Below are 69,487 nucleotides of genomic sequence, written 5' to 3' on the forward strand. Positions count from 1 at the left end.
CTCATGCCTGTAATCCTAGCACTCTGGGAGGCCGAGGTGGGCAGATTGTTTGAGCTCACGAGTTCGAGGCCAGCCTGAGCGAGAGCGAGACCCTGTCTCTACTAAAAAATAGAAAGAAATTATATGGACAACTAAAAAAATATATATATAGAAAAACTTAGCTGGGCATGGTGGCACATGCCTGTAGTCCCAGCTACTCAGGAGGCTGAGGCAGGAGGATCACTTGAGCCCAGGAGTTTGAGGTTGCTGTGAGCTAGGCTGACACCACGGCACTCTAGCCCAGCCAACAGAGTGAGACTCTGTCTAAAAAAAAAAAAAATTTCTATTTTGTGGAACACGCACACTGTGGTATGCCAAGCGTCAAACAGCTCTTTAATAAATAAAAACCAATTGCTAACATATTTCCTGCTGGATAGATCATTTTCTTAGTCCTTGCCTCGTAAAATTCAGGGGGCAAATAGTAAATTTCTCATTTATTTGACTGAATTTAACTTTTTGCATGGTGGAGAAATGCATCCTTCAGACCCAGACGTGCCAGTTCATCTGCAAAATCTCCACGCGGCCCGTGTCCGCTGTCCTGGGTGCGTCTCTGTGCACAAAACAGCTCAGCCCTGGCAAGGGTAGGAGCCGACATTTCTTTTGTTTGATTTCACCAGAGTTTTCCTTGTTATTTTTGATTTGTGGCGAGCCTGGCCCATCCCACACATCTGTCGCCATCACGACAGGTGCCCTCTGATTCACGCCGTGGCATGTCACTCCCAGGCCCTGCCCGCGGGGACTGCATATCATGGCCCTGGCCGGAGACTCATCCACGCTCCCCAGGGAGCTCGAGAACCCCACGCAGGCTACCTTTGGCTTAGGCACCTGAAGACTCCCAGGCTCTCGTTTGTGCCTCTCAACATGGCTCAGAAAGAGATGCAACACGGCTGCCACTTCTGGTGACAGCTGCTGGTGGAAAAGTGCTGACTTTTGCCCCCACGGCAGCAGCTCTGGTTGCATAGGGAGCCGGCTGTGCCGCGTCTCACTGGGCTCTCCAGGCACCAGGGGAAGGAAGGGCCCTCGGGACCGGCTCAAACGCCTGCAAATGACCCCCCACCCCAGCCTATCACGGTTAGTTTTTTCCTTTCCTGGGCCCTTTCTAAGCCCATTACTGTGTCTCTCCCAGTTCAACTTGAACTTCAGTTAACCGCGATGTGTTTACTCCTCTTGCTGCACCACAAACTCCTTTATGGGGGCAGGGAAATCCTCTCGCAGTCTTTTCTTTTTCCTATACAGGGCCGTCACGGAGCAATAATGTGTGTTTGCTGAATGAATAAATGTATTAGTCGTTAACATCCACCGCTGAAGAGCCGTGTGGGTGGGTGGCCCCCGCGACACTCCGCGTTCCCAGCCTCTCCTTCCCCTGCGTCCTGGGTGCCGCCCCAGCTCCTGGGACAGCTTTTGGGGTGCTGAGAGTGGTAGGAGACGCCCGCACCAGGGGTGCCTTGAGCTCTCTCCGCCACGCTGAGCCCCCGGGAGGCAGGACTGAACGGCGCGTTCCTGGAGGGCTGCCTGTTGCAGAGTGAATGTTCTTCTGAGAGCAGGCGGGGAGTTGAATCTTTATAAATGGAATCTTACAGTTTTTTGGGGGGATTGTCCTTTGTTAAATTAAAAATATTTTATTGCTTTTATCTCATTACAGAAGTAATAAATGTCCAAATCACAGAAAAGTCGGACCTTGGTCGGGCATTAAAGTTCGTGCAGTCCCACGTATGTGGAGGGATAGACTGTAAACACCTTGGTGTACAACTTCCCAGATCTTCATTCACGTGTTTGTGTTTTTTTCTCTGCATAACAAAAGTGGGATTCAAATCCTGTTTTAAACATGCTACAGGAGCTTGCTATTTAAAGGAATTCTAACGTGAATCCTTTTGGGATGTCAATAATTCCTTGGGGATTTATTTGTGCTGTGGGCTCTGGCAAAATCCAGAGTCATAAACTGTTTATGGTTGGGGGGCTGGGAGAGATCTGATAATCTCTGAAAAATGTTCTCTCTCTTTCTGCCTCTATATCCATCCATCCATCCGTCAGCCCATCATGCATTTCCTAACCGAGTGTTGAGAGACTGACAGACAGGTGGGACAGCCAGGGCGGGGTGGCTGAGTGCCCTTGGCAAGGAGCCCCGTGCACACGGTGCCACATATTTATGGATTCCCCGAGGACTGGATTGCATGGAGAAAGATTTACATCCCTGCCGCACAAATTAAAAACGCTCTGTTATTTGCAGCATGGAGCAGACCCGCTGAAGATCAGCATCTTCTCTTTGAACAACATAATTGAATGTCTCTCAGCCTGAACCCCCGGCCATATTGATTTGAATTAATTATTCGTGCATTTGTAATCTCCCAGCTTCCTGCGCCCAGGAGTGCCACCCCCCCCCCAAGGCTGCGTGGCTGCCTCCTCCCAAGCTGTCACCCTCGTCTGGAAGTCGTTGACAGTTCTCAGGACAATTAATCAGTCAAACGGAATCGGTTTTTGCTGGTAGAGGAGAGCCTTCCTTGTAAAACTGACATCCCATTTTATGAGAATTAATGTGCTGAGAAGTGACTTGTGGTCTCTCTTAGTTAAAAGCACAGGTTCATTAGGACACAGTTTGGAGAAGCTATTTGGGGGAGAGACGGGGGGGGGGGGAGCAAAATTTTACCATTGAGAGGCTTAGAAATGGGTCAGTGAAGCTTGAACAATAATGGCCAAGTCTTTGGGTATTTAGGGAGCAGAAGTATGTCTAGTTGCAAAGGAAATGAATCGGTTATGTAGATAAAAGCATGTTCATAGATTGTGCTGTAGACACACTGCAGACTGTCTTCCAGAGCAAAACCAGAAAATTTCGTATACTATAATTTACCAAAAAAAAAAAAAACCACACAGAAAAATCAACATTTGCAAGGAAAGGAAAACTCAGGATATCTGCAATCCAATTTAAGTTCTTGGCTGTGTTCTGAAATCGAAAACATGTTATTTGAAAACATCAATTGCCTACTTTGGGAATGGGATTCTGGTTAACTCTAAAACTGCTTTGCTTCACCCCTCTTTGGAGAACATTCTGAATATCTGCAGTGACATCTGGCCCTGTCAAGTCAATAGAGTGACCACAGCTTAGCAGAAGCCGTTGAGTGCAAAGGCAGGGTGGGGTCGGAGAAGGACCTCTGGGTGCAAACTCAGGCTCACAGGTGCCTGCATGAGGCAGGCTGGTGGCTGACAGGCAGAGCTTACAGGAAAGCGGGAAGACCCTGCTGTATGCAGGGGGCAGCTGTTGCTTGACACCAACAACCGTCACCACATGGGAATGGGGGACCCATGTGGCCACATACTATGATTTTTCCAGGAGAAGCCAGAAATTTGGATTTTTACATGAGAGTTTCTGATACTGTAAAGTAGTAATAAAAATCCTTGTGCAGGCCAAGCTCAGTACGTCTGCGAGTCAGACGTGGCTTGTGAACGGCCAGTTTGCAGCCTCTGGGCGGGAGATTCAGTTAGATGTGAGTTTGTCTTGGGGGCCGTGGAAAGGGAAAGTTGTTACTTTGTTTTCGTTTTAATGTAAATCCCAGATGGAACCCTTTTTTCTTCCTTTGTTTTTAACTTCCCCTGCACAGAGTTGATTAATCACTGTCCTGACGATGCGCTGTCATTGATCCGTGTGTGGCATTGTTCATTCATTCATTCATTTTTGATAATGCAGGAAGGACCCTGGCCCACTCCCCAGTGTGAAAACCAAGAGCTTGATGGTCACCTTCGTCCACCTGCGGGCTCCCCACACCTCCGCCTCCCCACACAAGGTAACTGGTCCTGTGTCCACATTCCTCCCTCCTTTGCTGTCCTCTTTAGATAGCTTTGTCTCACCTGGATGTTTTCTTAAGAAGACTGTCTGTCCACCCTTCCTCTATCTATTGGTTTTAACTTTATAAAAGGGTATTATATTGTATGTAAGCTTTGGGGACTTTCTTTTCTCCCACTAATGGATGCTAAGACTCATCTTTTCCTGCTTGTTGCTTGAATTCATACAGCGTGACTCGATGGCGTATCTTGCGCTGTTCCGTTCGGCGATGCTCCGTCACTGTCCTGTTTGTGGGAACTTGTCTGTTTCCGGGCAATGTGGACGAGCCTGTCTTGAAGTTTTGTTTACCTGTTCTCGGGTGCACAGAAGCAAGAGTTTTTGCCACGTGGGAGTGGAGTCTCTGGGTCACGGTGTATGTGAATGTTCAATTTTAAGAGTTAGCACCAAAGTATTTCCCACTGAGGTTCTACCAATTTACATTCCCACAGCCCACACATCAGCGATGTTGTGAGTTCACATCCTCTCCAACAACTCTGGGTATTGTCTGACGCTTAAATTTTTGGTAATTAAGTGGGCGTAATCACTGTGGCTTTGATTTGCATTTCTGGTCACTACGGAAGCTGTGTATCTTTTATATTTCATCTGGCCATATTTTCTCTTTCATACTATGGTGTTCATGTCTTTAGTCCATCTTCCCATTGTATCGTTTCTTACTGATTTCTAGGAATTCTTTATACGTATTTGATACTAGTCTGTTGTTGGCTGTGTTGTATAAATCTCTTTTGACTTTATGGTTTCTGATAAACAAATGCTCTCAGTTACGATGTCATCAAAATTGTCCACACCTTCTTTTGTAATCACCACTTTTTGGGTCTCATTTAAGAAATCCTTTCTAACTTCAAAATCTAAAAGATATCATATCTGTTTTGCTGGTTGGTGGCAGATTAGACTTGTCGTGAAGTCCTGTCTTCTATGACTTGAAATGTATCTTTGGTGCTCCTCAGGTCTTTGTCATTTGCAAGGTGTCGCCTCTGGTGGTGTTTCCAGATTTTACCTCATGTTGCATCTGCAGCCACAAAGTGGGGTGGGTCCCTCGGAAAGGTCCCGGGTTTCCCAAGCATTTCTAGGGCCGCTGGGATGAGGTTGTGCTGGTTCTTGGAGCTCTGAGCGTGGCGGCACCACCGTGCGAGGCCGGCTGTCCAGCTTGGCTGAAGGTTCTCCACATGCTGGGTCATTCCTGCGGCTGCGTCACTCACTGGGTGGCAAGCAGACGTGTCCCAAAGCAGCAGGCTGCTGAGCACAGACATGTGCGTGCACACGGGGAGCAGGTGCACCAAGCCTCTTGCCACCTGCTGTCAGGGAAAGGCAGGTGTTGCGCTCTCTGAAATCCTGGCAAAATGATGCCCGCTGTCTCCTGCAGTGGGGGTGGGACCAAGGGAAGAAACAGAGTCGGGAAGAGCAAGAACTGTCCCCGCTTGTCAGCATCAGAAGCCCCTTAGTCACAGCTGGGCAGCTCGCAAATGGCTCAGTGTGTTGTCCCCCACCCAGGCGCAGACGTGGATCAGACCGGGCTCTTGCTTTCTGAGTCAGAGCTGTAGCCAGGAACGTGGGGCAGGGGCAGAGCTGAGACTCAGAATGCCGCCGTGTCTGCTCACACCGCCTCCTGTCGGGCTCCGAGAATTCCTGTCCCTGACCCAAGGCCATGCCCCCAAATGCGGTTAGGGTTAGTTAGGTGGACACAGGGGGGGCGACAACACCAGATGCTGCCAACCGGGGGCAGCCCTGATCCCTGCTGTGGAGTGCAGGGCCTGCCCCACACCTGGCCGCCCCCCAGCCTCACCGCCCCTTCCTGCTCTAGCTCAGCCTCTGGTGGGGGTGGCTGTGCACTCCCCTCACTGCGGTGGTAATTGCTATGTGGACACAGAGTTCCCCGGTCCCCTCGAGCAGCTGGGGTGGTCCTCACAGGCTGGGACCAGAGCTCTGACTCAGGCAGGGCAAAGGCAACACATGTAACCTAAGCATTTGTACCCCTGCAATATTCTGAAATTAAAAAAAACAGAAATAGATCGTCTTGTTCTCTGATCCCAGGCCGTATCTGCCCTGGGCTGAAACCAAGAGCCAAAGGAAAAGGCAGCGTGGGTGGTGAGTCCGGTGCCAGGTTCCCGTTTCTTGTGGGTGCGGGTCCCTCCTGGTTTGCATGTGTTCAATAACATTCTGTGCGGGCTCCTTGCTCTCTGCCCTTATTCTTGGAGTGCTGCAGAGGGACCCCAGAAAGCACAGGCTGGGACCCCGTCAATCTGCACTGTGGTTCGCAGGTGCAGACTTGACTTCGCCTTCGTGTCCAGGGCCCTGAGCCAGGAGGGATGCTGGCAGCCGCCCCACGGGCCCAGGGTCAGGGGCACTTGCTTTGGCCCCCTGTGGCCTTGGCCGGGTTCCCTTCGCTCCCGTTGGGGTGGAGTGAGGCTTCCACTGCGGGGAGCTTGCCCAGCCTCACCCGCAACTTCCTTCCTGCAAGTGCTCGGCCCGGGAGGCAGAGAGGAGCCGTCTCCTCTGTCTGAGGTGCTGCCTGTTTGGGCAGAACAAGGAGCCAAGCGCACCTGCCTCCCCCGCCCCCGGCGCTCTGTGGGCGGGGCCCTGACGGCCACACTTGTCCCCCGGGGGTGGCTCTGGGCTCTCTGCCCCTGGAGTGACTTGGCCCCACAGACATCGTCTCCTTCAACCTGGTGTCTGGGAAGGGCCTTTCTCCGTTCAAGCACAGAGCACCAGTGTTTAACGTGACAGCAGCCCGCCGCAGTGTTGACTTGGCTGTGACAAGAGACGCTCCTTCTGGACAGAATCACCATCCACCAGACGAAATGATTAGGTTTACAGCCCAACTGGTGCTAATCAATATAAATGAAATGTGAAGAACTTAACGTATCCGCCAGAAACAGCGGCCCCGAGGTTTCCCTCACACGGCGGCTGTTCTCTGCGCTCCCGGGACTGTCCAGCCGCATGTCTTCTCTTTCCGCACAGCTGGACTCAGTCGAGCAGTCGCTGGGCCAGCCAGGGCGGGCTGGCTGTTGCCGCAGTGACAAGCAACTCCAGGCTCAGTGGCCACAAAGGGCAGAGGTGGCTGCGTGCTCGGCGCTGGCGAAAGGGGAGGCTTTGTCCCTTGCAGCCGTTGGGACCGAGGCTGGCAGAGGGTTCGCTGTTGTCATCACGTCGGAGGAAGGGACGGCTTGGGAGGGACTCGCAGTGGCAGCCAGACACATTTCTTCCGTCGGCCGCTCAGCAGCCCGAGCCGCGGCCCCACCTGTCACGCGTGGCAGCAGGCAGAGCCCTGCCGGCCAGCAGAGAGGGGAGCTGTTTGGTGGCCAGCTCAGTGCAGCCGCACTCGTATACACTGCAGGCAAAAAGCCTCGCTAGATTTTCAATAAATCCATGTGATCCGGCCATTAAATGGGAGCCCGTCAGGGAATGAAGAACAATTGCCCCCCTGGGGCATCTCAATTTCCTTAGGGCTCGTGTAACCTGCCCCACACCTGTGGGTTTCTGAGGCTCAAGACAATCTCTAGGCGCTGCACAGGAGGGGAATGTGGAAGGCCCCATCTTCTCTCCGAATGCCCTCTTCAAACTAGCAGTGCAGCCGGCGGCAGCAAACGCACCTGCTGTTTAACCTCCGAGAGCGCAGATGCATGGCGCCGTTAGTTTACAGCACGAGGGGAGAGTGGCTCTCGGTTCATACCACACCCCTTCCTAGCGGCCTCCGTTCCTCCCAGACCTCTTGCTCCGGCCTCCACGAGGTCCCCTGTCTCCCAGGGACCGGGCAATGCTCCCGTCCACTGAGCGTGGTCTCGGCCAGGCGCCCTGGGCTGTGACATCGGCCCAGAGGGTGGCTGGTGTCAGAGGACAGGCGATGCAGTGGGCACCGAGGGTTACCACGCATACAGGGCATGGAAAAGTTACTGCAAAGTTGTTTTTTATTCAACTGTTATTCAGCAATATACAATACAGTTTATAAACAAGTGTCTGACCTTGTTTCCAATCTTTATTTAAAAATAAATATTATTGACAGTTAATTTTAATTATAAGATGTATCTTTTTTTAATCAAAATGTTGCAAAAGAAATAATTTAATAAAAAACAAAAGCCCCCAAAGAGAAAAGTAAATTAAAAAAAAATCCTAAACATAATAATCTACGAAAAATAGTTTGTTTTGTCAGAAATGCTTTGACCCAACGTTTTTAAATATTACCCTAAAGATAACCTCTCAACAGTTCGTGCAAAATGAAGACTTGGAGGAAAAGTGTAAAAAAGAAAATTACATAGAAGTAGAGAAACCGTGGACCCCACGCACACTGCATGGCCCAAACTCCGCCTCATTTGGAAACTAGATGCGTTATTTTAGGTCTTCTACGTTTGTGTAACTTCTCCAAAAATATGATTTATTTATTTTCCACGTGGACTTCGTCATGCTTCTGTCAGTCTCTGTGCCCATCTGGCGACGCCGTCCTCCTCTGGGTCCGGCAGGCGTTGCCGGCTGAGCCGCGCTGGCCCACGCGTGTCACAGTCCCGCCAGCCGGCGCAGCGGCCTGTGCAGAGCTAGCAGGAGCAGCGGCAGCAGCGGGTCTGCCGCGCAGCTGCGGCCGGTGCCTGTGGGGACGAGAAAACAGGCAAGGTTAGCGCCCAGTTGACGGGGACCTCGCAGCTCACAGGCTCATGTCAGGGACACAGAAACAATCCACACGAGATGTTTAAAAGCAGATGTCCTTGTGTACAGAACTCCAGACCCCACGATGGCAGCGGCAGGAGAAACGGCAGACGGGCTGGTGACCGGGCAAGGTCGACCTGGCCTGGTGGCCAGCAGGACCACAGGGACAGGAGATGAGAGGACAAACTTAGGTTTGCTTCCAAGTACAGCTGACTGGTCATTGCCACTAGAACAGTCTCATGTGCTCAAGTTTAAGAGCTGTAAAATTGCTCAAGATTTTCTGAAGACCCTGGGTTGGAAGAACCAGCCTGCAGCTCTGTGCCAGGCTGGGAGGAGCGGGGGCCGGGGCGGGAGCAGCTCTGTGCCAGGCTGGGAGCAGCGGGGGCCGGGGCTCCCGGGGGCCGATCCCTGGGGAGGGTGCCGACCAGGGTCTGGGGTGTCTGCGGCAAATGTCTGTGCAGGGGCCAGGGTTGTGCTCCCGGGGGGCAGCTCGCTCTCTCCCTGGCCCAGCACCGCCGCTGGGTGTGGGGCAGTGGCCTGGCTCTGGGGAGACGGGCTTCTCAGCCTGGTCTTGTTGCCAGCTTGCTGTGTAACCCCAGGCAACACCCTTGCCCTCTCTGGGTCTTGTGTGACACTCCGTAAGATGGGGATGTGTGTGACTCCGTACCTTAACAGGTGCGAGGCAGGTACCACCGGGCTGGGGTCCAGATCAGGCAACGTTACAGTGATCTATTGCAAAGACGGCCACAAACCCCCTACCGCTTTGGCCGAGGGAATCTTACTGGGGGAGACACAAGCAAAGGCCTGAAAAGTGCTCGCGCATTGAGTCTCGCCCTCTTGCTTGTGGCTCTCGGAACACGCTGTCCCAGCTACAAGCCTGGGCCAGGCTGTTGAAGGGTGAGAACAATGAAATGTCCTATTGGAAGTCTCTAGCCCAACTAGCCCAACCAGTTCCCTCGGCAGCTGACAAGACGCATGAATGAGCCCAGCAGACCAGCAGAGCTGCCCAGTGACCTCAGCGTCGTGAGCTGAACAAACGGCTGTGGTGTGGCGCCAAGGCCACCGGGTTCTGGGGGCCTTTGTTAGCGGCAGAAGCTAGCCCATGCGAGCACGTGCACGGAAGTGCCTCAAGCAGAGCCCAGAGCCGTCGTGCCCACGGATGTCGCAGAAGAGTGACAGAGCCACTTCTCTACAAAGGGCTGGGGAAGAGCCCTTTTCAGGTTGGGGGCATCCTCCTCTCAAGGACAGAGTGTTCCAGGTTAGCTGTCTCCTCAGCCACTTATTTTACGACACCCCTGGATCTTTGGTGAAAGACAGACCTGGGATTTGGAGGCTCGCACCGTGTGACTCCTCGTACCACACTGCCTGGGTATCCCAGACGCATCAGGGCCGACCACGGGAGACGCGTCCACACTGGCCCCGAGGACGCGGTCTCTGTGCACCAGCAATGGTGTAGAATCTGGGAGTTCTGCAGCCTGGTGTCCACCCCTTTTCGAGGGAGGCTGAGCACCATCTGGCACGTGGCTGCTGGGCCCTCGGCATCCACTGCCCAAGGTCCTGCGTCGGGGACTGTCCCCTGCTGTCTGGGCTGGCAGTTCCCAGCTCACCGTGGCCACGGGGGGCAGAGGGCGGGAGGGAGGGCATGTTTGGCTCAGCCGAGGTGGGATCCCCTTCCCAGCCCTGCAGCCTCACTTCTTACGCGCAGTGGACACGCCTGTGTTCCCAGGGGCCTCGGGCACGGAGGCCGCTGCGCAGAAGCGATGCTAACGACCTCTTCGTCCACTCCCTCCTCCCCAAGGAGCACCAGGGACAGCGTGGCAGCAGGCTGGGGTCTGTCGTGATGGAGCCGGACAATCAGGCCGCCTGGGAGGCGAGGGAAGCCCGCTGGTGAGCAGGCGCCGACTCATCCTCTGCGATCAGCAGGGAGCACCGCTTCGCTAATCACTCTCGGGGAAATCAAAGCTTCTTCGGCTGAAGATTGTCAATTAGGACATTAATATTTATCACTTGGATAGTGAGAAGAAGAGACTGCGGGCGCCATTTGAAAGAGACCCCCAAAGAACGCAGTGGACACACGCGATCTCCCTGCCCCACCCTGTGAGCCCACCAAGGTGCCGGCAGGTAGCTTCCCCCTGGGAAAGTCCTGCGTTCCAGTCACACCGCAGCAGAATTCCAAAGCCCGGCAGAGGACGACAGGGAAGCGCTGAGGACATTCAACGCCTTGTGATAAAAGTAAAGGCGGTTTCGTCCGGGCCGTCCTCTCTGACCCATGCTCAGCCCCTGTCGCCTGAAGGCCAAGCTTAGGGTTAGGTTCCTGGGGTGTGCGGGTTGGCGGCTGATCTCCCCCATGCTGGCCTCGGCTTCTGCGGGAACGGGGTCTGGCCTGAGCTGCACAGAGGGGACCACCCTGACCAGCGGGCACAGTGACAGTGCAGCCACCGCACCCCGCCACCCACCCTTCCCACCCTTCCAGGACCGCTGAAGGGTCCCCTCTGCCTTGGGAGGAGCTTCTGCAGACGGGGGTCTGAGCCCCGGCCACGTGGCTGTGGAGGGGGGAGGGGGGTCTGAGCCCCAGCCACGTGGCTGTGGAGGGGGGAGGGGGGTCTGAGCCCCTGCCACGTGGCTGTGGAGGGGGGAGGGGGGTCTGAGCCCCGGCCACGTGGCTGTGGAGGGGGGAGGGGGGTCTGAGCCCCTGCCACGTGGCTGTGGAGGGGGGAGGGGGGTCTGAGCCCCTGCCACCTGGCTGTGGAGGGGGGAGGGGGGTCTGAGCCCCTGCCACCTGGCTGTGGAGGGGGGAGGGGGGTCTGAGCCCCTGCCACGTGGCTGTGGAGGGGGGAGGGGAGCCCCAGCCCTCCCCACAGCGGGGAGGAGCCTCTGGAGCTGGCCGCACCGTTGCCTGCTGGCGGCCTGGGTCAGGGGTTTGCAAACAGTTGTCCCTTGGAGTCCGGGGTTTTGTGGAGTTGCTCACGTGCTCCTTTTTTTTACAGTTTGAGAAGAGGAAGTAAAAAGAGGAGACCTTTGAGGCCTGGCTGCTCTGGCTCTTGCAGCCCGGCCGAGGTGGAGTTGGCACCACCAGGCCGTGTCTGTCCTGGCCTTGCTCTCTCTAGCCCTGCACAGAAAATTCACGCCTTGAGCACAAGCTCCCAGCCAAGAACCAGTGCAAGGGTACACAGTGTCCAGTCGCCAGTGGACAAAGCCGTCCCAACCGTAAGACTGGCTAGCCCCCCACGGGGACCACGGCGAGGGCTTTGAGGACAGGCCCTCTCTGTGTCAAGCAGACCAAGACCACCGATGCCTGGTCTGCAGTTGGTGCCACACACATCTTGGCCAGGACGGTTAGAGAACGCAGCTGAGGGCACTGGTGTTCAGTTGTTTCTTTTCTCGAGTGAGACAAGGGGACAGCCGCCAAGGCAGCCATGCCTGGATGGGCCGGACGGGAACATCTGCTGACGATGGTGCAGCTGGGGACGGACTGGCTCTTCCCCTGCTCCCCCTCACCGGCCTGGGCCCCTAGCCTGCCCCAGCCGCACCCTGGGTTCCCCTCTGGGTGCAGCGGGTGGCTTCGCCCCAGCCAGAGGGGAAGGCTCCCTCTCTGAGCTTCCTGGGCCAAAGCACAGTGGGTTTCTCCGGGTTTGCAGGAGCTTGTGCAGTGAGCACAAAGACAGGGCGTGTAGGGGTTGTCCCGGCCCAGGCCCCGACCCCTCTCTGTGGGGACATGTGCAAGGCAGAGTTGGGGCAGGGCCGGGGGCACGCGGGGGCTCTCTGGGGACCAGCCCCTCCCTCTCCGCCATCTTCGCCTTCCCCACCCTCCCCCAGTTACAAGTGCTCTCTTCCCCGGAGCTTAGGCACAAACGTAAAGGCACCAAGTGGCCAGGGAGGGCTGCGCCTGGTTTCAGAAGGGTCTAGGTCGGTGCACACAGAGTCAAAAAGATTGTAAATTACAACCCGACACGGCAAAGCTGGAAGACTTAGGTTTGCTATCTACTGGGAAGGCCCAAGAGCCAGCGAGCCTGGGCCTGCTCTCCCACCGAGCCACATCTGCTGGGGTGGCCCCGCGGCTGCTCTTCCTGGCAGGAGTCTCTCCTCCTCACTCTCTGCTGCCCCCAACCTGGGCCCAGGTGAGCTGCCGGCTCCCCTCCTCCCCTCCTCCCCACACCTCAGCTGGACCCCAGCCCCAGGCTGCCTTCAAGGTGGGGAGAGTGGGATGAGACTTTTCCTCTGAATTTCAGCAGCGATGGTGGCTTTTTACGTGGTCAGCTTTGCCGCCAGCTCCTCCCCAGCTTCCGGTTTCTTCCGAAATCCAATCTTGCCCCAAATAATCCTTTAACGGTGCCACTTAATGAAAATGACAAACAGGCCCTTTTCCTGTGGTCAGGTAGCTGCTGTCAGCAGGCCCGGGGCAGCCACAGTGGGCACCAGAATGCGCCCCAGGCAGGCATGGGCAGGCTGCCTCCCAGCGTGGGCCTCACCCGTCTGGATTTGCTAACCTTTGAGGTTGCAGGGCACGTGACCCTCCCTCCATGCCAGGAGCTGTGCTCAACTCTTCACAGGAATTCTCTCCTTTGGAGGTAGGAGCCATTTTCCCCATTCACAGGTGAGGCCCAGAGAGGTTAAGTGACTTGCCTAAGCTCACACAGCTGGTAGGAGGTAGTCAGTTATCTCCAGTGACTCCCTGGTACCTATGAATTAAGTCCAGGTTCCTCAGCATCTGGAAGCTCTTCCTGACCCCCCAGTGGATGGACAGTTCTGCCTCACCTGCTCCTACCCTCCTGGTGCCCCACCTCCAGGCAACATGGGCTCCCGTGTGGGGGGCTGTGGGTGCCTCTCCTGCCTTCAGGCCTTTGCTAGACTCACCCTTCCCTCTACGGTCAGGCTCCCTGGAGCCCACCCGGCCTCCTTGGCCCAGCCCAGAGGCCCCCACAAGGTCACTGTCCCATGCCTGTCCCTGCCCTGGACCTTCAACCCTGCCTCTCACATCAGCTCTTACCTGGATGGGGCAATGACTCCTGACTGGCCTCCCCACCCCTGCCACCCTGGCAAGCAGTCACCGAGCACCCCACACTCTAACGTGGCCACCAGGGTGCCTGCCCGTGTCAAACGCCAGGTACCAGTCTCCCCACCCAGTTCCCAGAGCCTCCTTCGCAGGGGAAGACCTCACTCCTTTTACCTGGCTCTCGGCCCTGCCCGGTGCCCCGTCTGCCTCACCACTGCTCCCTTCCTGCTGCGTCACACGTCTGTCCTGCTGGTCCCCAGGGCCTCCCGTTCACCTACCTGCCTCCTCCCTGACCCAGCCGGGAGGCTCCCTTCGTCCTAAGGGCCCCAGAGCAAGCTCCATCTCTTCTGGGCTGTATGTGGCAGCCGTGGGTGTGCTGTTACCTGTTGACACCTGTCTCCTCTGCCAGCGGGCGGGCCTGGGGGCACAGACATGACTGCCTAGCTGCAGGCTTCCCCGTGGCCCAGCACACTGCCTGCGCCCTGAGATGTGCACAAAATGTTTGTTGAATGAAAGAACGAAAGCCTTGCTTAGACGTCCCTAGCTGGTCTAAGCCTCCGTGACGCACCAGACGTGGGCCAGATGCCTCCCACGTGGTACCCTATGTTTGTTTATTTATTTATTTATTTCTATTTATTATTATTATTTTTTTATTTCAGCTTATTATGGGGGTACAAAAAGTTCAGGTTATATATATTGCCCATGCCCTTCCCCCCCCCACCGAGTCTGAGCTTCAAGCGTGTCCATTCCCCAGACAGTGCGCATGGCACCCATCCCCTCCCCCAGCCCCCACCTCTGTCCGGCACCCTATGTTTAACCTTCAAACGCGAGTTTGGGCCGAGAGGCCCCTCTGGGGGCACGGGGTTGTCACGGTGATCTGACCTTTCAACTGCCCAAGACCGTCGGCACACACCTGTGTCTAACTTTTTCTCAAAATAGTTTCACAAGTTCACTCTCATCTTCCCTTCATTCCAATTTGTTCACTAAAAAGTTTTCTTCATTATACCATACACAGTTTTATAAGCCACTTTGAATTCTTCCCTTAGAAGATAGATATATTTGTAAAACATTTATATATTTTATATAATTTGTATATTTATATATTTGCACGTATAGGATACACACACACTAGAATTTTATCAGTTGTTTTTGAATCTTTTAAATCAGAACCGTGTTTTCAAGCTAATTGCTGCGTGGGACTCCAATATGAAAGTCATCAGAAGTGGAAAAGGCTGCAGTGGGAGGCGGGAGTGGGAGTGGGAGTGAGGGCCCAGGGTTCCAGGGAACACCGTTTGGGAGTCGCTCACTCTCTAGAGCCCCCTGCAGATCCAAACCTCCTGGGCTGCGGATGCTGGCATGCTGGTGCGCCCATTACACAGATGGGGGGAACTGAGGGCCCTGGCTGGGTTCCGAATGAGTGGATCTGCCCCTCACTGGAGTACCCACCCTGGCCCCATTGACACCCCCACTGTCTGGAGTATCTGGCCTCCTGCCACAGCCTCCACGCCTCTCCAGGCAGAGTGTGTCCCCCGGGTCATGCGAATAGTGGGCTCTCAATTAATGTCTGCTCAGGGAAGGTTGCCCAGCGTGGGGGTCTGGCCTCCGTGGAGCGGGGCCTGGCCAAGCACAGCGAGAATGGCGGCCCTGAGCTGAGCACGTCCAGGGCCCGGCAGCCGTTCTTTCCTATCACAACCTGCCTGTGCGTCCCACCTCAAAGACAGTTGGGTATTTCTTTCTGTTTCACGCCGAGAACTTTTCTTGAGAAACACAATTTAACTGAAAAGGTTAACACATTCTAATTGTCCAGGGACAGAGCTCTGGAAATTCTGTAACATGTGCTCATTACACACAATTAGCACAGAGGAGCCGCCCGGCATGTGTCAGACCCTGAAACATGCCTCCGAGGAGCAGAATGCACCATGAGCTCCTGCCGTGTGTGTGTGTGTGTGTGTGTGTGTGTGTGTGTGTGTGTGTGTGTTCTGCTGCATTCGTCTTTAATGTGAATACAGGTATTCATCTGCGCACCTGGAGATTTGATTTTTTTTTAAATGCTTGAAAAAATGTATCTACATTAACTTTTACATGGACAATAACCAGCAAGTCTGGGCTAAAACCGCAAGAGTATCCACCGGGGGAGGGGCCCTCTGCTCCTGCCCCCAAGGCTGAGGCGTCAGAGAAGCTGGGGGCAGGCTGGGCAGTGGCCATGTCCACTCGCTCTGTGCCCACTTCCTGTCTGTGGACAGTAGCGCAGGGACTGCAGACCAAAGCGTGGGCTGCATGGAATTAGGGCCATGTCACCACCTGGGACCTTTTTTCCTGTGGCTTCCTTCCTGGAAGACATGGCTCGAGTGTGCAGTATCCAGGCCTGGGAGCTCCACCCTCAGGCATATCTGCAGCCCCAACTCCACCCACCCTGCAAGGCCCAACATGTATCCCAAACCCATCCGTCGTTCAACTCACATTTTAGCCCCACATCCACTCACCCAACCACTCGGCCGGGTACTGACTCTAAGGCTCAGGGTTGGGACCCCCAGGCGCCAGCAGGGCCTTCTGGGTGCCCAGGATGGGAGAGGCCCCTTTGGCTGCAGGGTCGGGGAAGCTTCCTCCCAACCAGGGGCCCACCCTTGTTCTGTCTTGCACCCCAGCTGAGCCCTGGGTTCGTGCTCAGAGCACCTCCTGCACAGTCTGGCCACCGTGGCCAGCCCACAAGCTCCTCCCTGAGGCAGGGGCTGGGTCTACCCCGCGCTCCGGGCAGCACCTGCCCCTCAGCCCGGCCAGACCAGATCCAGTGGGCCAGGAGCCCCACCCCAGCGCACGTCCGCTCCCCCTTCCCTGGTTTATCACAGATCCTTCCTCTGGGTCAAGTGGCATTTGTAGGAGAATCAACGGCAACAAAGTCACTGTAGGGACTGACACTGCAGCTGGGCCTTCCTCCCGAGGGGAGCGGGCGGTGGGCGGGGCAGGGCTCTGCCTCTGGAGGGGGCTGATTCCAGGTGGGGGGGGCCTCCACCGTGGGTCTGCCGTGGGCCCTGTGCTGCGTGGGGCCTGCTCATGGCCCAGCAGCCCTGGAGGGGGCTTCTCTGTCCTCTCTTCTTCTCACCAGTTCCTGGGGTCCATGCGATTGTCTCCTCGGGCTCAGCGGACCACGGAGCCAGAGCCCCGGCGAGGAAAGACGATGGGACCTGGACGTGACAAGCGCAGTTCGGGAACACAGTGGACGGGTCGGCAGCAGCTGGAGCCCACGTGCCCTGGCTCCACCCCCTCCCACGCCTGTCCCTGGGGGACACCCCAGGCCCCTCTTGCCAGCCAGGCCTGCCCGGGAGGCTCTTTGGCTACCGGGCGTGGTTGAGGGGCTTTCCTCCTTCTCTGCCCTTCCTCCGCGGAGACACGGCCGCCTAATGCTGCAAACACCAGCCCCTCCTCGGAGCCAGACCTCCTCACTGCCCGCGGGCCCTCCTCCCATGACAGTGCCCCGCCCCTGCCGGCCCCCGGTTCTGCACAGAGGCCCAGGCAGGACGCAGGGTGCCTTTCCCAGGCCCTCGGGGCACGTGGGTGAACGAGGCAGTTTAATTGGCTGGAGGACCCCCACGAGGAGCCACAGTGAAGCTGTTCTTGCTCACAGGGAGCTCCTCACTCATGGAAACAGCCCCAGCCAGGCAGGGATGAGGAAGAGAAATGACCCCCACTTTCTACCCTTCCCCCTGAAACGGCAGAGAAGTAGCAACACAATGAGCCATGTGCAACCTGACAGCACTTTCTGTTCTGAAGGCCCCGCAGCTCCGTCACCTGTAGCTCCACGGTGCTCACAGCACGTGCAGGAGGACAATGACCTCACAAGGGACATCTCAGATCAGAGCAGCCCATCCAGCCTATTCAACCACCCTGGACAGTTCCCGCCGTTCCCCGCTGAGCGCTCCCCAGGTGCCAGGCTCTGGGCTGAGCCAACATCTCTCCACGGATCACCTCCTCCCCCCGCTGAGCGCCCGTGCCATGGAGACTGGCGTCACGCGATGACAACAACGGGGGAACTCGCATGTGGGGAGACGGACGGGATGGGGTCAGGATTCGAATCCAAGCAGTTAAATGCATCCGGAAAAACGAGTCACAGAGCTTAGGGCAGGAAGGGTGAGAGGCTCAGGCACATGCTGTGACTCCCGGGCGGCTGGAGCTCTGTAAGGCCCAGAAATGGGGAGGTTTGTCGGCTTTCGGGCCGGCGCACCCCCGAGCCAGCTACTCAGCAGCCAGGAGCATCTGAGATGCCGGCGGAGGAACGAGCCGGCTGGAAACAGTGGCGAGTGCAGCTGCCTCCAGCACTGTCCTCAGCCTCCTCGGTTTACGCTCTGGCTCAGCCACCGGCACGGCGGCTCGAGAGGACTGACCTGCCGAGGCCGTTCCCCCGGCTTTGCTCCCTAACGGGCATCGGGTGCCCGTCTGGGTGCTCTTGGGACAAGCAGCCTCCAAGGGCCACTGAGTGGTCTGCCCCTCTTGGCAGCCCTTCCGGCAAGCTGGCCGTGTCTGAGCAGAACAGAGCGGGGCCCGTGGGCGTGGGAGGGGTGGTGGCGGGTGGGGAAGTAGCTTCTGAAATGTCCACGTTGGCTCCCTACTTCGTGCAGACGCCAGGCCGCCCAATACTCCTCTTAAACCACAAAAACCAGAGGCGGCTGAAGCCAGTCCAAAGCAGCTCCCATGTGTCAGCCCGGAGAGCAGTCAGGAGTGACAACAGAATCACCAGTAACTTCTGGAACAGTCTCCACCTGGGATTGCCACCGGGCACCGGCGTTGCGGCCTGTCTCTCAAGGGCTCTCTCACGGAGGACGCGGGCGGGGGAAGAGGCCTGGGCTATGCTGACGGGCTGGCACTGTGTCACCCAGCAGCCCCCACAGCCACCTCCATCACTCGCGGCCCAACCGCAGCGGAAGCCCAGCCCAGAGGAGGCCAAATGGGGTGATTCATCTTGGTCTCTACCGCTCATCCTCCCGAGGGCACCGCAGCCCCCGCAGGCCGACTCCTCTTCCCTGAGCACCACCCGGACAAGGAGGTTTGTCTCCCTTCATGAGGAGTAGGCCGGGTCCAGAGTTAGAGGGCTGGGCCTGTTCCTTGTCATCTCCAACTTTTCTGCAGCCCTGACATAAGACAAAGTGAGACTTCTCTCTGCTTTGGATGTGATTTTCCGAGAGATGTCTGGAAACACTCGGCAAAGCACAGGGGAGTAAAAAAGATAATACTTTTTGTTATTCTGTGCTGCAAAAGCGTCTTACGACCATGCTGGCGCCTCCCGTGGAGCTCAGGGGTTTAGACCACAGCCAAGCCCTTGCCACTGTCCACACTGCGCAGAACTCATCAATAGCACATTACAAAAGCACTTGACCTCATTTGTCCCCAAGGAGGCTCAGGGAATCCCTAATATTCAGAGCTTTAAAAATGTGCACCTGGCGTATTTAGTGAGCAGCTCCTGGTGGCGGTTGGCTCCCGGTGACATTTGGAAAGCCTAGCTCTCAGCCTGCGCTTGGGGGCTGCAGCCCAGCTGGGCAGGGGTCTGGGCTCCAGGTAAGAGCACAGGGAGGAGTCTGTGTTCTCTGCGGGACAAGATGAGGCGGGAGGAGGTAGAAAGGAGGGACACTGCTGAGAGGTGAGCATGGCACGTAGTAAGTGCTCAGTAAAAGGCAAATACGGTTATTTACCATGATTATAATCCCAGAGCAGCTGTTTTATCCTGATTTGGGGTCTCTCCGATGCTGAGAGGATGGATGCAGTGAGCTGACTGACCACGCAGTGACAAAGGCCATTCTCTTTGGTGTGACCTTTTCAACCACAGAACATAGGGTGGGGAAGGGAGGGGAGGCATCTGGAAGCTTTCCCAGGACTAACCTAAGCTGGGAGGGGACATTAGCCCCAGGTGCTTCTTTCAAGTGGAAATCACACACTGCCTACAGGAAGCCTCCCCTGATTGCCTTGGCTGCATCAGGGCTGTCCCCACTGGGGCTTCCCTCTGACACAGACTGTTTTGTCCTGGAATTACCTGGGTGCCCTGACTCTGCTAAGCCCGGGTCCGTGGCTGCCGTCCCTGGTTCTCACTCTCGGCACACATGGGGCTGGGCCCAGAAAGCCCCAGTGACTGGCTGACGAGGGAGAGGATGCCACGTCGCCGATGACTGTACAAAACTGTCACTGTCGGGGGTACAGGCGTCTCGCCAGCTGTGGGGCTCGGCCATTTCCTTTACAGAATCCTTTAGTTCTCTTTCGGGGATGCTCTGAGAGCCTCGGCCTCTCTTCTCTGGGACGTCTTCTGCCAGACTTATCTTCTCCTAATTGCAATTGTCACGTCACATCAGAGCGTGAGGGTCGCGTATCTAAGGAGATGGTTTTCGGGTCCCCGGTGGTCCAGGGAGATGGGAAGACCAGGTGACCAGCCCCACAGCCTGCTCAGGACCCACAGGGCCCGGCCCTGCTGGTGCAGACGGAGACTCTGCTGCACTGCCATCTCCAGGGTCACCCTGGTCCCATCTCTGCCAGCTTTGTCACCCCTCAGCGCCTGGGTTGGTATACAGTAGTGTCTGCACCTTGCCCACGGCCTCCTGCGGTCACGGTTTATGGTTGCCATGGTGACACCCAAGCATGCTCCCCCTTGATGGCTCCCGGCAGTAACAGCCTCTGTGAAGCCGTCACACCCCTGGCCTTGGCCATCTTCCTCTCATTATTAATTGAAATGTTGAGAGCTGGCTGTCCGCGTGGGCACCGGGAGGCAGTTTGCCACATCCAGCCGGCTCGCTGTGGGGGCCGTGGCGCCTCTCCTTGAAGCCAGAGCCCTGAGGCTAATTAAAGGTTCACATGCCACAGACCTAATCCTGCGGTGCCTACAGAAGGGACCCGCTTGCCAACACACCGGCCATTCAGCTGCAAACCGCATTCTTTGGAGGCTGCACTGGGCCTCGCTGCGGCGCCGTTCCCATTCAGAGTGTTTGTCTGGAAGAGATTCTGTTTTGTTTTCTCTCTCTCTCTGGCTCTAGAAATGGCAACCCGCAACAAAGTGCTCATGAAAAGTGGGTCAGTGCTCAGATTAATCAGGAGCCAGATTTACGAAATGGCTAAAAAGGGGCCCGGCCCCCTGCGCCCGCCCTGCATTGCTAATCCCGTCGTGTTTATTTTTAAGCACGAACACCAAAATGTCTCTTGACAAATGAGACGTGAAATGAATGAGCTTTTGCACGTGAACTTTTGGTGCAAACGTGCATTTGGCTGTGCTGGGCCCCTGTGGGCTCCACAAGGGTTTCCTGGCCTGGCCGTGCAGGAGCTAAAGGACGAAGGTTCCAGTACCTCCCACCCGCCCTACCTTCCTGGCATCGCCAAAGTCCCAGTTAAAAACAAATGCGACTTCCTTTTGACTTTCTTCCAGGAGAATAGCGTAATGGGGCACCGTCTGGCGAGGTGGCCTGGGACCACCCTTGAAGTTGCCAATCTGAAATAGCCGGAGGGTCCGTGCACTAGACCCGGGCCTGGGACGAGCCTCTCTGGCTCCCCAGCGCCCCCCGCACCCCTCTGCACTCTGCCCTGAGACCCTGAGGCTGAGCTCAGCAGACTGCATGGCGGGCGCTCCGCCTCAGCTCCCGGGGGGGGGGGGTCTGCCCTCGGGAATGGAGGCCTGGGCCCTGGCAGGAATGCAGGGCAGGAGGAGTCCTTGCTGGGTCACCGTGGGCTGGCTGCGTCCCAGGCCAAGGCCACTGCTCCTACCAGGCAGCCCTCCCATCCAGCCACTCTCTCGGTTCTGCTAATTGCTCCCCCCCTTCCCTCCTTTAGGCTCGGGGTGCTGATGGCTCCCACTGCTGCTAGCCCCAGGGACCTGCACCCACCCTTGGCTGACTGCCCTGACCCTGTCCACACCTGCATAAACACTACTAACTCCCCTCGGCAACCCTGTTGGACTGTGCCGTCTGCTTCTGCCAGCACCCTGGCTGGCACACTCTGCAAACACTCTCGTCTGCTACCCGAGAGGCAACAGTCCTTTCCGGACCCTTCCCCACCGCGCTGCTGGGAACTTCAAGGTGAGGCCAGGCCCACAGTTGCCTGCCTCGAGCCCCTCCCCAGCTCACGCTGCTGGTGGCTCAGCTGGCTGGCCTGCCGCCCGCCGGGGAGGCTCGGTGGGACCCGGTGCTGGCTGGCAGTGGAGCTCGGGGAACTGCTTGGTGATGCAGCCCTACAAAAAGGTTATTAATGCCCGTCACCCCAAGCACGGGCTATAGGCTTCACTCCCATCAACAGCCCACAGCTGGGTGGCCTTGGTGGCTGCAGTGGGATGGGACACAAAACTGGGCATGATAGTCCCCTTGGGATGGAGCCATTAGGGTGTGTTTATGAACTGGAGGTCATGTAACCCACTTCCCTCTGCCCAGAGTGGGACACAAAGGTGTCCACAAGTGACTCTCCTAAGAGCTTTACATGGGGAGCAGGGGACACAGGCGTCCACCTTCTGGGCGTTCCAGAGGAGGGCTGGAGAGGAACCTGAGGCTCTTTCCGAGGTGTCTACACAGTTCCTGGCCTGTTCAGGAGCTGGCAAGGGTCATAGGGTGGCAGAGACTCAGGGGCCACCACATCCCTATCCCAGTGGCTGTCCTGTCTGGACAACAGTGACCACCCCCTCACTCCAGAGAAGGCAGAGAGGAGCCCTCAGCCGTGGCTGCTGCCCTGAGCTATGTGGGCATTAACATTCTGTCCTGTGGCTGGTGCGTGCCCTGCCGGGACGGCCCTGGTGCTGTCAGAACTGAGCCGACCTGAGATCCTCCACATCCCCAGGGAAGAAGGGCACTGTCCATACCACCTTCGGGACCGGTTTCCTGCCGTGAGGATGAGATGCCCCGGATACGCCCACTCTCTCATTCAACCCCTGCGGCTGGCACGGGGATTGGAGGCCTGGCCAGCTATGCCAGGCCTTCAGATTACCTTTGTCTGGATTCGGGGTTGGGCTCTGGCCAGGAGAAGAGGGAGATTCGAACAGGAAGGAGCTCATGACCTTGGCCTCATTACCATTTTGTGAGCACTGTCAAGTTCACTCTCAAAAGATCTCTTTCACATGGCTCTTCCTTGACCAAACGCTTTAATCAACGCTGTTGGTTCCCCTTGGCATTCACGGCCCTCCACAGTTAGCTTCCAAATGCCAACCACTTAGCTGTATGTCCCTCACCCCCTCCTCTCCAGCCAGAGCAGCTAATCGCCATGATGACAATAGCAAACATACATGTACAACAATTTCCATACCTAGCTCCCTCCTCAGTCAAGGATTACCCTGTCCATTTTATAGATGGCTCAGAGATGTGAAGCCACTTGCTTAAAGTCACACAGCCAGTAAGTGGTAGAGACACAACTGACACCTCGGCTTCTACTCTGCCATTCTACTCAGGGTCTGGGGAACACCCCAGAGGTAGATGGCAGCCTGTGACACACATGTTTACTTGCTGGGGCCCAAGAAGACAGGGTGGAAGGGTCTTCTCTTCACCAACCAGCACTGGATTAAGCCAATTGCCCCGTAAGTCCATGAGCACTTTCCCGGTATATCTGCTGTGTACGGGACAGACCTGGCTAACTCCCCTCCCCTGTGAGCAGACGAGGCCAGAAAGCAGCTGCCGCCCGGGGACTACGGTTTCCAGCCTGCCCTGCGGCCGTGCTAGACTGCGCGACTGAGTTTTGGCCAGTGGAGGAGGGCAGAGTAGTATTTACCCTTCCAGGCCTGGACCATAAAAACCAGCCTTGCTTTCCCCACACCAGCTTTTCTCCTAGGGAGTGAAGCCCGTCCGAAACGATCTGAGCGGCTCTTTCCTCAATCTCCCAAGAACGACACACACTTAGGGCCACTATAAATGTGTAAGAAACAAGCTGACTCATTATCACATACGGTGTCTGCCTCGGAGCACTAGGGCTTCATTCTCCCGGGAACTGGGGGGACAAGGGCCTTTGCATGTCTGCTGGCTGCCAGCGGAGTCCCAGAGTGACACTGGAAGCCACTGCTGAAGCTGGTGGCGTCTGTGTCAGCCGGGTCCCTGAGCGCGTGCAGGGAGCCCACCCCCACGCTCCCCACTCCAGGGCAGAACTCAGTGTGAACAAGAAATACATTTGAATTGTGCCAAGTCACTGACATTTTGGGGTTTGTGACAGCACCCAGTGCTACCTTAAATTAATATGGGAGTGGAAAGTTCTGAGCCAGGTAGGAGAGTTGAGGCTGCTCAGGGGAGGCCTCTGCAGGTCCCGGCTGACCCACCGTCCCCTGTGGCCTAAGGGAAAGTCTCGCGGGGCCCGTGTGGTGCCCAAGAGGGACGAGGCCTCCAGATCCAGCCAACAGCCTGAGACACACCGGGGAGGCGCCCATGGTGGGCGTCACTGAATGAGGAACAGAACTGAACAGATGCCAGGACAGACCCGCAGGTTTCCCCTGCTGAGGCCTTGAGAATCGGCCAGGCGAGTGGGACGGTATGGTGACATGAGGGCCTGTCACCCTGGATTCAGCAGGACAGCCCAGGAGCCTGCACCCTCAGGTCGCAGCAGGGGGACTGCGTTTGCAAACTGCCACTGTAGGGTGTGACCATGTGCCCCGCCACATCTGGGAGGCTTTACATGCAACTGTCCCCAGACACAGCCTCCCGGTGCTGCAAAGCCGGTAGAGACGCTCTCTGTGGGACTCTGCCTCAAACAGGACTGAGGAGCGGGGTTCGGGGAGGGGTGATCTGCTTACAATCAGACACTGCAAGTAAGCAGTGGAGTTGGGCCCATCTCTGAGATGAGGAGGGAGTGTGGGTGTGGGGGGTGCTGGGGAAGAGGGGCACACTGTGCAGGAGGCCTTTCCACCCTCCATAAGCACCTCTCTGTCGCCAAACGGCCTCTCCAGGGCAGTCAGGCCACTCCGCCTTCTGCCTTCCCACATCCCACCCCCAAGTCCCCTCCGCCCAGCCCCCAGCTCCCCAGGGAAAGCAGGCCTCAACCTCTGGGTGCCTTCCTAGGAACAGCTGAGGTCATTACTGCACCCCCTGCCCCCCAGAGCCAAAGGGAGCTGGAGCTACGATTTATAGCAGGGGCAGAGCAGGGAGCAGCATCACACCTAGGACCCTCCTGCCCTTAGCGGAAGAGAACAGATGCCACATAGCCAGGTACACACACACCAGCCTGGACACAGTCTGTGCAGTGGAGCCAAACAGCACAGAAACCGACGAAGTCTAAGTCTGAACGGCCTGGTCCCACCTCCACCAGGTGCTACTGCCCCACCTGGGGATAGACCCTCTCCACGATTAGGCTCCAGGGGCCAAGCGGCCTCTTGCCACGGTCGGAGCTCAGCCCAGGGTCCAGTTCTCCAAACTCAAGAGAGGTCATCTCCCCACACTCCGGCCTGGGGTGTCCTTGCGGGCGCCAGCAGGGCAGCCCCCCAACTGTCATACGGGCATGAACACTTGCAGAGGCCACCAGTTGAGACAGGGAAACAGCAGGAAGAGGGTCCTAACAGGGCGCAGGGAAGAGGCGCTCTGGACTCACCCAGCTTAACCAGGATTAGTATTCGCGCAATGACCCCAGTGGACTCCCCCGCCCCTCAGCCCCAGCCCCCGAGTGCGCCCCTTACCCGAGCGGTGCCTCTGGCGCAGGACTGCCTGGCCCGGTGGCGGCGACGCTGACGAAGCAGCCGCAGCGGCGACTACGGTGGTGGCTGCTGTGTGGGCCGCGGAGGCGGCGGCAGCCTCGGGGACTCTGGGACCCGGGGCGGCGGGAGGGCTCGCGGGCGGCAGGCTCTTGTCGCCGCGGCCGGGCTGGGCGGTGGCGCGGCCCGCGGCGCCCGCGTTGTGGGCGGTGGCGGCGCTGGCCGAGCTGTGGCGACGCGGGCCGCTGCTCTGGATGTGGGACACGGCCTCGGCCGCCTGCACGTCGGGCGGCGCGAAGCGCGAGAGGACGCGCAGCAGCGCCTGGGCCTTGTGTTCCCGCGTGTCGTCGTCGCTGTAGTCCGCCACGCGGCACTCGTACACGCCCTCGTCCTGCGGCCGCACGGCCGACAGCCGCAGCCGGTGCGAGATGTCATTGCCCTGGACACGCACGGTCTGCAAGAGAGCGGGGTTAGGGCCGGGCGGCAGCCCCAGCGCTCCTGGGACCCCAGCTTGACCCCCCCCCCGCCCCCGTCACCACCCAACTTTCCTTCCACCCGGGGTCCCCCCAGGGCCGTGGGGCTCCCTACTCTGCCTGGACGCCGGGTCGCCTGCCCATTGTGTTGTGTCCCTCGTTTCGCATCGTCTTGACCAAATGCCCCATCGTGCGTCCCCCTCGCCCATACCAACAGCTTCTTGTTTCCCTGTGGCTTTCGGTTCAGAGTGGCAGAGCCCACCCCCTTCTTAGCTCCCGCGCCATCAAGCAACCTCAGGCTGGGCCTCCTGTTCCCTAAGCGGCCCACGTCCGTCCCTCCTGCGCCCCAGCAGACCGCGCGGGCTCCACACCTTCTCGCAGTAACGTTCTTTTTTTATCCAGAACCCGGAGGGCCTGGGTCGTGTCCTAAGAAAAGCCGCTGTCCCTGGCCCCTGCCCTTCTCAGCTAACCCTCCGCCTCCCAAGGAGGCCACGCTGAGGCTTCCGCCTGACCCCTGCCCACCTGCTGCGCCCCCGCCTTGCCACCTGGTGGCCTCCCTGAGGCCCAGACAAAGGGCTCCTCCCTTGGGCCCCCGCGGAGACTTAGGGCAGGAACCTCTCTGCGGCTCTCACCAAGCACCCAGGGAGCCCCCACCCTGAACCGAGCCTACGAGGAGGCCTCCTCGTCTCCAGGCCCTTGTACTTCCACGCTCCAGCTGGCTGCGCTAGGGCGCGTCTCTCCCAGTTGCCAACCCCACGACCCGCCCCCGCGCAGCCTGCAACACCCGCACCCGGACCCGCAGCCCAGGCGGACGGAGAGGGCCGCCGCGGAGGGGCCTGCGGGAGCGCAGCGCGTGTGCGGGGTGGGGCGGAGGGGCGGGCGGCCGAGCTCGGGTCGCGGCGAGGGCGAGCAGCCGCGCGCTCCCGGGCGCCGGCAGAAATGCCCGCAGTGGGGAGGCGAGCAGCCGCGCAGGGGCCTTAGCGCGCGGTGCGGACCCAGGAGGGTTTTCCAGGTGAGCGCCGCCGGGCTGGGGGACGCAGGCCTTGGACCCTTGATTTACACAAAAGAGAGCCCGACCCCGCTATGGGCGACAGATGGCGCCCGACGCGCTGCTCGGCCGCCGCCGATTTCTAACGGGGAGGGAGCAGCCGGCGACGCACGGCCGCCGCTTTCTAACGGGAGGGCGCCGTGGGGCGCGCGGCGGCCGGAAGGGGTCTCCCGCGGCCCGCGCTGTGCTGCACACTTACGCTGATTTTAGTTGCATCCTTATTTGTCACCTAAAATGCAAAGAGGGAGAAAGAGACGTTAGGCTTGCGGCCTCCGCGCCAGGGGACGCGGATCTGTTTGGGCAGGGGACCCTCCGCGGGCGGGCTGGGCCCGAGACCGCCGGGCTGTCTGGATTTCCAGGAGTTTACCCGGAGGGAAGCGGGAAGCGGGTTCGGAACTGGGATGGTGCCTGGCCAGAGAGGCCGCCCTAGCGCGCACCTGCCAGCTGGCGAGGGGGCACTGGATGGCGCCACGGTGGGAAGGCAGGCCCTTCCCCCTCCCGCGGAGCGTCACCATTTCCCGCCCTGTTCCTCCGAATCCTCCTCCACCTGACTCGGAGCCGTGAAAACCTGGGTGGAGGGGCCGGTGTGTGTGGACAGGACCAGTGGGAGGCAGGAGCGGTCGCTCTGGGTGGGACCAGGGAGGATGTGGACAGGCGTGACGGTGCAGCTGTGTGCGCGCGCGCGCTAGAATGTGCGGGAGACAGTGCGGGTTACGAGGCAGACGGGCAGCGGGGACCTGTTTTCGGCTACAGGGAGGCGACCCTTCTGTTCCTGTGGGAGCTGGAGGTGACCTGACAGCTTCCCTGCACAGGGCCCTCTGCCTCGTGAGCGCTGCCCGGAGGAGCCCTGGGGACCCCATGGTGGCAGAGGGCAGGGAGAGCCTGGTGGGACCAAGTGGCCTTCCCTCACCACCCCGCACCCGTCAGGCGCTGGCTCGGAGCCAGCCAGCAGGAGAACTGAATGAGGCCTGGCTTTCAGGGGCCCGGCGCGCATGGAGTTCCGGGAGGTGGTGGGAGAAGGGAAACTGTCAAAGGAATTGACAGGATTTGGGGGTAACAACGAACAACGGCCGACTTTTCCGACGCTGTGAGGATGCCAGGGTGGAAGACGGGCTGCGCCACGCGGCGCCCCGCATCCGCGAGCCCAGCCACCGCCTCCCCCGGGTGAGCCTCGCCGCCCGCCCGAGCCTGGTGCGCCGGCCCCGCGGGTTACCTTGCTCCGGGCGCCGGGCCCGCTGAGAGCCAGCTCGTGCGGCAGCTCCCGGGGCGGCTCCTTCAGGTACCACCACTGAATCTCCAGCGAATACGAGGTGGCTCCGCTGGCCCGGAACGCGCAGGGCATTTCGATGTCGTCTCCCTCCCGCACTGTCACATCTTTGGGGACTTCAGTGAATGTAGCTGGGGGCGGGGTGGGGGGTGGGGCGGCGTGACCAGCTGTAGGGCGGAGGCCTGGGGCAACCCGAGGCGGGGCGGTCTGTACCGGCTCGCTGGCCACGTGCCGCCCCCGCCCGCCCCCAGCCACTCCGTGGCCCAGGCCGAGGCGAAGCAAAGTTCGCTCAAGCGGCTGCAGGGCGCGCAAGCTGCAGACTGCTTCCCTCCGGATCGGGCGGGCGGCAGGGCAGCTCATGTTTCCCCCGCTCGGAACCTCGGGGGCCTGAGGGCCTGAGCCAGGCTGGGGCGCCCCAACTCCCGCTCCCCACAGGCTTCCTCCCGGCAGCCGAGCCTCGGCCGGACTCCGAACGACTCGGGCGCGGGCGCCGCAGCTGCGGGGACCTTTCGCTGCTCTCCTTCCCCTACCCCTCCGCGCCGGGGCTGCACCCCGGGATTGCTGCAGACCCCGAAGCCTTCCCCCTTTCTTCCTCCTTCTCGGTGACGGCCGGTGCAGGCTGGTTCCAGCGGCCCCAGCAAGGACCCCCGAACCCACCGCAGCAGCGAGTTCCCACGCTCACCGTGGGCCACGAAGAGCAGCAGGGCGTGCACCAGCAGAGGCGGCAGGTATCCGAGGGCACCGAGCCGGTTCCGCTGTTCCATCTCCCGCGGGCGGCGCGGCGGCGGCTGGGGCCAGGGCGCTGAGAGGCGGCGGGGGCGGCAGCGTGGGCTCGGCTCCGGCTCCGGCTGGGGCTAGGACGCGTCGGAGCCTGCCATGGCCCCGCACGGCGCCCCCTCCCCTGGCCGCCGGCCGCCAATCAGCCCCGCTCCCTCGCCGGTCTGCCTGGCGCGGCTGGGGGGGGGGCGGTGCGCTGGGTGTGCGGGGGGCGAGGTCCCACCGGAGGCTGGTCAGTGCCTCCCTCTGTCCCGGCGCCCACCGGAAGATGGGGGTCCACGTTTCAGTCTCTGCCCGGCGGTCCGAGCAGGGACCTGGCGGCGCCGGGACTCATCGCTGGCCCAGGGAGTGCGCGCCTCGGAGCCCTGAGCTTCTGCCTCTCGGTCTCTTGGTTCGGCTCCCGACTGCCACCTCCTTCGGCTCCCCGCGAGCTCTCCCGCCGCCGCCCCCGCGGCTTCCTCCGCAAGGCGAGTGGGCGCTCAGCTGCGGCGCGCAGTCCTGGCGTCCGACCCAGCGCAGCGCGGGGAGCGCGGTCCGGCGTGGCGGACCCGAGCCGGAGAGAGGCGGAGAGAGGGGGAGGGGAGGGTACGGGAGGGGCGGTCAGTGGCTAGGCGCTGAGCCGCCTCCACCACCGCATCGCCCCCGCCTCCCCTCTCCTGCCACAGCCCGCACCGCCCGCCCCAGAGCGCGCCCCTCTTCTCCTCTGGGGTTGCTCCCAAGGACCACCCTTTCTTGGGTTGGACCGCACCGCCCCTCCCCGCACCCGCTGCGGTTGGGGGTCCTCCCCCCCAAACTCTCCCTGGCATCTTGCCAGTCTCCATAGCTCGAGACGGCCGCTCATCCCTGTTCCCGTGTGTCCTGGGGTCCTTCCCGCGGCTCCCGGCCCTTAACTCCTTACCCCAGTTTGGGCAACGAGCCACACCGTCCTTTGGCCCAGGCCCAGGCCCGGGCCATGGCGGGCGGGTGGGACCGAGAGAAGGGCGGAACTCTGTGCCGGGCCGGGGACGAGACTGGGGGACGGCGGCGACACCAGGAATCTGCAGTGTGCGTGCAAGAAGTGAGCGCCCAGCGCCCGGCAAGCAGGCGCCCGAGCGCGGAGCGCACCGCGAGCCAGCCGGCAGCGGCCGTGAGTGACGGCACAGGCGGTGGGGGTGGGGTGGGGAGCGCCGGGCACGACTCAGGGCCCCGGAGGTTTCCGGGCGGGGGCGGGGTTCCTGCGCCCGGATCGCCGGTCCCCGGGTCTCCACGCACTCTTCGCCGATCACGGCCCCCTCTACTCTGCAAAGGGGGATCCCGAGTCGGCAGGAGCTGGAGTTGGGTCCATACCCGCGTCCGGAGCCCATCCCTCGTTCGGGCATACCCTGTGCCCCTTGCCTACCCCAGTCTTCACCCTGAGCCTGCCCCTCCCAAGCCGTCCGAGGGGTGCAGCCTGGGCCCCCAAGGAAACGTAGGGGTGGGCAAGTGGTTCGGACAGGTACGTAGCCCTAGGGGTGAATCCCAAATAGGTCGGTTCGGGTCTCTCCTCTTTTCCTTCCCTTGGGAGTCCCCGGCTGGTTGATTTGACTATCTCTGCCCCTCCCCCGCCTGCCCCCCCTCTTCAGCTCTGACCTGAGGTTGGGGTGCGGCAACCCGGTGGGTTCAAGCGTCTGTGCTACCTGCTCACCAACCTCCCGGAGGCAGCGCCCGAGGGTTCCCGGGAGTCAAGGAGAAGGAAACCGAGAGGGAAAATATTTTCCAGCAGCCGCCACCCTGGCCCGGGCTGCCGGCAGCGCAACCTCAGAGGGGAAGCAGCCCGACCCTAAGTCTGCCCCACCAGGGACCGGGGTGCCCCTAGGCGACGCCCTGGTACCTCCTGCGCCTGGGTTTCGCTTTCCTCATCTGTGGGCCAGGGAGTGACTCCCACCCCTGGGCCGCTGCTTCTCATGCATTAAGCCCTTGCTTGCCGAGGTCTCCTGCTAGGAACAGGGAGACAAAGAACGTGCAGGACAGGAGGAATGTGAAGTTCCTCTCCAGGGTCCCCAAAGAGGCTGTTGCCAGCTCCTTCTGTCATTTCATCACCCCTGGCCGGGAGCTTTTCCTTAGAAATTCCACCTGCCCTTAGAAACCCCTCTGGACCCATGGCTGTAAGACCCTGCAGGGCCCCGCTGTTGTCCTCGGCTTCTGAAGGGAGAGGGCAGGCTTGTGCTGCCCTAGGCAGGTTCCGGAGGTGGTGGGATTCCAGGACAGCACGTGTCATTTGGTGACTGGCTCCAGGCAGGGTTCCGACGGCAAGAGCGAGCGGCCTGCCTGGAGAGGCAGCGGGCTCCTGCCCTGACGCCAGGTCCAAGCGGAGGCTAATGCCCAGTGATCAGGGATGCGCAAGGGGACAACTCCTGTAGCTAGAGGGAGTCACACCTTGGTTGCCTCTAGGTCTGTGGGTCTTCTACGTTTGTACCACCTTGTGGGGTGGAGTGTTTCCTGCCCACTGTGTGAGTTGGTAGTGTTATTAGTAAGAGTAGTGGCGACACGTTTTCACACACTTTGCATGTACTGGACACTGGTTACATGCTCCTTGCAGCAGTTCTCAGTGTGACTACTGAGAGATCTTTCTCACACAGAAATCAGATTACTCTTCCACGGCTGGAAACCCTGCAGAGGCTCTTGTTCCACTCAGCATAATGGCAGTGGCCTTGCAGTGGCTGGCAAGGTCAAGCAGTCTGTCTGCCCCCTCTGCCTCCACCTCCTCATCTTTCCCGTCTTCCCTGGTTCACCCGCCTCTGGCCACACTGTCTTCCTTCCCTCAGTGCAGCACTCCAGGCGTGCTCCTACCCCAGGGCTCTTGCACAGGCGGGAACATCTGACTGATTGGTTTCTCCCACCAGATGCTTGCTTGGCCAACTCCACCATGTCTGGCTTTTGTCGGGAAGTCACCTTCTCCTGAGCCCCACCTGGACCACCCAGCACTCCAAGGCCTTCACCAGGCTTCCCTTTTTCTTTTGTCCTTTGCACCAACCACCTTTCAACATATGGTACGATATCCTTATTTATTGTGTTTCCTGTTCAAGATTTGTAAGGCTCGTTGCCTGCTTTGTTCAATGATGTGTCTCCAGCACCCAGAACAGGGTCTAGTGCAGAGTAGGAGCTCAGTAAATATTCGTGGGGTAAATGAACGAGCTCATTTTATCCCTATAACAACTCTATGGGGTAGACACCGATGTCACATTATTTTATGGATGAAGTGGCTGAAGCTCAGAGAGCTTATGGAACTTGCCCGAAGTCACACAGCTGGTAAGTGGCCGAGTTTGGCTTCCACCCAGGTCTGTCTTTGGGGTCCTAGATTCCAGCCCAAACGCCCACCTCTTTCCTGCTGCAGGCAAGATTCTGGTGCCAATACCCGGAGTTCGCGTGGAGAGCAAGGCCCCTGCCCTTGGCCAATGGCAGCCAGAAGCAGCCTGAGACAGATTCTCGGTCTCGTTCATCCTGCCTTTTCGGCTCTGTGTTGAGAGGGTCTGTTGCTTTCTGCCTCCTCTTGGAGACAGCAAGGGCAGCAGCTGAACCTTCTTCTCTGCGTCTCTAACTTCCAGCTGGGCCTGACTCACAGGGTGCAGCGGATGTTCGAACTGGGAGCACTGTTGGGAGCACTGGGGAGGGGCACTTTGTCTCCCCTTTGCTGGGGGTTTCCCAGTGGGCAGGGCAGGGACTTGGGTCTCTTCAACTTAAAGCCTGGTCCACTTTGAGCACTGGTGAGCTGAAGCCATGCTGCAGCCAGGGCCTGGCCTCCCCGCCGTGTCCTGCAGGGTGTGGTCTCCCAGTCGGAGGCTTCAAAGACGGAGCATGTGTGTCACTGCTCCCAAAGGGAGGCTTGCCTCCGAGGACACGGCCATTCAGCCCCACCAACTGTGAGTGTCGCTTGGGCTCCTGTTCAGAGTGAATCTTGGTGCATGACCCGAAGCGGCTTCTGCTGATGAACGTGAGAGAGATGTCACAGCTGCTTCGTTCCAGGTCCTGTCTGCCCATCCCTGCGTCCCGGCAGTTTCCCTCCCTCCCTGAAATGCCTGCGGTGTTGCCGTGTGCAGGGACCTGCAGTTGAGTCCTGTAATGCGACCAGTGGGGCCTCAGTTTCCCCGATCTGCCCAGCTGTCTGTGCCTGTGGTCTTGCTTCCACCAGGGCCCAGCCACCCTGTGCCCTCCCTTGGGGCTCTTCCTTCTCGTGCATCACGCGCTGTTCTCGTTGGACTGCGGGTTGGGGTACGTGGCGCTTGTCGATACTGTTGTGCGGATGGATTCGCTGGACTCTCAGAGGCTCTTTAAAAAGCGCTATTTAAAAAGTCTGCCCAGCCTGCTGAGAAAGCTCCCTTAAATTACAGCCCTAAGTGAAGGTTTTTCCTGGAACTCACTTTCAAAATTTATTTATTTCAATGCTCAGGTCCTCTTGGAGTTTGCGTTTCGATATTCTCGTCTGGGCTGACCTTCCCCGTCCTCCCTGGGCCACGCTCAGCAGCATTGATTTTGGGTGATGTATCTTGATTGTAAGATGCAGCCCAGCCGTAAAGTTTTCTATCAATAACCCCAGCACTCTGTGTACCCAACGGCTGGAAGGAAAATATCAGATTTATAGGGGCTTTTATTTTTGTCCAGTTTTGTCATTCACCTGCCATCAGAGTCAGGGGCTGGCTGGGTCGGGGCGCGGGGTCAGCGTGGGCTGATCCTGACCCGGGCTTGGCTGGGTCGGGACGCGGGGTCAGCGGGGGCTGATCCTGACCGGGGCTGGCTGGGTCGGGATACAGGGTCAGCGGGGGCTGATCCTGACCCGGGCTTGGCTGGGTTGGGGCGCGGGGTCAGTGCGGGCTGATCCTGACCGGGCTTGGCAGGGTCAGGGCTCCGGCTCCCGCGCTTTCTCCAGACGGAGACGTCGCCCTTTGGCAGGACGCTGTTTCGTGGTTCCAGCAGAGATGCTTTGGGGGCCAGTGGCATCTGCGGTGGCCTCCTGGTGTCCAGTCCTATCGGCCTGGGTCTCCCGTGACCCAGCAGCCTTCTGCAGGGCTGGCCATGTGGCATTCGGGAGCCGGAGTGAGCACAGGGCCTGGGCGCAGTGCGGGGAGGCAGTCAGGGGAAGTTGAGGCCTGTATGCAGAGGCGGCCACGGCAGGTCTTGGCTGTTTGTCTGCCACGCAGGCCCGGCCCTCTGGTCGCAGGGCTGTGGGATCCTGCCTCTCAGGGCTGCCGTGGGCTAATGAGCTGACGACCAGGAAGCAGCTTTGCAAACTGTCACAGGCAGACTCGTGTCAGCGATTGTGGTCCTGTGTCCCCTGAGTTTCTGGTCCCAGGAGCAGCCCGGGAAGTGCTGGCCACCCTGAAGGATGGCTCCAGACCAGAGACCGAAAGTTCCCGTGTCCTTCTCCGTCTTTCTGGTCTACCACCTAGAAGTTTCCAACCAGAGCCGCCTTGGGGGCTGGGGCCAGTGGGAGGCACTGTGCCCCTAGGAGGCTCCTGGGCACTTGCGGCCCACCCCCGTGCCCTCGCGCTGGCCCTGAAGGGCTGAGTGGCCCCTGCAGGTCTGGCGGAAGCCGTACCGCCAGCCCCACCATGGGCTCCATGCCTGGGTCAGGATGCTGCCTCTGTCCCCTTTCACGGCCCAGTCCCCAGGTGGTGGGCACTGTCATGTCGGCGTGTCCCCGGCTCTCCTGGTGGTTCCAGCCAGCTGGACTCTCTCCCTCCAGGAGGCCTTGCTCGGGGTGTCCTCCTCCCTCCATGCCTGGCTGCCCTGATTTCTGTCGCTACGCGGAGAGCAGCCCTGTGTCTGGCTTTGAGCTCTTATTTCCAGGGGGCCGAGACAGGCTCACTCACCAGGTGGCAGTGACCACGGCTGCTGTGTGGAGTGTCTGAGGCCACGTCTGGGCTCAGTGGGAAGGTTGAGGTTTTAGGGGTGTCTGCACTGGCAGGGGGTGGGCTGGAGGGCAGCGGCAGGCTTTGCCACCTCTGGAGTGGCTCCCTGGCCTCCCTGAGTGTGGACAGAGCTTCTGCCTCCTTGTGCTGTCCCCGCAAGGCAGCTTGGGGCTGGCTGGGCGTGCACACGTGTGTCCGTGTCTGAGGTCGGTGCCATGGGAGACATGCTGCCCATGTCAGGGTCAGGTGGTTGGGGCCGGGGGGCTGGGACCTGGCCTTGTTGCAGCCCACCTCCCGCTTCTGCCCAAACGAGGGCACCTGGAGGACAATGACTCCTGCTCTGAGCCCCTCGGGGGCAGCAGCTGTGCCCAGATCATCCTTCTACCTGCCTGGACACCTTGCGGGCACCTGGCAGGTGTGCAGTGGGTGGCAAGAAGCCGAGGCAGCTGCACAACTCCAGGTGAGTTCTCGGGCCCAGGCCAGTCTCCAAAGGCAGCTTGGTCCGTCCTGGTCTCACCCTCCGTGTGGCCCCTCCCCACTGCGGCTGCGGCAGGTACAGTGTTGGGGTCAGAGGACAGCCACGAGCTCAGGATGTGACATCGTCTTGGGCGTCAGAGCCTTGTAGGTCTGGGCAGCCCTGGAGGTCGGTGCACCTTTGTGGTCGGGGAGGGCGCACCTGGGCACATGCGCAGGTAGGGACCAGAGGGAAAGGTGGCCACGCGGGGGCTCCCACCCGGCCTGAGCAGCTCGGCCGCGGCCACTGGGCCCTGCTCCCCTCAGTGCTGACGCCGAGGCCGGGGACGGCTCCCTGGCACCGCGCGACCTTCACGCCTGACTCGCCCCCGGAGTCCCTGCTGCCGGTGGACTGGCAGCTGCCAGCGCAGCTCGGCTTGTGAAATGTCAGCGGTTTAATATCAATTCTGGAGGTTTTATTGCCTTTCCCCCCATTTTCCTATGGGATTTGGATCCAATCATGGCCGATGTGGAGTGAAGGTAGATTTGTGTTCCTGTCCGAAGTTGACGAAAGGTCACCGTGCCCGGGGAGCCGGGGCGGCGCTGCCCTGCGCACGTGCGGCCCTCCGGTCCCCGCTCGGGGCTGCGCCTCCCCGGGGAGCGGCGCCAGGTAGACGCGGAGCTGCGCCCGCGGGTGCCTGGCCTTTCAACTTGGCCGTCGCCAGCACAAAAGGCTCTGGTTTTATTTGCAAAACGTCTTTGATGCTTCAGACCTAACTTAATTTTTCACAGTAATGTTTTAAAATGTCATTTTTCCCTTTCCAAAAAAAAGCTGTTGAATAAGGTTCTCTGCTTGGGGAGGGCCCGGGAGCCGGGCTGCGCTGGCCTGTGCCCTGTTCTCTCTCTGGCCGCTTCCTGCGCTCCTCGGGGCGCCGCACGCGTCCGGCTCTTTTCAGGACTGGGAGCCCTGGGCGAGAGGCGAGAATGGGTGCAAGGACTTTTGTCGAGGTTTGAGCTGGTCCCAGGCCACTGCCGAGAGGTGATACCTGGAACTCGACCCAGCGTGGCAAGCCTCGGGGGCACCTGCTGTGTGCACAGCCTGCGGCTGGCTCAGGGGGTCGCGGAAGCCAGACCTAGACGAGGAGGACCCCGGTGGCTCGGGGCTCCCTTCCTCGCTGCGGCAGGTGGCCCCACGAGATCACAGCATGCCCGTGGCCCGCCCTGTGGTGGGAGGGGCCCAGACGCAGCATGGCTTCCAGAGCCTCCCTGGCCGGGTGGGCAGAGGGAGGGGCGGGAGGGCTGGGCGGTGGGTAACAGGCCTGGGGTGTCTTAGGGTGAGACAGAGGCAGAGTGCACCTGCAGGACACCTGGCGGGTTGACAGAGGGTCACAGTCCCCCCAACACCTGCCTCCTGTCTCTGGGCCACGCCTGGGCCCAGCCTTGGGTGTTGCCAACCCCACTCTATGTTCTCTCCCGTCAAGCAGCCTGTCCCTCGGTCAGTCCGGTGCAGGCAGCGTTCTCCAAACGGACCCGACCTCCCACCCCTGACCCTTTCTTCCCGGGACTGGGGTCCCAGGGTGTGCCCTCAGGACACAGGCGGTGGGCACGCGCGGTGTGTGTGCAGAGACGATGCGTGTGCACATGCATGTGTGCTGACAGCACAGCCGTGTGGATGGGGTGCCTGGAGGGCGCAGGCAGAGGGCGTGTGTGGGGATGGGGTGGCCTCTGCATGTGTGCCTGCTCTCGGGGAGAGGGGGCCAGTCCACGCAGGCAGGCGTAGGGCAGCCAGAGGGACCTGCCAGGCCTTGCCCTCGCCGCAGAAGAGGGGCCAACCTGCTGTGTGGCAAGAGGGCCCCCTCCCCACTGCTGCTGCCCGGGAGGCTGGCTCCAAGGCCCCTCCTGGAGGACTGAGGCCCCCATGGGGGTGGCAGGGCTGCGGGGCCGGGCAGACAGGTACAGGGTGGAGGGGCGGGTCTGTCCGATGCTGGGGAGCTGGGGGGCTGCGGCCGGCTCTGGCCTGTTGTTGTCGCGTGGAATGTAGGTCTGGTGTGTTTTATGCAGAATCTAATCTTTAACGTTGGTTCTGCTGCCAAAATACACCAACGGGGCCTGCAGGCCAGGTTTGGCTCCCCGGGGCCGCATGGCCGCCTCTCCCCCAGCCCCAGCTACACCCTGGGGCAGGATGCCCTGGGGGTGGCCCGGCCAGACGGCCCTGTGGGCTGTGTCCTGGCCCCTCCCTTCCTGGCCTCGTCTGAGATCTGTGCAGTGACGGGGGGCACCCTGGTGCCAGCCGTGGACACTTCTGTGCTCTGTCCCCAGTGGATGTTTCACACTCACATGAGGTTTTCATCTGTTTCCAGTTTGGGTGAGGACGTTGTCTCTGAATCTGGCTTTTTCTCCTGCCCTTGGTTCTAATGAGCCTCTCACCTGCGCTTGGCGCTGGAGCGACTGAGCCCAGACACGGTCGAGGGAGGTGCTGGGTGCGAGGCAGGGATGGCGTGGGGCACAGGGAGCGGCTGCGCCTGCTCTGCAGGGTGGGGGGCCGCAGCGGGGGGGCGGGGCAGGCCCCGCTCTCCTTCCCCTCACCAGCCCCGCGTCTGCAGCTCCTCTCGCTTTGACAGACGAGGGAACCAAGCTCAGCACGGGAAGAGGCAGCTGGAGCCCGAGGCAGGCTCAGCCTTAGGTCCCTGTGCTGCCGCTTGGCCCCTTGCTCCGAGCTCAAGTGTCCCAGGCTGGGGAGGACGGAGGGCTTGTCTCATTCCTGACCTTCCTGCAGAGGCCGACAGAGGCCACCACCTGCCTCTCCTCCCCTCCAGAGGCCTGGACAAGTGCGTCTCCCCCATGTTTGCTTCCCCACCCGCCAGCCTGGCTCCCACCTGCCCCACCACTGAGCGGAGCTACCTCAGTGCCTCGTGTTCTCAAGTTCAAGGTGCACTGTCTACCCCCACCCTGACCTTCTAGCACAGGCAGCGTGGCTGGGCATTTCCTGGTCTTCTGTGACACAGTCTCTGTGTCTCCTCCAGCTGCTGTGGCCTGTGTCCTTCGGGGGAGAGAGAAGAGGAGGGGACACAGCCCCCTCATCTCCTTGTGCACCTGCTGGCTTTGGTGATTGCCAAATGCGAGTGTCGGGTCCCCACAGCTCGGTGCCAGGCCCTCGTCTCTCGCTCTGGACCACGTGGTCTGTTGTCTCTGTGGGTGTCGCCAGGGAACCTCACAACGTCCACACAGGGCATGTGGTTTCCGTCACCAGCCTGGCGCTGTGCACAGCCCTGTCTGCCACAAACCTGGCGGTTTCCTCCACCTCCACGCAGCCCAGAGCAGGGACCTTCTCTCCCACACCCAGGGCCAGTGCTGCCAGCTGGGAGTTCATTCCACGGTTGGGAGGTCAGGCAGGCCTGTGCTTTTCCCTACGGCCCCCCGGCCCCCATTGCCGCCCTGCCTGTCACCTCTCCCACCGCCCCGCCTCCTAGAGCCGCGCCTCCCCCAAAGAAGCTCTGTGCACATTGGAGGAATCCTCCCTGTGCCGACCTCCTTCCAGGCCTTTCCCTCGGGCTCCAGCTCATTTGCAGACAGCCACCCCGATCTCTCTGCCTCTGCTGCCGCGGCTCATTCAGCCCCGACAGGCAGCGTCCCCGGCCAGGACACCCAGTGGCCCCACCTGTTAAGATGTCCACATGCGTCCTCCTCATCCTCGTCATCGTCCGTGCCATTTATTGAGTGCCTACTGTGTACCTGGCAGAGAGCAGCTCTGTAATGACTATTTCTTGAATTAAGTGAGTTACGATTATCATCTTCATCTTGCACATGAACAGGCTAAATTCTGGAGCCGTTTAGTAACACAATCAAAGGGCACAGTGCAGGGTCCCCAGCGCACAGTGTGACCTTCTGTCCTGGGGCTTCCTTCCCCTCTGAGCCTCTCCCGTGGGGCTGCCTAGACACAGCCACTCGGGTAGTCGGTGCAGACTCTGGCGAGCAACCGGGTAATTATTCCCCAAATATTGACTTGTAATGTGAAGAAACTCTGCTCCACTCCACCCGTCAGCAGAAAGTCGCCTTTGGTATTAACATTTCATCAACCGCATAATGTGAATTGATGTAAATGCATAATTAGAAATAATAGCCTGGGAAAATTCACTCTTATTTATAAAATTGGGCTTGTTAGATTAAAGCAGGAGCTAACGACGTCTATCTACTGTTAAAGTGTGTGCGAGGCTTTGCTGGCTCTGCTCACAGAGGCCTGGACCCGTCAGGGTGCGTCCGCAGCTCTGCGGGTGGCCCCGGGAGGCGCTGTCCTTGGAGAGGCAGGGACCCCACCTGTCCTAGACGTGGCTCTCTGGGAGCATGTGTGGGCCTGTCAAACGCATCTTAATCAACAATAACAAACAGCAGCCCCTGGGGACAGAAGCCTGAGGACGGCTTTCTTGGCCCTCATTCTCCGGTAGAACGCAGCCCAGCCCCCCCCCCCCCCCCGCTCCCGCGTGTCCCAGGGGTGTGGCGGGATTTTCCCTGAGGAGACGCACCCCTCCTCCCGGTTCTCACCGGCCCGTGTGGCTGGCCCACTGCCCCCTTCAGACATGGAAATAGGACCCCAGCCTTGGCAGTCGGGACCCCTGGCCCCTGACCTCAGAAACGGGTCCAGGGATGCGGGGGGTCCTGCCTGGACCTATGGGCACGGTCATGCGGAGTCTGCTGGTGTCCTTGGGAAAGCAGGACTCCTGTCCCCAGCAAGGCAGACTGTGGGATGCCGGGCGGCTCCGCCCCGTCTGGGGAGCAGCCAGGGCAGACGCAGAGCGGTGACTCCTACACGTTGTCCGCGTCCCTGACACGGCCACGCCTGGGGGAGCTGCTCCACATGCCGGCCGTGTGGTGGCCCTCAGGACCTTCCTGTTTCCATTTTAGGCTCCGGCTGGGTTCTGCCAGTTCCTGCTGAAGGAGTCCTGGCACTGTCTGCCCAGGTCTTTAGGCCCCATTAAGAACCACTCGTTAAATACCAGCCGTTGCTACTTTTAATAAGGCTCGGCTTAAACGAGGCCTCCCTGATGCGCTGACAGCCTGGTCCTCCCGCCCTGCGGGTGAGCCGTCCCGTCCCGTCCTGTCCCGCTTCCACAGACGGCCTGGACCCGCCCTCCTGGGGGTGGGACCCCGCGTGCCCTGGAGCTGGTCCCGTCCAGCCCTGCAGCCCGAGGGGCGGGGCCTGCCCTGGCCGCACCTGTGTGGTGGAGCCGGCATGGAAGCAGCCCTGTCTGGGTTCCAAGGAGGAGGCGTGTGAATAATGATAAGGCCCAGGGGAGAGGAGACGTCCCACAGGGACCCTTCTCAGCTCCTTTTGTCCCATGGGTTTTCAGAGGGGTTTCGAGGGCCCTCACCTGTGATGATGGGCTTGGGCTCCCGCGGGGCAGAGCGGACGCTGAGCCCCCTCCGGCGCCTCCTCTGGGCACCCTCCTGGGGCCGCCGGGCAGGGCTCCCAGCAGAGGGTCCCATGGCACTGGGTGGCCCTCCCGTGCCCTGCCTCCTCCTCCTTTTAGGGAGCTGACCTTTCAAGGAGGTGCCCGCACCCTCCCTTGAAGCTGCTTCTCCGCTAGGACTTGGGGAAATTCTCCAACTCCCTCCTTGTCAGCAGAGACCTGGGGCCAGGTCAGGCCACACAGGGGTCAGCGCCCAAGGCCAGGCCTGGGACTCCCCCTCCCGGCCCCACCTGGCCCGCCCCAGGGCACGGGGGACCCTGAGAAGGGGAGTTCACAGCCGTGCCTGGGGCTCCCCTGGCCTCTTCCCTCCTCTTCTCTCTCCCTGAAGGACACAGGTCCCCTGTTCATGTGGAAGAAAGCTGCCCACTTGTCCCGAGGGACAGCTGGGCCTTGTCCCCTCAGCTGTGGCTCGCTGCCTGCCATGGGCCGCACAATCCCGGCTCTGTCCGGGGCCCTGGGGCTGGCAGCAGCGCCTTGGCTTGGGCCCAGGAGCTGCAGGGGCCTTGGGCCTGAGAGGCTGAGGCCGAGTCCACGGGGCCGCTTCTCCAGGCCTCCCGCTCCCCAGCCCGGAGCCGGCACGCGCAGAGGGGAGGGACCCTGGGGCTGTCTAAAGATGGGCCTCCTTGTCCCCCGGGACGGACACGGCAGTGTATTTGCTGCGGTCCCCATGGGCCCGAAGCCCTTCCATGCTTGGAACGGAGGAGACAGGCGGGACAGGGCTGAGCCAAGGCCGGGCTCCCCGTGGTGTCTGTTCCTGGCTCTTCTGTCCTCTGCCCACCAAGCTGCACAGCTCCGCCCACCGTGTCGGCCAGGGCAGGAGCCTCCGCACGCTGTTCCAGGTCACCTGTCCCACCCGGCCAGCTCCCCTCCCTCTGTGGAGTGGCCCTGTGTCCCCGCTAATAACCGTGGCCCAGGCGGACGGCCTGCCCCGCACACACCTGCTGGCACCGCTTGGCACGCGACGCTGCGAGCAGGCGCCGTGGCTGTCCTCACTTGCAGGCACAGACTTGCCACGGCCACACAGCCGGGTGACTGGGTCGTCCTCACGCCGGAGCTTGTGCTCAGAACCGGAACCGGCAGACTCGACAGTTTCTCTGGGCGTCTTGGCTGCAGCTGCTGCTGCTTCTGCCTGTTTTTTTTTTTTTTTTAAATTCAGACAACAACCATTCACTGAGTTCCCCCCTTGTGCTTCATCATGGTCGCACGTTCTAGAGGGGACACAGATAATAAACCGGTAAACACGTGCGGTGGGAGTGAGTGCACGCTGGCAGTGAGGTCGGGGACTGTGCTCTGGGGTCTGGGATCTGGATGACCAGGTGGGAAACAGCCTGTGGAAACCAGAGGAAGCCGAGCCAGGCGGGGGCAGAGCCGGGCAAAGGCCCTGGGGTGCGTGAGCACCGTGTGCTGGAAGAACGGTGAGCCCGGGTGGTGGGTCTATAACTGCAGGAGTGGGTGTGGGGGCCGCTGAGGGACATGCAGACCTGGGGGCCCTGCCAGGAACGAGCGTCCACATAGCTCTACGTCACTGGACTCAGCTTTGCTGTCTGGGTGTTGGGTCCACAGCAGACCCTGCCACCCAGGTACTCAAACCGGAGAGCAGTCGTGGGGACAGGCAGACATCTCTGCTTCAGTAGCGGAAGGTTGTCATAGGGAGAGGGGTCGGCCTGCTGCACGTGGCCCCAGAGAGCAGAATATGGGGTGGGTTTGGGAGTGTTCAGCAGTCACAGGTATCCGGGGATGAGGAGGCCACTCTGAGAGGTGGTGAGCTGCCCGTCACTGGCCGAGTGTAAGGCAGCTATGCACAGAGTTACCATCTGGTGGGACAGCTGCCCCTGGGGAACAGAGCAGAGGAACCAGCTACTGGAGGGGGTGGGACAGGCCGACACCCGATCGGCCCACGCGGTCTCTTAGTGGCGCCCGTACTGCCTGAGTGCGGAAGGTCGCCAGAACCAGAGGGAGGGTGCGTGCTCGGTGAGGACCCGGGCTGCGGGTCAGATTGTGGAGTCGGCCCTGAGCTCCGGGCCGGAATGCGCCTGGTGCTTGATAAATTTTGTAGCTTGATTGATTCATCCTGGCCTAACGGGGAGGGAAGGGAAGGTCTCTTGATTGGAGAAGACCAAATTAGGAACAGCTGTCTTTTCAAGCTATTAATAGGCGGTTGGGGAACAATGGGGCTTATTTTTGAAGGACCCCGTAGCGTGTGGCCGCCGCCGTCCATTGGAATGTTCTGTGTTGGAGGGTTGCTGTGTTGGAGGGCCAGAGCTGACCTCTCCCTCCAAACCCCCACTTCCCAGTAAGGCCCAGAGCACCCCACGGCCTGACAAAGGGGGCACAGGAGGTTTTCCTTCCAGGGAGGGGCAGGGGGTGCACAAGACGCCTTTTTATCCTCAGTGGAGAAGTCGGGGGTTTGGCTTTTAGGCAAATGAGTAGAAACTGCCGCGAGAGCCAAGGGCAGTGACGGTAGCATCACTCTCAGCCGCAGTCGTTGGAAATTAAAGTTGTCGATCTCTCTGGGTGCATGTGCGCTTTCTCTCGCGATGGCAATTTAAAAACTCACACCACTTAGCTCATCAAAAATAATACTAGTGAGGAAAATAGCTTTTGTTTCTAAAAAATCCCCAACATTTTGCCTTAATGTGATCCTCTGAAGAAAGTACATTAGGATGCAGAAGAGAATTACCTGACTTGACTGAACACGGCAGATCATGTCTGTGCCCCGCCCTGCCGTGTGCTCAGACCCTGGGGACGAGTTCCGTTCTGGGGCAGGTGTCACCTCTGAGCAGCCAACCTGGGCGTGCAGTGTCCGTGCCCACCGTGGGACAGCAGGCAGGAGCCCGTGGGACGCACCCAGCTATGCTTGGTGACTCTGGGTCACTTTTGAGTGAGGGCCCGGCTCCTCCGTGGGGGACTACGCCTGGCTGGGGAGCTGCGTGTGCACTTCAAGTCTCCTGGGCCCGTCTCGGCCCCCTGGAAGTGGCTGCACAGGGTGCTGTTGCTGTGACCCACGTCCCCTTGTCACCCACGGTCCCTGCACACCCGCAGCTTCTTACTCTTGTACCTGTGACCTGGGGCCTCTCTCCAGCCATGAAGATGGGTGACAGTCCCCAACCCAGGCACAGTCTCCAGCCAGTGACGATGGGAGTTGTTGGCTAAATGCTCCAGCTCCCTCCCCTCGGGGTGGGACAGCTCTGAGATGCTGCGTTCTGCACAGTGGCCGGAGGTGCCCACGCGGTGACCTGCTCACCACCATGTCCCGCCTCACCACCCACCCTGCTCCTGACACGCCCGCAGAGCTGGGGTGGTCAGGGAGGCACAGGATGGAGGTTGCCCTGTGGGGTGGGGTCGGGGGATCTGACTGCCGCTGTGTGACGGGGCCACAGGTGCCTGGGCTGGGTGGTGCCCAGTGACTCAAAGGGCATGAAAGGCACATTCCTGCAGCTTCTGCCCGGCTCCCACCCGAATGCTCAGCCCGGCGGCTGCTTGTTTCCCTGAGGCCAAGGCCTGAGGTTCCTGCTCAGGGGCATGTCCCTCTCCGGGGGGCACCTCTGCCCCACCACGCCCTCCCCAACGCTCACCAGCCTCTCTGACGTTTGGGACGAAGCCCGGAAAATCCCCCTTCAGACAGTAAAACCTGCACAGCCCCCACCAGGCAGCTCTTGCCAGGGGAAGGAGTCCCTGATGGGGACAGTCTCCAGGTGTGTGGCAAGGTCACCGCCCTGCTCCGCAGCATCCTCCACTTGGCCCGCAGCAGCCTGTGTCTCTTCTGTACCTGCAGCGTCCTTCCTCTTCAGGGGACGTCTCCCCTCGCTGGCCGTGGGGTTCCCCGGGGCTGAGGGGCATGTACGCAAGCCAGCAACTCAGCAGGGATTCCTAGTCTGGGACCCAGGGCAGGCCCTGCCCCAGCCCCACCACCCCAGGGAGGTCGGGAACTTGTCAGCCGGGAGCGGTGGCTACGCCGGCCTGCCGAGGAGACAGGTCTGCAGGAAGGTTGCTGCTGGCCCCAGGGACGGTGGGGGTGAGAGAGTCCTGGTGGTCCCAGCCACCACAGCCTCTGAACCCACAGCTCCTCCCTCTGCTGGATCTGGTGTGGGCTGTGTCTGTCACTTGTCACCAAGGGCCTCGACTCTCATACCCACACTGAGACAGTTTTGTCCAGCCGCCGAGGCCCCTTGCTCCTTGTAATCCTGATGATGGACTGCGGGAATCATGGCCTGTCCTTCCACATATCTGCTCCAATTCAACCACTCGGTGAATGTGACTCGTCACCAGCGTGCACAGAAGCAATCCCCAATCCAATCAGAAACCAAGGTGGTCCTCGGGGAGCCAGGCTGCTGAGAGAATGAAAGGGGTGGTCACAGCCCCTTCAAATGCAGGGGGCCCAGGTCACCGAGGAGGGGGCGTGGGGGAGAGCTGTGAGCACCGCCTGGGCGGGGGGCCCTGGTCTGGGCGGATGGATGGAGGAGGGGGATGGGGCGGGATGGGGTGGGGGCCCTGTGGTTGGTTCTGCAGACAGCAAGCTAGAGCGTGCAGAGGGGCTCAGATGTGCAGGGAACACAGCATGGAGACAGCCCGTGGGCCGAGTTCTCCAGATTTAAAGTCCGTCTCTTCCTCCCCCTTCACACACTTCTCCTCAGACCTTCTGTCCTGGTCAGGGCTGGGGAATGCGTTACCATAGAAACGAGATGTACACAGTAGCCAGGTGCCAGGTAACAAAGGATGCTCCACATCGCAGAGGCTCTGCAGTCCAGGAACTGCAGGGCGGGAGTGGCCACAGCGGCGGGGGGCGTCCAGGGCTCTGCCGCCTGCTCCCCAGGAGCCTCCTGTGGGCTGACTCGGGGGTCACAGGCAGCCTGAGGCCTGGACTTCTGGAGCTGCCTGGGCCCGCGTTGCTCTCTGCCTGGGGAGTCTGTGACATCTCCGTTTCCTTCCTAACAGTCCCTGCTGCCCGAGTTCCCAGAGACGGCCTCTGCGTGGCGTGGCCGCTGCGCCGGTCTTCCAAGAATCCCTGCCCCCCAGGCCTCTGCCTCGGGACAGGAGAATGGTCCGGGGAGGAGGAGGGCATCGACGCTAGCCAGTCTCACTGGCCAACCTCTTGCTGAGCTCCACACCTCTTCCCCAGGAAGTCCCCCCTGCTATCTGACCACATGCCTCCCTGCTGCCAAATGGGATGATTGTGTTTGGGCTGAGGGTTTTAAAGGAAGAAGACTCATTCAGAAGCCTCACTGATTTTGTATTTTTAGCGATCAGAGGCGGATTTCTCTTGACCAGAAACAGGTCTTTTCTCTCCTCATCCCTCTCTGCCTCCGCGGGGGCTGCGGCTCCTGCCTCTGCCAGCGTCAGGCTTCTCCAGCGTCTGGAATCTCGAGTAGTTTCCTGGAGACTGATGGCATTGATTTTTGCATTTGTTCCGTGGTGCCTGCCTCTCACACAATATTAGCATCAGCTGTTGACACAGAGTGCCTGAAAATACCGGAAACCACTCGATCTGTGACTTCCAAACATGTTTGGTGGCATGTTAGGCTTGGGAGCAGTTTTAAAGCATGGACTGTTTTTCAAGCATTTGGAGACTTTTGAAGAATCGTCAAATTATTGCTCCTTTTTGCCTGTGATCATCTTGCCTCTTTGTGCTCCTGCTATTTTTGACAATTTGGTGGTGTTTTAGTGACCTCAGGAGGAGAGGAAAAGGTTGGCCAGTTTCTACTTCATGGTACGGCGGGGAGAGCACTGGGCCAGGAGTCCGCGGGAGCAGCTCTGTGGCTGGTGCTCTGTGACCTCAGGCACGATGTTTCCCGTTTCTGGGCCTTCATTTCTCCACTGGAAAATGGGGAGCGTGATCCCGTTCCTCCCCGCGTCTCGGGGTCAGCGGGAGGGTTGTGGGCGGGGCGTGCAGCTTACCCGCTTTCCAGGGAAGCTTGGTCAGCACAGAGACCACCTGCACTCACTGACCTTGGGCACCTGAGTGGCCTCCGAATCATGAAAATGAAAAGCAAGGGGGATCCCATGGCCCCCCAGGACCTGCTGTGCTGACCTCACCGAGCCCAGGGCTGTTGCTGGGGAGGAGGGGGCTTATTTGCTTAGGACCCCAAGCCCTCAGCCCCTGCAGGGTCGCACCCAGGTCTGGCCATAGCAGTGGGTTCTAGGTTCCAACAAAATGGTCCGTGACACTCAGCTGCACGTGAGGACCCTGTGGGAAGGCTCGTCACAGAAAGGGGTGACTGGGGACCAGGCTGAGCCCAGGCACGGCATGCACTCGGGGGAAGGGGCTCTTCCTCCCCAGACGGCACTGTGCTTCCCTGTGCCAGTTCTGCTCAGGAGACCTGAAAATGCCACGTGGCGCAGACACTTGAGCAAATCAGCTTGGACAGGGGACATTTAGTGCCAGTTAGAAGGTCAGCCAGATCTAACTGGCGGGGGCTGCCCAAGGCAGCCTGTTGTCACCGAATGCCCAGCCCTGCCCAGGCGGCCTCTGTCCTCCCCGTTGGGAGCTGTGCTGCCACAGGGCAGGAGCACCATGCAAGCCGGGACCTCGCCTGCTGTTCCTGGAAGCCCCAGAGCCAAGAATATCTTGCCAGGCACATGGAACACGCTTCATTCATTCACTCTCTCACTTGCTCATTCCGTTCTGAACACTGGCCCCGGCCAGAGTCTGGGCTGAGGGTGTTCAGAGTCGGGACACATTCAGCTTTTTGCAGTTGGTGAGGCAGACATAGGCCCCCAGGGCAGTTAGGGGGGCTGGGAGTGTGCCAGGAATCCCATGGGGGTTCGGCAGGCTCGCTGGCAAGGTGCAGGCTGGTTCCCCTCCTCGCCCCACTACGTTTTCTGAGGCCCTTGGGAACCTCGTGCCCCGTGTAACTCTCAGCTAACTCTCAGCTCAGGGCTGGGGATGTTGCAGGGGAAGACGGTGGAGGGCGTTGTGGTTGAGAGCAAACCTGGCTCTGACTGGCTGGGTGCCCCGGGCGAGTCCCTGAACCCACCTGAGCTCGTCTCATCTGCAGATAGCAGCGACGGGGACCTGGTGCGGCCAGTGCACTGGGGAACCAACCGCGGGCGGGGAGCCTCCAACACCGAGCCTGGTGCCATGTGCCCGTTTTCACTTTGCCATTGCTGGTTTGATGCAAGGTATTAAGGGGGTACATATGTTTTTGTTACATGGATACCTTTTATAATGTTCAAATTGGGGATTTCAATGTGCCAGTCATCTGAATAGTGCTGTACCCGATAGGTAGGTTTTTATCCCCTTCTTGACTTTCGATGACCTTTACGCCCCTCTGTGCCCATGTGTGCCCATCAATTAGCTCCCAGTTATTAGAGAGAACTGTGGTGTTGTTTTTCCATTGCTGAGATACTTCACGTAGGATAACGGTCCCCAGTTCCATCCAAGTTGCTGCAAAAGACATTATTTCATTCCTTTCTATGGCTGAGTAGTACTCCACGGCAAGTGTCTGTGTGTGTGTGTGTGTGTGCATGTGTATACACACACATATACGTACACACATATATATGAGACATTTTCTTAATCTACTGATGAATCGATGGGCACTTACATTGATTCCACATCTTTGTGATTATGAATTGTGTTGTGATAAACATTTGAGTGCATGTGACCCCAAAGGCAAATACAACAACAGCAATAATAAATAAATGGGACCCGATTAAATCAAAAAGCTCTGCACAGCAAAGGAAATAATCAACAGAGTAAATAACAACCTACAAAATGGGAGAAAATACTTGCAGACTATACATCCTATAAAGGGCTAATGATCAGAATCTACAAAGAACTCAAACAAATCAGCAAGAAAAAAACGAAACAATCTCATTAAAAGTGGGCAAAAGACATGAACAGAAATTTTTCCAAAGAAGATAGACAAATGGCCAACAAGCATGAAGAAATGCTCACTATCACTAATTATCAGGGAAATGCAGATTAAAACCACAATGAGATATTGCCTTACCTTTGTCAGAATGGCCATTATTAATATTAAAAAGTCAAAAGACACAGATGCTGGTGTGGATGCAGGGAGAAAGGAAGACTCATACACTGTTGGTGGGACTGCAAACTAGCACAACCTCTGTGGAAAACAGTGTGGAGATTCCTCAGAGGACTAAAGTAGACCCACCATTCGACCCAACAATCCCACTGCTGGGTATCATTTATTGCCATTGCTGCTGAGAGCTCGCCACACCCCAGAACCTCAGAGCCGGCAGGCCCCTTGGAGGACCTCCCATCATATGGAGGAGAAACTGAGGCCCAGAGACCAGGAGAGACTTGCCCAAGGCCACCCAGCAGGGCCATGGAGGACGTGGTCTTCTGACTCCCAGCCCGGGGCTCTGACCACGCTGGCCTCAGGGAAGGCCACTGGCTCCTGCCAGTTCTGCCTGTATCTCTGCAGCGCGTGGAGAAGAAACGGGAGGGGAAAGATGAGCCCTCTTCAGAGCAAAGTCATCACCTGATACGGGGCCAGTTCTGCCAAGAATCCGCCCACCTCCTAACGAGCCTTGACCAGTCAGAGTGGCACCGGGCTGGGGCTGTCCCCACCCTGCTGCGTGGCTCGCGGGTGTCTGGGACGGTGGCCTGCTGACCGCGGGGCTTGAACGCCGTGAGGGCTCATGGGAGGATCTGACCGAAGGTGTAAGAGCTTTGATGGTTTTTCTTCCTTTCCTCCCTCCCTCCCTCCCTCCCTCTCTCCTTTAAGAGTAATGACTTTATTGATTGTATAAAAACAATGCATATCATAAACAATTCAAGTGAAAGAAGCAAAAAGAAAAAAAAAGAGAATATTTACATGCAATTCAACATCTTGAACTGCTATCCAGAAAAAGCTGTTAAAATTTGGTGATGGTCAATCCACCAAACCCAAATTTTCTAGGAATATATACAGATATATGGATAGAAGCAGTTTGATAAAATGGGATAATTTCACACATTCCCCTTTAAAGTGAGATTTTTGAATTTTGCTTGAATTTAACAGCAACAACGAGAAGGCTGAAGTGAAACGGAAACAACGGCTGAACGTCAGCGCCTCAAAAGCCATCACTTTTAGAAGAGCCCCTAAGATTGAGGGAAAAGAAGATTATGAAAAGCAAGGAGCTGGATCATTTTATTTTAAGGATGTTTCCACTCAAGCTCACGCCCTGTGCTGTGAGACATGAGGAAATTAGCAGGGGTATTTTTTTCCTGAAAGTTCTTTCCCAATTTTTGTGCACTAGTTTACTTTTCACCTAGTCTGTGTTTATAACATTTGGATTCTCTTCTACAAGGTTTCTTTTGATTCAATATGTTACTGTATTCAGTTCTTGTTATTTTTTTCATGACTTTTCCATTTTGAGATTCTTTCTTTCCCATGTTGATGCTCTATTTTAGTGTGAAATCGTTTTTTTCTTTCCAAACATTAGGGTATTGTGTTGGCTGAGTTCTTCCTGCTAGAAAATGTCTGTCTCATGAATTTTATATTTTAAGGACAACTTGAAACATTGTTTTCGCTCTGAAACTACCTTTGTACCTACTCTGCACTGGGGCCTCCTCCCCCCTCCCTCCTGCCCCCTCCCTCCCCCATCCACTATCACTGCTTCTCCAGTTTTCTTGGCTTCTGACGTACTTCGCCTGGATTCAGCTGTCAATAAGATTCTAAAGACATGTCCACGGCTGCTAAATTCCCCGAGTTCTTTCGCGCTCTTGGAGAACATTCGCCCGTTGCCTCCTTGCTCGCATGACAGACTGAACGGTCCTAACATGCCAGGTGCATATTTTCGCCGCAGCCTGTGGACGCCGCTCCCGGGCCCTGTGGATGGAAACCTGCTGAGGAAGAGCCTGAATCCAGCGCGATTTCACAAGTCCTCCCTTCCCCGAAAATGCTACTTTTTCCTCGAGTGCGGGAAGAGTTGTTCTCTTTATTTAACCATCATATTTCTGATGCTTGTCATTCTGAATAAATTTCTCTTGCACATGTTGCGCCGTGTGAATATAAAGCTGGCGTCCTGCACCGTGAAGTGAGTCTCCTGTTCCATGTCTTTGAGCCCTTTCTTCCTCGTGCCTCACCCGCGTGCCCAGGCCGGGCAGGAAGCAAACAGGCGTGAGGAAGGTGGAAACGGCCCACACACCTTCCGCAAGGCCAGCCTACTCCCGGCTCCCGCGCAGGACCAGGGCAGCAAAAGAAAACCGTGAGTGAAACTCACGTAGGAGCAAATGTTACGGAGAAGACAGTAGTGTGTCAGACCGAGCATGAGATCATAGGAAACATACAGTGTGTTCGAATTCCAGCCACAAAGGATGATTCCACATTAGAAAACATCCCCTGTAATTTGCTCCACTGGTAGAGTAAACCACGTGACTGTCTTAATCGAGGCTGAAGCAGCATTTGATGCAATTTAGCACCCATTCGTGATTGAAAAGGAAGATGATTAGGCCTCTGAGCCTGTTCCCACTTACTGTGCGTCTGGGGGGGCCCTGCTGCAGTGGCTGCGGGGGCAGTTCGGAGGGTGGCGACTGCCCGGCTTTGCCGAGGGCTGTCCCGGGAGGCCGGACTTCCAGGGCTGAAACCGCACTCCGGGACGGTGGGCGCCATGTGCGCAGGGTGTCGGCGGAGCTCAGGCAACAGAGGAATGAAAGAAAGATCAGAGTGTTCTGCGGAAGAAAATGAGTTTTGTTGTTCCAGGGAGGGCGGAAGAGAAAAGAGGAAAGGGGCAGAGGATGGGAGGAAAGAGGGCGGGAAGCGGGGTGAGCGGCACCCGCGGCTGTGCCAGGGCGTCCCGGGAGCAGGGCTGCTTGTGCAACGAGAGCTTCCCAGTGCCATCTCCACCTCCGCCCCGTGGCGGACGGGGGTGCCCAGGCCAGACTGGCTCCTGGGCCACCTGACCTGGGACAACTCCCTGCACGCGGGAACCCACCACTCTCAGCCAGGCGCGTGCACACGCCCAGCACTGGGCTGCGGGTCCCACTGAGCTTGTGCGGTGGGGAGCGGAGGCCGCCTGCAGGAAGCAGAGTCCCGGGGCAGAGACGAGCACGACGCTGCAGGGAACTCGCGGAGGGCGTCGGTCTTGCGGAGCACAGGCTGGAGGCTGGGCCAGTCCTGCCTGGGCTTCAGTGGGTGGGGGGCGAGGGGGGCTCCCGCCTTCATCTGAGTTACAGGGATGAGCACAGGACACTCCCTGTGCTCAAGTGACTCAGTGACTCGTTCAAAGTCTCCCAGTAAGAGGCTGAGCTGGGACTAGAGCCCCCGTCTGTGGGAGGCGAGGCTGCAGCTCCAGTCAGCAGGCTGAACAGCTGGGTGTGCGACTCTGGGCAGATTCTTTTCCCTCTTGGGCCTCAGTTTCCCCAAGGTGGCTGCGGGACCCAGGGACCCCCAGGAGCACACCCCCTCCAGCACCGGTGTGGAGGAAGTGCTGTGGTTGCTGGAATTGGTGCTGGTGTCTAAGGTGGGGGGTGAACTGGGGTCAGGACTCACAGTCTGGCATGGCTTGTTCTGCAGCTTTTTCTGGAAGACCAGCGTCTGCTTCTAAGTAGGTTACACGTTGGCTTGTTTGCATCCATCTTTGCTTAGAAAGCAAACTCTGCCTTCAAAGCTAAGCTTCCTTCTAGGCCTATGGGATTAGCGCATACTCCAGATTAATGGGGCCCAAATTAATGCGATTTGTTGTCGCGGCTTCCAAAAGTTGTGGTCTATTCACACAGCTACCACTTTTCTTTTCTTTTTTTTTTTTTGGACCAAGATTTAGGGCACTCAGACCAACAAAAGACATTTTTTCTCAGTTGTGCACACAAATATACGGAAGATCTTACAGAGTTCCAGAAGTGGAGGACCTTGAACAGATCATCTCTGGCGGGTAGAATGAACTGATACGGGCGTCGTGGGAAGCCCGGCGTGTGTTGCTATGTTGACCTCAGAAGCGAGACGGGGTCACGTCGGTGCCTGCAGCCAGACGGTGCTTGGCAGACTCCGGTGTCGAGCGCTGAGACACCAGAGTCCGCGAGCTTTTCCAGCGTGGCTGGCGCACTGTGCTGGCTGCAGACGGGATTTCTGTGAAACAGGCAAGGGGCAGCTGGTGGATCCCAAACCCACCGTCTCTCTCCTGGTGTGTTTAACAGGAGCTGGCCCAGACGTCCAGCTTGGGTCACCTCGGGCGGTTTCCACGGTGCCCTGAAGGCTGTGGAGGAAGAACACCCAGGATGGGTCCAGGGAGGAGCTAAGATCTTCAGAGTCCTCCTCAGCTACCTCTGGGCTCAGCGGGCACGAGAAAGGGGTCTCGGAACCCCCAGCTCCCCAGGAGGCATCTGGCACCTCCCTCTCCCCTCGTGGGGACACTGTCGTCCTCTGTGCCAGTTAGCCCTGAACGATTATGCAAGTACATCTGCGAATGTGATCCTGCGGGGCATTCCTCTAATTACAGCCCAAATCCCTTTTAGCAGCTTTCAGGGAAATAATTCGTGCAGTGAAATGGGGGGTCTTCGGAGGCAGGGGTGTCCGGGTTCTGGGCACAGGCAGGTGCCTCGGCCTCCTGGGACCCACATGTGGTCTTGGTGCTTGCTTAAAAGGGAGATCACAGGGTCCAGTTCGGGGCACGCTTAAATCAAGGGTCCCCAAGCAACTCTGCAAGGACCGTTTTCTCCTGGTAACTCCGCTCGGCTCCCGATTGTTCATTATGCATCCTTGAGACGTAGTTCTGAGTGAATTGCTGGAGAGGGAAGCCTCACACCCTCCTTCCTCGTACGTACTGGGACCCTCTCTTCCCAACTCAGCCACTTCCTCCTGCATGTCCCTGATGGATCAGGAGGTGGCTGGGTCTGGTCTCCTCCCTCCCATGTGAGATGCTGCCTCATGCCCTGGGTCCCTGGGAACTCACTCATCTCATGCGCCTCTGTCATCACGGGCCCAGTGGGGTCTCGGGAGGGTGGTCCTTCTCAGTTCTCCCTGTGTTGAGTGAAGGGCTGGCACGCTCGGCCCTCAGGCCCGGTTCAGCCCTGACATTCCAAGCTTGACCGGGTCTGGCTGGCCCCCAGGGGAGCTCCAAGCCCCTCCAGCTCTCCTGACCCTTCCTACCGGGGAGAAGGGCAGCTCTGGGGGGTCTGGGGCTGTGTCTGAGCCCCCATGGCCATGGGGGCGGGGGACAGGCGTTTGAGCCGCTCTGCCTGGTTCCAGGGTCGTCACTCTTGCTTTTCGGCAGGTGTGCTTTCTCCTGGACAGATGCAGAGGGCAAGAACTGGCCACAGGCTTGGAGCAGCCGATTAGTTTTCTGTAAGAAGGCAGTGGGGCAGCTGTTAAGAGCAGGACAGAGAGCCAGTCAGTCCTGATTCAATCCCAGTCTGTCCTTTATCAGCTGAGTGGCCTTGGGCAAGTTACTCAACCTCTCTGAGCTTCAGTGTCCTTATCTGCAAACTATCTGTCTTAATCTGGATTCCTCTGGAGGCAGAGGCTGGACTAGAGAACATGGGTGCAGGCAGCTATTTGGGAGGTGATGGGGTGGGGGAGGGGTGAGACAGGGAGGAGGAAAAGCGAGTAGAGTGCGGTGCCCACCTGGCTGCCGCGAGGGCAACCGGGGCTGGCTCTTGCTGGGACCCTCTGACACAGCGCGCCCAGTGCCCCTAGGAATCGTCCCTGCAAGGGCGGCAGGTTGGGGCACTTATCAACTGAGGCCTGTCCCCCCCACTCCTGGGTGGTCTGCCCCCGCCTGGCCCGGCTCCGAGTCCGACGACTTCAGCTTCTGTGCCCAGAAGGCCCGTGGGCAGAGGGGCGGGCGGCCGGGGGTGGGCTGCTGCCCGCGTTCACGGACCCGCCCTCCACAGCGTCGCTGACATTCGGTGCCCATGACCCTACCTCACAGGGTGGTCACGCCAGAGGCTGGAGCAGGGACTGTCTGGAGTGGAGGAGGGTGTGACAAGGGACGGTCATCTCCTACCACTGCCACCGTCGTGGCTGTTTCATCGTATAACTCGTGCCTGTCGCGAGCACCTGCGGATCAAAGGGCAGCCCAGAGGCCACATCCAACCTGCAGACTTGTTTCTTTTGGTTTAGAGAGTACTTAGAGCCTTTTAAAATTAGTTACCACTGCTAACGAATTTGGGCACTTTCATATAAAAGTGGGCAGTTCCACTTTTCCTGGAACTTGCCCCATGGGATAGGTAGAAGCTGGGCTGAGGCTTGGGGCTGGCAGGTCTGGGGTCCCGGGCAGAAGTCAGGGGTCCATGCGGAAGGCTCCAGTCGTCCTCCCCTCCCTCCTGCGAGCTCAGGGCTCTGGCTGGTGTGCGGAAACCTGCAGGGCCTCCCAGAGCCGTTCGCAGTTCGGGGAAGAGCTGCCCCTGGGTTTGTGGGTTGCCTCCTGCCTGGATCTTAAGAGGCCCCTGCTGCTCTAAGTACTGTGTGTTTTTCCTGATGGTGATAAAAGATGACTAGCCCCGAGCTTGACGGCAACGGATCCCGTTCGGGAAACAGAGTTAAATGCAACCAGAAGGACAGACGGGACGAAAACCCTGGGATTTTCTCATTCCCATTCATTTAGCCCTTTCCAAGGCATTTAAACTTCTTACATATTAACATGAAGTGCCTGATGATTAAGGTGGGAGGTGGGAGGATGGGATGGGCACAGTGACAGTGGCAGCTTCTCCTCCTCCCAAGGACCCAGCTGCTGCGTGGGGCTGGAGGCCTGGCTGTAGGGACGGGTGAGGAGAGGCTGGTCTCCCAACAGGCCCGTCCCGTCCCTGCCTTTGGGGCTGCTCTCTGGGAGGGTGGAGGACTTCAAGGAAGGTTCTACCCCTGTGCAGCAGTATTTCCCTCCTTAGCCTGATTCCGGTGCCTGCCATTCCACCACTGGGCACCAGCTGGCCTCCCGGGCTGTGGACTCTCCCCGTTTATTAGCTGGTGGCTCTGCCAAGTTAATTAACTGCTTAGAGTCCCAGCATCTCCACTGCACAATGGAGACAGGACTGGGAAGTCCCCCCGGAGTTGTGTAAAAGCCACTGGGGTGAGCTCAGAAGTGGCTGAGCAGGGCGTCCGCGTGAGGCACATAGGATCTCGCCACGTGCTGGGTGTTTTAGGGGACACCCGTCCACGTCTTCAAGCCCGTTGGGGGCCTGTGACAATCTGGCTATGGGGACAGTCACCTCCATTTCCAAAGGTTTTCAGAGGGAACAACGAGGCTGGCTTTTATCTCCCGTTGCAGCCCTTGTCCTGAGGGTGCTGGCGGACGGATGGAGCCTTCCGGAGCCCCCGCCTCCTGAGGCCTGGGGTGGCGGCGCTGACGCCACCTGCAAATCAGCTTGTTCACTTATCAGCTCCCCCAGAAACCCGCCTTGGACCAGTCACCCCGGGAGCTGGCCCGGACCCTTCCGCAGTCCAGGCTTTTAAAGCACAGCAACTTAGCAAGGTGCTTTTCAAGAGAGCATTTATTGTTTTTGTGCAGCTTGTAAAAGTCATGCATGCTTCTTGGGGATAATTTAGAAAATATGAAAAAATGTAAATAACGGGATAAAATCCTTCCAAATGCCCCACCTTGAGATAGTTGCTCCAAACATTTTGGTGAATTTCTACCTAATCTTTTCCTCTGCACCTCATCCCTTCCTTTTTTTTCTTATCATTGTTATAAAATAATTCAAACAAAGTTAGCAACATATGGGAAAATACAGCAATGATCCCTGTTTCATCACCATCCGTATTTTTGTCTCCTCCCTTCCCTTCCTCTCTGCTTTTATCCTCGTTCTTCTTTCTTGAGGAAAATGGTGACAGAGCTAAAGCCTTTTTCCTACCACTCCCTGCCCGGGGCCCTCCCTGGAGGGGAGTGTGTCCTTCCTTGTCAGATTTCTACACTTTTGCCTCGTATGTATGTATCCCTGAACAATGCATGTAATTGTCACGTGTGATCCACATATTAAGAAAATGGTGTCATACGATACATGCACACTTGCAATTTTATTTTTTTTATGCAACATTATTCTTTTGAGATTTATCCCTGTTGAGATAATTCAGTTCACTCATTTCACTAGTGGGGTTATGTCTTATCGCGTGAATATACTGCAATTGTCGTCCATTCTCCTGTTGATGGACTTTACGCTGCAGCAAGAACCAACCTGGAGCAGGTCTTCTGGACCCAGATGCAGTATTCCTCTTTAGCACCCAGAGGTGGAAACTGCAGAGCATAACAGGGTGCCTGCACTTTCACCCGTATTTGATGTTGCCAAATTGTTTTTGAAAGTGGTTATATCAATTTTAATTTCCACCAACAACTTGTGAATGTTTTCATTTCCCCTCGACTATAACCACCACTTGATATTGCCAGATTAAAAAATTTTAGCCAATTTGGTGATATGCTCTGATATAGAATTGCATCTCATTGTTTTGATTTGCATTTTTCTGAATATTAGCAGAAATAAGCAGAATTTCATACGCCTTTGGTTCATTAGAGTTTTATCTCTTGTGAATGTGACCACTAAACTATTTGTTTCTGATTACCTTGTAGGAGCTCTTCATGTAAGTCTGGATACTAATACTGTGTTGATTATATGTGTTGGGATATGTAATCCCAGATTACGACTTATCTTTTAACTTTGTTGAGAATATCCTGAGCACACTGAAGTTTTAAAATTTTAATGCAATCACATTTATCATTTTATTCTTTTTGATAGTGTGTGTTCTTGATATTATCTTTAATAAATTCTGATATGACAATGAAACCACAGTCAGCAAAAGCAAAAATAAAGAAGTGGGACTACATTGAACTAAAAGTTTCTGCACAGCAAAGGAAGCAATCAACAAGACGAAAAGGAAACCTCTGGAACAGGATAAAATAGTTGTCAATCACATATCTGATAAAGGGTTAATATCTAAACTATATAAAGAACTCACACAACTCAATAGCAAAAATACAAATAACCCTACTTGTGTCGGGCAAAGGACCTGAATAGACTTTCTCAAAGAAACATGCAAATGGCCAACAGGTATATGAAAAGGTGCTCAGCGTCTCTAATCATCAGATGAATGCAAATCCAAACCGCAATGACATTTCACCTCACGCCTGTTGGGATAGCTGTACCCAAAATACAAGAGATGACGAGTGTTGGTGAGAATGTGGAGAAAAGAGAACCCTGTGCGTTGTTGGTGGGAACGTAAACTGGTGTAGCCATTATGGAAAATAGTATTGAGTTTCCTCAAAAAATTAAAAACAGAACTGCCCTATGATTCAGCAATCTCACTGCTGGGCATATAGTAGAAGGAAATGAAATCAGTGTGTCGGAGAGATATCTGGACTGCTGTGTTCATTGTAGCAGTTTCATGATAGCCAAGAAATGGAAACAATCTTACGTGTCTGTCAAACGATCAATGATAAAGAAAATGTGGTGTATATATATATACAAAATGGAAAACTTGGGGGAATTTTGCTAAGTGAAATAAGTCAGACAGAAAAAGACAAATACTATATGTTCTCGTTTATATATGGATCTATAAAAGTGGAACTCAGAGGAATAGAGCCAAATGGTGATTGCGGAGGTGGGGGCGGGGTAGGAAAATTGGGTGGGTGTTGGTCAAAGGATGCAAACTTTCAGTTGTAAGATGAATAACTTTTAGGCATCGAATGAATAGCATGGTGACATAGTTAATAATACTGTATTGTGTACATGCAATTTGCTACGGGAATAGATCTTAGATATTCTTACCACAACAAAGGTGACGTGTGAGGTGACGAGTGTGTTAACTAACTTGATGATGATAATCATTTCACAATATATATGTACATCAAAGCATCATGTTGTACACCTTAAATATGTACAAATTTATCTACCAGTTATACTTCACTAAATCTGGGGAAGAAAATGAAATTCTCTAAATCTTTTTGTATTTTCATATTTATAATTTTATAAATTTTAGAATGCTTTTTTATAAATAATGAAACATAGGAATATATAGTATATATATAGCTATATATCTCTATATAAAAATAAATTTTTATGTATACACACAGAAATACATATTAACATCTCTATATTTTATATGGATGTGCACATACACAAGCGTACATACGTGTACATGTTTCAGTGCTTTCTCCCTGTCCACTGATCTGCTTGTCTTCCTGTACAACACATATCGTTTGGATGACGCTGGTTCTACGACAGATCTTCCTACCTGACCACCCCTCACTCTGGTCTGAAATGGGCCAGTCTGCCCCTCCCCCTGCCCGCATGAGCTGTAGGATCAGGTGGCCAAGCTCCATTTAAAAAGTGTTAAAATCTTAATAGGAATACTTTTGATTTGATAGTTTAATAGAGGAAAATTTGACATCTTTATAATAATGAGTCTTCTCATCAATGAACATAGTATATATTTTCATTTATTTTGGTGTTTTTATATTCTTTGTAATATTTTTCATAAATACATTAAATAGGTGTGTTGTATTTATTTCTAGTTTTTAGTGCTACTATGAGTGTTACTTTCTTAAAAATGACATTTTCCAATGGTTTATTGCTGAATTCCAGAAAAACTACTGATTTTGTGTGCTGGCCTTGATTCCAGGATTCTTAAAGAGACTTCTTATACATATTTTATATAATATATAATGTATGCAGATATAGTTATATACACAGGCATGTGAACAAGTCTGTACTTGGCTTCTGGTGCTGTCTTTATCTGGTTTCAATGTTGAAGTCATGGTAGCCCCCTAACATACATGGAATATTTTCCTTTTTGTGTTCACTGAAATAAGATTTTTAAGAAACTATTTTTAATAACAGGGTGGTATGTTTAGAATCTAGGAAGGATTTGTGTATAAAACCATTGTGGCTTGCTGTCTGTTGCGGAAGGAGATTTTTGGCTGGCAACATATACAATTTGTTTAATGGTTCTTTGAACATTCAAGTTCCCCATTTCATTTTGAGTCAATATTAGTAATTTATATTTTTCTCAGAAATTGTCTATATCAACTATATTTTCAAATTTACTGGCATAAAGTTATTCATGTTGTTTTCTTATGATTGAAAAATATTGCTTCTTCATCTGTGATGTTATGTCTCTTTCATTTTCAATGTTGTTTTTATAATAAAATTGTTTTTACTCATTTTTAATTTATATATGGTAAAATATATCCTTTTGGTGTATAGTTCTGTAAGTCTTGACAAATGTGACAAGCACCACGGTCAGGATAGACAGAAGAGGCCCATCACCCCCACCCCAGCCAATTGCCTCTTTGTACCCCAACCTCTAGCAACGTCCTCATAATTTTGGCTCTTCCAAAATGTCATATAAATAGAACCATGCAGTATGTAGCCTTTTGAGTTTGGTGTAAGGCAGTATCATGCATTTGAAATTCATTCATATTGTATTTTCAAAATTGGGTCCTTTTTCTATTGTTGAATCATATCCACTTTATGTCTACACCACAATTTGTTTATCCATTTACCAGATGAAGACATTTGCCTTGTTTCCAGTTTTTTGATTATCATGAATAAACATTTATGTACAGGATTTTACGTGAACATAAGTTTTCAATTTGTTGGTTAAGTACCTAAGCCTACGATTGCTGGATCACATGGTAACCGCATGTCTAATGTTATAAGAAAAGGCTCAACTGCTTTCCACAGTGGCTCTGCCATTCTGCATTCCTCCTGGTGACTGCTGAACAGTCCCTGCAGCTCTGCGTCCCAGACAGCAGTTGCAACGGTCAGGTTTAAAAAAAAATTTCAGGCATTTTAATAGCTCTGTAGCAGTATCTCCCTGTGGCTCTGATTCTCATATCCCTAGCGGCTGATGGTGTTGAAGCACCTTTACCTGTGTGTGTTTCCACCTGTACACCATCTTCGTCAACATGCCTTTTCAAATCTTTTGCCCACTTTGTATTGGCTTGTTTGTTTTTCGATTGCTGAGTTTTGAGATTTTTAAAAAATATATTCTGGATAGAAGCCCGAGGTTTCCATCCTTCCCACCCTCAGGCCGCCCGTAGCTCCAGACTGGCTGGATGGGAGGACGTGTTGGCTCATTTCCAACAAGGTAGGACAAATTGTCTCTGTCCTTGTTCCCCTTCCTAGTTTCTTCCAAGGGTACTTCCGCAATAAACTGCTCACACTCTCGTCCTTCACTGAGATCATTTTCATCCTTTTACTTTTTTGACTTTAATTTTCTTTTTGAGTTGTGTGGCACTTATTTTCATTCACGTTATTTTTAACTTAAATAAATTTATCAAGAACTGTGTTGATTTCATCCCACCACTTATGATATGTAAAACTCTTGTTTTCATTTAGCCCTGAATGTTTTAATATTTTGTGATTTGCACTTGTCACACGTAAGAAATGTAGAAGAGTCATTTAAAAATGTTCTATATTTTTTCTTTTAATTATCGATTTCTAATTTAATTACATTGGGGTTTGGGAATAATATTTGTTGATATTTGATTTTCTGAATATTTGTTGAGACTCTTTGTTGTATTCTACTACAAGGTTGGTTATTTGTAAATATTCCCTTGAAAATAATGCACATTTTCTGTTTGTTGCCTACATGATTCTTTATATACCTGTGAGATCAAGCTTGCTACAGTGTTGTACAAATTTTCTATATCATAAGTAATTTTTGTCTGCAGAAACAGTTTCTGGTACAGTGAGTTAGAATCTCCCACACTGATTATAGATTTATCAGTTTCTTCTTGTAATTCTGTCAGTTTTACTTTATATATTTCCTAGCCTGTGTTGCTGTGAGGTACATAAAATTTATGACCGTTATATCTGCTTGGTGAGTCCTTTCCTTTTATAATTACTTAGAGTTCTTTATCTCTGTAAATGCTTTTTGCCTTCAGTTTGATTTTATCTGCTGCTCACATTGCTGTCCTGTTTTGTTCTTATTCCAGTAATATGCTTTTCCATTGCCCTATTTTCAGCCTTTCTGGGTCATTTGTCTTAGTGTGTCTCTTGTAGGAAGCAACGTATCACTAGATAAAGAAAAATCCAATCTGTTAGATTCTGTCTTCTAATTTGTAAATTAAATCTGTTTATGTTTATTCTGAGTATTGACACGATCTATTTGGACTTACTTTTACTGTCTTATTTTGTATATTTTCTTTACCACTTTTTTTTTTTTTTTTTATCTCCAGTCCCTTTCCTGCTTTACATTTGATTGCTAAAGCTTTTATTACTCTCTTTTTCTGGTTTGGAAATTATAGATTTTATTTCTATTTTTCACATAATTATTCTTCTTTTTCTTAAATATATTTTTGAAGTTTAAGTTGTATAAAATTACAAAAAACAAAACATCAGTATTGCTACTACCAGAAATTAATCACTTAATATCTTGGTGTATTGTTTCTAGGAAACCATTCTATTGCTTTTATAAAAATGAAGCATGTTTATTATAAAGACATCAAACAAGGCAGAAATATACAATGAAGAAAAATTTTAAAAAACCTCTTAAATCTCAGTAATCTAGGCAAACATAATTCCAGACACTTATCTACATACGGATAGAGGATAACATGGATACATCAACAAACATTTACCTTTACAAAAAATGATCATCTCCAGATGTTATTTCAAAATATAAAGTATTCTGTTTAATTTTACTAGAACTTCATAGAAGAAAATTTAACTGAAGTGAAAGTGAGGGAATTGTGAACTTCAAATATTTGTTTAAAAATGTAAGAAAATTATTTCCTAGAAAATCCCTTAAAAATAAAAAAAAGAGATTGTGAAAAACAGCAGGAGTTTATCATCAGTATTTAAAAAAAGTATTTATTTCAAGTTTGCTTAAAAGCTTCAGGTTTAGTCTGTTGACTGTCTGGTGGAAGGTGGGATGTTGGTACACTTACCTGCCTCCCTATTAGTATTAATCTGCTCATTGCCTGGATTTAATTATGAATAGTTCATTTTTTTCCTGAAAAAGGGCAAAGTGAAGTATTTAATGTTTCAGAATGGTTGCTTCTTGCATTTATATCAAATGGCTGCCTGGGTGTGATATTCTTTGCCCGCTTTTTCTTTCCTTCCAAACACTGGACACTGATACTTTTATGTCTGGCTCCGGGTGTTACTGTGTACAGTTAGAGTCCTGCCTGATGTTCCCGTTGTGTGTGAGTTTGCTCCTTCTGCTTGGATATGCGAAGATTTGTCTCTCAACTTTGAAGTTTAATGACTTAATTGGATGGGATGTGTCTTTGTGTTGAGATTTCTGTATCAAATTTTCCTAAAACACATGGTGCTCTGTGTTGTTTGTTTTGTTTTTAGTGTGCTCATTTATTTTTTTCAGCACAGGGGAAATTTCTTGTATTATATCTTTGAATACATATTTTGTTCCATTTGTTGGGTTTTCCTCCTTAGGAACACCAATTATTCTTAGGATAAACTGTCTGTCTTTTTTTACGGTCAGTGTCTCTGTAATGGTTTTAATTTCTTTTTTATATGCACTCATTTGTAGTGTGTCAGTTACGTATGATATCATCGTCTGTGACAGTAATTAGATTATCAGTTGTGTCTATTTTGTTCTGCTGTAATAATGCTACTTGGGCTCTAATTTTGCTTCCCCAGGTTTCTAATCTCATTTTCTATCTTGTTCTGTAGTTTTATCATCTTATCTTTGAATTTTAACTTTATTGAATGCATATCTCTGTTACATTTTGCTCTAACTTTAAGCAGTTGGGGGTGATTTTCTTTCGTTCCCTGAGAAACGACTTTGTCTAGTGGGACTCCTCTCAGCAGTGCTACGTTCCCAGCCCTCTTCTTTCCCTTTTGGGATTGTACGGCTTCCGCACGGAGGCGTTTCATCTGGTTCGGCTGTGAGGATGCTGTCCCCGTGTGCTCTGTGCTGTGATTGTTGTCCTCGGGGTGCCCCAGCCATCTCTTGGCTGTAGTGCGGTGGCTGCGTCGTTGCTGCCTGTCCAGCGTCCAAGAGGACGGGGACGAGGGTGGGAGTGTCCGGGGGGTATGCAGGCTGGCCAGACTGTGCCATGCATGTGGGGGCTCCCCAGGCTTCCCAGTGAGACTTGTGATGCTTTTCCTGGAGCTCTGCTGAGGGAGGGCCCGACACCTGGCCGGCTTTTCACCCAAGGGAGGGGGGATCACTCTGTGCAAAGCAAGTGCTCCCCAAGCACCGCACCCCACTGCCTAGGCTGGGGGGGCAGGCGGGAAACACCCCTCTTTTGCAGAGTGAACCAAGAGTCAGCGGTGACGGGAACTTCACCCGAATCACAGAGCTGGGTGCTGCAGGTCAGTCTCGTCTCTGGGTCCCTGATCTCTTGGCTGGTGGCTCTTCTGACGACCTCATGTAGAATTCTCAAGTGGAGGGCAGGGAGCCCAGCCTGTCCTAATGAAGGGAAGGGCTACTGGGCCTTATTTGGGGTGGGCCAGGGTAATGTTGGAACCCCCCACCTGTGTTGGGAGTGAGGATGAGAGGAGGGCTGGAAACACGATTTCATCTTCAACTTTTAAATAGAATGTGGGTCCGAGGCAGGATTTGAGGTTAACACAAGTGTGTTCTTTTGAGTCAAGTAAAGAGAGGATGGAAGAGTCTTTGGCCGGTGGAGCCTTCTCCCTTTGGGCAGGTGGGGGAGACAGTACCTTTGCTGCTGTCCACGTTCCCAGGGCTCAGGAGGTCCAAGAGCCAGGGGGACCCAGGGACTTCAGATCCGCTCAAGGCCCGGTGGGAGCCTCCTTGTCTGCAGACGGCTTTGCCGAGGGAGCCGACAGGCCTGAGTATGACCCTTGTTCTGCCACTTCCCGGCTGTGTGACTTTGGACAAGTTCCTCAATCTTTCCGAGTCTCAATTTCCGCAATTCTAAAATGAAGGCCAGGATAGCAGCAGCCTCGTGGTATAAATGGAAGGATTAACTAAGAGAGTAAATGTGAAATCAGCCTCACGCCCCACACAGAGGAAGTGCTTGCTGGCACGGTGGACGATGGCGACATTGTCACTCTGGTTACTGTGGGGTTCTTATACCACTGCGTGACAATCGCGTCTCCCCTCTTTTTGCCTGGCGGGGATGTTGTCCCTCTGTGGACCCTGCCACCTCCTTGCTGGGGACATCTGGGGAGAGACTGGCTAGTGGCACCGTCCCTGGGGGGTCTCCCGGGTTTGGCCGATTTCCTCCCACTGCCATGGAGCAAATCTCTCTGAATAGGCACCTACCCCGCAGGTGTGCCCGCTGCATGCAGTATTTGGGCCTTTTTTCTTGTTAGGTGGCATTAGGGGATGCTTAAAGGAGGCAAGTGCTGGGAAGTGTCGGCAAGTCACCAACCGCTGGCTGCATTCCGTGCCCTGCCCCACCTCCGGCCTGCGAGCGTGTGCCACGGTGCTCAGGGCGTTTCGGAGAGCACACGGGAAGCAGGTAAGATGGGAGTTAAGCGTCGCGGGTCACATGAATTTACACAGGGGGCATCTGTGGCTAAGCCTGAAAAGTAAAGAGCTTCTGAAGTTGGGCAGACAGCGTGACAGGAGAAGCTGCCAGCAGCTGGCTGCGCTCGGTGGCTCTTGCCCCCTGGGGACGGGGTGGCCACGCCTAACAGGCCAGCTCACCTGAGTCCGGACTCTGGTCGTCCTCCCCTCCGACAGCACCCCGGGCGCTCCTGAAGGCCTCAGCGGCTGCCCAGGGCGAGGAGCCGGCGGAACTGGGTCAGCCCCTCAGCAGAGCGTCAGAGCCCACCAGGGGGCTTTTGGAAGGAGGGATTGGAAGAGTCAGACCCAGAAAAAATCTAATTTTCTCTTCCTAGGGAAATCATAGAGTCCTGGCCTAAAGGGCTCTGGCTCTGACTCAGGGAGCCGAAGCCAGAAGTGGCAGCAGGGCAGCAGGCCTGGCGGAGCGTCCCCAGAGGGAGCCCCCAGCCTCCCCGGGCTGGCTCAGCTCCATCGTCAGCTGTGGGCCACTGGGGCACTCGCTAGGGGGACCTCGCCACAGTGCATGTGACTTCAGAATGCCCTCAGGAGGTCGAGATTCTTGTCCCCACGTCACAGATGGAAGAACTAAGGCCTGGAGAGGACAAGGAGCTCCTTCAAGGCCCCCAGGGTGTTTCTGCGTAGGGGTAACGGTTGTTCCCTTTTTAGGCTGGGGTGGCCCCGAGATACCAGCGCCAGGCGGGTCTGCTCACTTATCTGCTTCCCTCGGTGCGTCCTGGGGTCCTGCCCGCCTCCCGGGGTGCTGAGAGGGGCTGAGCTATGTCTTCAGACACTCGCGTGTGGCATTAGATGGGGAGCAGAGCTGGCTCCTTGCTCTGTGAATGGAGGTGGGGTGAGCCCCTGAGAAGGTGGCTCTGTCCTCTGATGTGTGGCCCGGGGGGCAGGTGGCCTCGGGGATCCCAGGTGACCCCCAGTCTGGCCCAGCCCACGTCCCTGCCCAGTGAGGTTAAGTTGCCATAGTCATCGCTGGTCGGTGGGGACGCTGAGACTCAAACCCACGTCCTGTGATTCCTCATCTAGGACTCAGCAGCTGCCACCATGCTCCCCAGGGGGGTCCATCTGTCACTCATGAGCTCTGTCCTTTCTGCCTCGCTCCCAGCAGACGTTTGGGGTCATGGGGGGAGATTAATGATCATGGTGTGGGGAGGGGCTGGTTTAGATGGAAAGTCAGGGCAGGCCTTTCTCCGAAGGTGACACTGGGCTGAGACCTCGTCACGGGCAAAAGCTGGGGGAGAGAGCTGCCATCAGCTGGAACAGCACGTGCAAAGGTCCTGGGACAGAACTGAGCTTAGCGATTTTGTGGCACAAAAAGTGACACTGGGGTATATGAAAGAAGGGGTGAGGGAGCCATGAGGCGGGAGGTGGTGGGGATGAGCTTGGCACAGGCCTCCAGGTCGCGGCAGGGAGGGGCGATTTCGTTCTCACTGTAGTGGAAATCCACAGGGGAGCTTTAAGCAAAGGAGTGATGTGGTGCGACTTGCCTTTGTAAAAGATCACCCGCTGCAGTGCGGAGAGTGCCCTGGAAGGGGTGCCTGACGCCTGACCCTGGCTGCAGTGGTCCCGGTGGGGGAAAGGGTGGTGTAGAGCCTGGGGTCACAGTGGTGCTCTTGGAGAGGAGCGAACAGATTCCTGTCTTCCTTGCTGGCAGCATTGCTGTCTCCCTCCATCTCTCTTTCCTTCCAGCTATCACCCCTCCTCAGTCCTCCGAACCCCAACTCTGCACGGTCACTGAGCACCTGGACCGGACACTGGGGCTCCGACCGCGGGGAGCCCCCCCTGGAGCCTGAGTGTCGGGACCACACGCTACACCGGGCGGCCGAAGTCTTCAGCCCGAGGTCCCACCGGCCACACGCCTTGCTGTCGGAGGCAGACACTGCCGCCGTCACAACGGTGAAGCCGCCGCAGTAGCCTCCTGAATCGGTAATCAAGGTCCCGGCTCCATCTGGGTAGCAGCTTTATGTGGTAGTTTAATTCATTGTACACCAATTTCAGTTGTGCATTAATTACAGGCGGCGAATAGTAATTAACTAATCACCATGTCACTCCTTCCCTGTTAGGAACAACCTCATTAATTCTGGTCTGCGAGGCTGCGGGGGTCTTTGCTGCCCCTCATGCTCTCCCCCTCTCTCTTTTTGGCTGCTCTTGACTTATATTCAAATATGAAAGTCATGCATTTTTTAATAAGCTCTCGGCTGTTTTTGCCACTGAAAAATTCATGGCATCTCACAGTCCCCTTAAATAATGTTTATTCATTATCCGTTTCTCGTCCGCACGTTTGCCGGTGTCTGCTCTCACCGACCAGCGGTGGGCCTGTCCTGGAGAGAGCCGGGGCCCGTCTGGGGCCATCCTGGGTGATGGAGGAGGCTCCTCCCAGGAGGCACCTGTGAGTTTCTGGAAACCGCAGCACCGTGTGCTGTTTTCAGATGTGCTTGTCATTCCTACCTGCACACCTTTGCATGTGCTGGGAGCTGACTGGAAGTGGGAATTTGGAGCTAATTAGACCAACATCCTAAGTCACATCCTTTAAGGATCCCATGGTCAGTGTCCTGCGATGTAACTTGAATCGGGGGGACAGTGGCTGCCAGAGGGGGCCTTGTCTAGGACAGGGACAACCGCCAGGGTCCAGCATGGCTTGGTGGGCGGGTGAGGGTCCAGGCCCCAGGCTGAGCCTCAGGGACACAAGCCAGGGCCACCCCCAGGCACAGGCACAGACTCTGAAGAAGGGGCTGCTGTGAAGAGGTGGGACAGGGCTCTCAGCCCCGTCTTCCGTGTGGCCTCTCTCTGAGGCCCAGAGACGGGGAAGGCCACCTCCCCAGCCCCACTGAGGACTGTCCAAGGCTCGTGCCATCAGCTGTTGGACCCTGCCCTCAGCTTCCCTGGCCAGCACCTTGTAGGAAGTACCTGCTGCCCCCACGGCAGAGAGAGAGGGATGTGGGTGCCACAAACCTCGTGGACTGACTGCCAGGAGGGCTCAGAGTCACCCGCGGCCTCCCCCATGTCCTGGAGTGACAGGAGGGGAGCCATCATCGGTGGCCACTGCCTGGGGACAGTGCCTGGCTGGGCGGCTGTCTGTGCCCTCAGCTGGCACCCAGGGCTGGGGGTGGTGGGGAGGTGGGTCCTCGCGCTGTCCAGCCTGGCCTCCCCTCAGCAAAGCGCACGCTGTGTGCTGCTCTGAGCCCAGCTCCGTGGCGGGTGGGTGACACGTGGGCCGTCCACGGAGGTCTCAGGTCGGAGGGTGACGGGCAGGTGGTGGCAGAGAGCTGCAGAGGGAGCACCCGCTGCTCCCGGTGACGGTGTGGTGTGAGTGTCTGGAGGTGGCTCCGAGCCGGGCCAGGAAGAATGTGTGGCTGTGATCTGGCTGGGTGGGACGATTCTTCCCGGTGTCACTGGGTTTTAGCACCAGCTGTCAGAGGCCCTCAGGCTAGGCCAGGCCAGGCTGGACCTGGCCTTACTGCACCTTCGTTTGGCTCCCAGGCAGAGGCTGGAAGGAAAGCAGAGGGATGAGCGGATGGGGAAGGTGGCACAGCAGGGAAAGGCGAGACAGTGTGGGGCGAGAGGGGGAGAGACGTCGAGAGGGAGGAGGGAGGGGAGAAACTTGCGGGGAGAGCCCCGCCTGGCTCGGAGGGTGACGCGTCCGCTTCAGGTTCCCAGACCCCCACTGCTGGGACAACCCCCCAGCCCAATCTCACCTGTCCCAGAGCCCGGCTTGGTGTTTCAGCGAAGGCATTTGAGGAAGTGGAGGAGGTGGGCAGACAGCTGCCACACCCTGATGTGCGAGGCCCCACCCAGCCGGCCTGGAGCCCAAGTGTCTCGTCTGCACCACAGGCGTGCTGAGCCCCCCCGTCCCCCACACAGACCGTGATGAGGCTCACGCTGAGCGCCAGACGCAGAAGAGCTTTGCGAGCGCGAGTCCGTGAGCAGGAGAGGCGGACGCCGGCGGGAGAACGGGGTGTCGCCCGTAAACTCTGCACCTTCGCAAGGCTGGGGAGTGTCCACACTTGGGGCTGAAGGGACCAAACTCGGGTTCTTTTGTCTGATTCACGAGAGATAAAGCGCTGTCTGCCCCTAAGCTGCGAATCCGGGGCCTGCAGGAGCTACTCCAATGCTGCGAGCAGACTGTGCAGCCTCGAGGGGAGCCTGCGCAGTCGTCTGGCGGGGACGTGTGCTCGGGACCAAACACCGCGGTGACACACAGCGGGCCTCTGGGGACTGTCGGGCGACGGGCACAGGCTGATTACGGCGACACCTCTGCACAAGCAGGCGCACGTTGCCGGCACCTGGTTCCCGAGAAGCGTGCCCACCGCAGGGGACGCCAAGCCCGCCTGGCCGGGAGGGTCGGCTGCATGGGGACGGCGCTGTGTCGGAGGTGGGCGAGCCGCGGACACTGTGCCGCGCCCCCGAAGGCAGAAAGAAAGAAAAATCCCTCAGAACAAATCTGTGATGGCGGGAACAGAAACAACCAGGGTTCATCTTTGCAGTGAGGCGTCGGTTCATGACCAGAGCTGTTTCCTGCCAGTGACCAGTGACGCTGACGTGTCTCCAGGGCTGTGCGCACCCTGCTCCCAGCTGCAGACGTCCGTGACCGCCGACCGGTGCTCGGTGTTTGGCAAGTCCCAGGGCCCCTCGGCACAGCCGCGGACACAGAGCTCTGTGCGCCCGTCGCTGGAGCCGCTCAGCAACCTCAGACGTCGTGGC

At 56.7% G+C, this 69,487-nt stretch overlaps 1 protein-coding gene across 4 annotated transcripts; it reads right to left on the reverse strand.

Moving 5' to 3' along the window:
* Positions 1 to 7,758: 7,758 nt before the first annotated feature.
* On the reverse strand, positions 7,759 to 29,804 carry VSTM2B (V-set and transmembrane domain containing 2B). 4 transcript variants are annotated; one of them, XM_045532463.1, is made up of 5 exons: positions 29,571 to 29,804; positions 27,842 to 28,026; positions 26,828 to 26,857; positions 25,093 to 25,561; positions 7,759 to 8,448 (listed from the first exon to the last, which is right to left on the reverse strand). In XM_045532463.1, the coding sequence occupies exons 2-5, from the start codon at positions 27,968 to 27,970 to the stop codon at positions 8,360 to 8,362; spliced, it is 717 nt and encodes a 238-aa protein (XP_045388419.1). In that variant the 5' UTR covers positions 27,971 to 28,026; positions 29,571 to 29,804; the 3' UTR covers positions 7,759 to 8,359. The 4 variants fall into 4 exon arrangements, with proteins under 4 accessions (XP_045388419.1, XP_045388417.1, XP_045388420.1 ...); XM_045532461.1 differs by lacking the exon at positions 29,571 to 29,804 and adding an exon at positions 28,578 to 29,237; XM_045532464.1 differs by lacking the exon at positions 26,828 to 26,857.
* Between the last annotated feature and the right edge of the window lie 39,683 nt (positions 29,805 to 69,487).

Source organism: Lemur catta, chromosome 19, assembly GCF_020740605.2.
Source record: "Lemur catta isolate mLemCat1 chromosome 19, mLemCat1.pri, whole genome shotgun sequence".
In the NCBI taxonomy this organism is placed as follows: Eukaryota; Metazoa; Chordata; class Mammalia; order Primates; family Lemuridae; genus Lemur; species Lemur catta.

Excerpts from the sequence above, each read along its gene's own strand:
- VSTM2B (XM_045532461.1), bottom strand. The coding sequence starts at position 28,659 with ATGGAACAGCGGAACCGGCTCGGTGCCCTCGGATACCTGCCGCCTCTG. Across the intron at positions 28,027-28,577 it reads GCTGCTCTTCGTGGCCCACG|CTACATTCACTGAAGTCCCC; the intron begins GTGAGCGTGGGA and ends CCCCGCCCCCAG. Across the intron at positions 25,562-26,827 it reads AGGATGCAACTAAAATCAGC|ACCGTGCGTGTCCAGGGCAA; the intron begins GTAAGTGTGCAG and ends GCTCTCTTGCAG.